Raw genomic sequence first — 72,089 nt, forward strand, 5'->3', positions numbered from 1 at the left:
CATCCATGTCTGTCTGTAGAGCCAGGCGGCATTGGATAGATGGAAGCCTGAATTTACATTCTCCCCTTCCTTATGTTCACTCTTTCTGGATGCCGGGCTGTGCGGCAGTGCCGTCTCTTATCCTTACATCCATTCTGTTTCTCTTCTAGTGTTTGTGCCCTAGCCCGACTGCCGGCCTGAGTGGCCGGCAGCCGGGCAGGTGGAAGTTCTCTGGTTCTTTTCCGCTGCCGGCCGGCATTGGTAGCATACTATTGCTGGCCGGCAATAGAAGCACACCATAAGATCTGCCGGCCGTCTCGTTTAGCGGCCGGCAGCCGGGTGCTATCAATTTTTAGTTGCTGAACCAGCGCTCTGCCACCCCAATAGTCTAAAGGTAGTATACTTTGGAACTAATTTAGGGTACGTCGGCACATTATATTATATACAGTAGTTTACAGTATAGGATATGCTGCATTGAGAAAACTATAGTATAGAATATATTATAACACTAAGTTTTTCCAACACTCTTGTGTTGTCTTGTACAGCTTTTTGTGAAACCGTACAGATGAAGAAAGTGAGTTCTTTCTTTATTAACTATTCAGTATATTAAAATTACTTATCTCGGTGTGAGCTACACCTAATTTTCCTCTGGAAATACCTTAATGGTTACTCTAGAATAAGAATAACCATAAAAGTTTTATTATCTGGCAGGTTACAGCAATTGACTGGGCAGGAAATACAAGTGTGTGTCTTTCCTTCTTTCCTTTCTAGCTTAGTTACCTAGCTATTGTTATGAACCGCCTTAATGGTTCAACAGGTTCTTTTAAAATACTAAAGGAATTGGGACTGGAATGAACCGATGGACTGCAACAACCAAAGGGGCGGGTAAAACAGAAAACACTAAGTACCTTAACCTAGTTTATTATACAAAAATTATACAAAAATAAATATACAATAATTACAATGAGAACAGGTAATGGGAAGAAAAGAGGCTTAAATGATCATAGCATAAATTTAGATTAACATTACAATTACACAGACATTCCTTAATTTTAAAGTAAATGATAAACAATTAACAATAGTCATCAACAAAAAAAAAAAACACAGTAAGCAGCAGCAATGACATTCATAAGAGAATCTTCTCATTATTAATAAAATAATAAAGACGAGCCCATACACTTGCTCCACACTAAATGACAAGAGCTAATACTTGCTCAACACGATACAAACCATAATCACTGAAAAGCCATACACTGCTCTTCCAACATATCAAATATCCACAAACACAATCCATGATCCTCGAGGACGACCATCGAACACTGCGGGAACGACCACGACAGTGTCGATGCGACAGCCACTTCGCTGCCACCGAAGAATATCTCTTCAAAACTGGTAACCATGGTTTGGTCACCATCTCGACCTCGGGAGCTGGGTTGACGGCAAGTGACCCACACCTGCTGTATCACAACCATCACCATCAACTAGGTGATACTCCAAAACTGTTGCTGCTGCTCGTTCTCGACTGCATCACGAGAACCTGTCCATCTGGCTTCCCAAACCTGACTGACTATAGTCAGTTACAACGTGACATAAGTAAACAAGGCACCTGCCTTGACAAAGAAAAAGAGGGCAGTTCAAAAAAATTTAAACTAGGTTGTTTCAAAGTCAAACAACCTAACACTATGTATACTTAACATTAGTTATCCGGTGATTCGTTGTTCACTTGATACTCTTGGAATTTTCTTCTCTTTACAAGAGGACCATCCGAAGTGTGGGAGTTTATTCTGCAACGTCCGCAGCAAGAACTTCTGCGAACATGATTTGAGTAGGAGGCACGCAGCATGCGCAGTCTCCAAAGGTATGTACTATTTGCACTAACCTGATTACCGAGGCATTTGACACCCCTAAGTCATGGGATGCAGCGAGGGAGAAGCTTCGAACCTGGGTGAGGGGCTTCCAGATGAATACTTCTGGTCCCTATCTTCCAAGCGAGAAGATGAGGGTTTACCTTTTCCCCAAGGCATCAGCGGATGCAGTGATTCCCCAGCCTCAAGCGGAGATACCGTTGGTTCAGATTCCGGTGGATTCTGAAGTCTCGGACGCCCTACAAGACATCCAACCGGACGATAGGATGTCTGAGGTGTCCGAGTACACTGAAAAAGACCTTCTGGCAGAAGACCAGGAAGAGGAGCTGACCCAGGCTTCGGACAATGAAGAGGAAGAATTCGACGAGGAGTCGGCTACCCCAGTTCAGGCCCCTGAACCTATTCCCTCAACATCGTCTGCTATCCCAGAGGATCTAGGAAGGACTCTTTCTTCCATCGTTGGAATGATCCAGCAGATGCAGAAAGAAAATAATGAGAAGGCTGCTGCAATGAAGTTGGAGAAGCGAAGACTTGCAGCATCATGTGGGCCCCAGAAGAAGCTCAACATGAAGGACCTTCCCTTGTGCTCGGATGCCAACCCTTGGAGGTATGCCAAGCACATGCCTATGACGACGGGAAAGATCGTCATCTCGGAGATATTGGGCTCTGTTCCCCTCGAGGAGGTCGAATTCTGGCCCAGCAAGGAGTCGTACCCGGACTGCTATGTCCACCTTAGGAAGGAACCAGCCTCAAAGGAAGAGACGGAGCCGAAGGAGGTCATAGTTTTTGACCACGCTAAGGCTCAGGCCTTGCTATCAAGCTCGCTGAAGGAGAGGGGCTTCACAAACTCTATGGTACCCGCCTTGAGTAAGAAGCATCCTTCCTTTGTGGCCCCTCCTAATAGAGCCTTTCCCTTCATGGAAAAAGGGTTTAAGGCTGTTCTAAAAGCGGTCGAGGCAGGTAAACCATGCCCCTTCTTGGAGGAGTGTAAACCTCTGTCCTTGGCCTTACCCATGGACCAGAAGGACTGGAAGGACGTCCATCTTACCTTCTCAGTCGGGAAATTGGAGGCTGATATTGCCGGACGTCAGTTCGGTGAAGACCTCCCGAAGCTGCCTGATTTTCTCCTGCGTAGGGAGCAGGACACAAAAGAAAGACTTGCCGCCTCAATGTCTCTACAAACGACTCTTGAGACGATGGCAAGTGACCCCAAGGCTCAGGAGATGTTTATGGTAGTCACCAAGACATATCTGCCCACAGTGACGAAGGACCTTTACAGCTTCGTCAAAGCTAGGAGGGCTTGTAGGGAGTTCGTGTTCGCCTCCGCTGCGGTGAGGCACGAGCCAAGGAAACTAATCTCCTCCTGCATTTGGGGCAAAGACCTCTTCCCTAGTGCAGCGGTCAAGGAGGTAGTAGATAAGGCCACCGCGGAAAATAGAAACCTTCTCCAGAAGTGGGGCCTATCCCTCAAACGAAAGTCTTCCCAGGATGAGGGTCCCCAACCAAAGAGGAAGACTAAGAAGCCTAGGCTACCCTCTCGGCCTGCCAAGCCGTACAGACAGCAACAGCAGCAACTTCCTTTGATTGATTGATTGATTGATCGAAGAGTTTTCAGGCATCCTGACATCTAAGGTCAATGACGCTGGTAACATTTAATTTATGCATACAAAAATAAAAAATTAAATTAAATAAAAAATAAAAGTATTTAATTAAAATCATAAAAGTTGAATGTCATAAAAGTTGAATAGTTTTCAGAAGACCTGCTTCCAAAATAAATCTAAAAATGCCACTTGCATAGTAGGACACATCATTTCCAAGAATCTTGGCAAGGATGAACCTGCCACCCTCACCTCGAGCCTCAAACAAATATCTATTCCTCAAGTTATTATAATTGGGGCATTCGGTCAACAAATGCCTCACTGTTAGAGGTACTAAACAGTAGTCACAATGCGGTTGGTGTTGGCCCTTTAGCAAAAACTCGTGTGTCAAACGAGTGTGACCAATACGGACACGACAAAGAGGCGTCTCCCCTTTTCAGGGCATCGTATTATACCTCCAAGGAAATATGACATTTGTTACCTCTCGCATTTTATTGCCATCTAGACTATCCCATTACTGTTGCCATTTATTGCAAACCAATTTCTTGATGTCAGGTAAGAAATCAACCGGAGTTTGGAGGAAATATGCATCAAACGCGCGAAGAGATCTAATAAGACCAGTACCGACTCATCTACGTACGCTTCTCAGGCCATGATCCAAAGCCAAACAACTGAAGAAATTGGTGCTTCTCCAGCCACCTCCCCCCTCGATGACTATTCATACAGACGCCTCGAAGGAGGGATGGGGAGGTCTTTCTCACCGGAAGAAGGCCCAAGGAACCTGGTCCAACCTATTCAAGAAATTTCACCAACTTTCTGGAAGCCATGGCAGTACTTCTTACGTTGAAGAAAGTCTCCCCTCGCCGCTCGATCCACATAAGGTTGGTGCTAGACAGCGAGGTGATAGTGAGATGCCTGAATCGACAAGGATCGAGGTCACCTTCAATCAACCAAGTCATGTTGGCCATCTTCCGACTAGAGGAGAAGAGAAGATGGCACTCGTCAGCAGTTCACCTTCCAGGAGTCCGCAATGTGACGGCGGACGCTCTATCCAGGTTCACGCCGATAGAGTCAGAATGGTCCCTAGACGCAGGATCATTCTCCTTCATCTTGAGTCAAGTCCCAGAACTGCAGATAGACCTCTTTGCGACGAAAGACAACAAGAAGTTACCTCTTTACGTGTCCCCGTACGAGGATCCCCTAGCGGAAGCAGTGGACGCTATGTCCCTCGACTGGAACAGATGGTCCATGATTTACCTGTTCCCTCCTCACACCCTTCTACTGAGGGTCCTCGACAAACTGAGATCTTTCAAGGGAAAAGCGGCAATAGTGGCTCACAAGTGGCCGAACAGCGTACGGTTCCGTCTGGCATTAGAACTAGGGCTGAAGTTTTTACAGCTTCCGGATCCAGTTTTGACCCAGCAACTTCAGAAGTCGACTGTCTGCGCTTCATCACTGAAAACCCGAAACCTGCACCTCATGATTTTCTCTCCCTAGCGGTGAGAAAGGGTTTCAGGATATCAAAAGACAGTATAGACTTTTTAGAGGAATATAAGTCCAAATCCACCAGAAGACAATATGAGTCATCATGGAGCAAGTGGGTGTCCTTTGTCAAGGCGAAGAAGCCACAAAAGATCTCGACGGACTTCTGCTCATCATTCTTCATCCACCTCCATGGTCAAGGCTTAGCAGCCAACACGATATCAACGTGTAAGTCCGACTTGACAAGACCTATTTTATATGCCTTCCAGGTCGACCTATCTAACGACATTTTTAACAAAATTCCGAAGGCCTGTGCTAGGCTCAGACCATCAGCACCTCCGAAACCCATTTCATGGTCTCTGGATAAGGTTCTTCATTTCGTTTCACTGATGAACAATGAGGAGTGTGCTTTAAAGGATTTGACCCAAAAAGTTATATTTCTGTTTGCACTCGCTTCAGGGGCTAAAGTTAGTGAAATAGTAGCCCTCTTGCGAGAGGAAGGTCGTGTTCAGTTCTTAGATGGGGGAGAACTGAACCTTTTTCTGGACCCGACGTTTCTTGCCAAGAATGAGCTACCCACCAACAAGTGGGGTCGCTGGAAAATCTGCCCTCTGAAAGAAGATGCATCTCTATGTCCAGTGGAATGCCTAAAGGTCTATCTTCGTAGAACTTCAGACTTTATGGGAGGTCAACTGTTTAGGGGAGAAACATCAGGCTCAAATTTATCTCTGAAACAACTAAGGGCGAAAATCACCTATTTTATTCGTAGAGCAGATCCAGACAGTACACCCGCAGGTCACGATCCAAGGAAAGTTGCCTCGTCCATAAATTTCTTTAATAATATGGATTTCAAACATCTTCGCTCATACACTGGCTGGAAGTCTTCCAGAGTATTCTTTAGACACTATGCGAAGCAAGTGGAGCAACTGAAGAGGTCTGTGGTAGCAGTGGGTAGTGTCGTCAAACCTACTGTTTAACTCTGCGAGGAACAGTGAAATTAATTGGGAAGATTAATTCTAGGGTGGGTGTGTAGTCACGGACTGTTCTACAGACTAAGTGTTAGGGCACTAAGGTGCCCACGTTGACCGTTCCATAATTGAAGGTGAACCTAGCATAAGTGCGGACACGTGTGCCAAGCGTTTTCAACGCCAGTGTGATTGAATAGTAAGACAGACTTTTATGATTTTAATATCTCAATATTAAAAGTGGTGCTTATGTTCTTTCTTTTCAGATAAACAATTTTTCTGCTTGCTATGATCCTTGTGCTTATTTGTTAAGTTATCCTCTTCTTATACTTGTAAAATTGCTGATTAACCTGCTTTTTATTGATTGTCAATAAACTAGTTCTTGTGAACCTTGCGTCGCATTCGCCCGAGTCATTTTACTAGAAAATGGTTTTGCATTACTTAACTATGTATGACTTTAACATGAATAATCCTAATAGATTGTTCCTTTATGCAAGCAAACTTTCATTGGTTTATGCTTTCCCCTAGTGGGGAGGACTTCATGCCCTATAGGGACGGTGGCAGATGTACAAATTTCTTCCTATTCGGATGTAAACCTTTGTCTATTCCAATAATAGAACGCAGAGCTTGTCAGTATTTCATATCGACACAGCGGTTCTTTTACAAACTAACATAGTCTATGTTTAGATGAAAAGATGTATGATGGTAACATCTTAGGTCTCTAGGTCTAGGCTGACCGGGAAATACCTTCTTGAGAGTACGGCAGGTTTTAAGAATCCACAGATACAGTAATGTTCTGGTATACTTCCATCAGGACGACAGGGCTTGAGCCCAAAAATTGGATTTTGAGCGAAGCGAAAAATCTATTTTTGGGCGAGATAGCCATGTCGTCCTGATGGACCCGCCCTTCCTTTTCCTTAAAAAGGGGCTATAGGACCCCTCCCTATATACAGTATCTGTAGCACCTCGTGTATCGCTACAAGGAATACAGATGGCGCCGTCGGCGGCGCTATGCTCGCATTCGAAGCGAGATAGGAGAGGTGCCTTGATAGCGGCTCTCCTTCCATTCTCGTTTTTCGTTTTCATGCCACAACCCCTTCGAAGTGTTAATTCTGTTCGGGGTACAGATTGCTATGTGGCGTGTCGAGAATACGTCCACTGACATTACGCGATATCCCTGGTTAATTTTATGAGGGATATTCGCTCCAGGAGTTAGAATTCTGGGTACCTTAAGGTAAATTCTCTGAGAATATCACCGTAGTCAAATATACCCAAGGAAGCTACCCTATAGGAACTTCCATCAGGACGACATGGCTATCTCACCCAAAAATAGCTTCTTCACTTCACTCAAAATCCGTTAATTAAATCATAAGGATATACATTTATCTCTTAACCAAATGGTTATTCAAAAGTAATATTTAGCCAATTATATTACGACATTGATGAACTGTTTATTCCTGCAATTTGATGTAACTCTTTTTGAAATCTTGAATCATCTTTCTTAAACTATTTATGTAAAGTTTTACTGTTTTTCTGTATTACAAAAAATAACACCGATTTTTTTCTTTTGATAATAAATTATCAAAACAAAATATCATTTCCATTATGTTAAAAAGAACGATTTGAAATTGTATCATTCTTGTGATAAAGATAGTTTCACTCCCATCTCAGCTCAGCTCCCAGACAGCGTGAAAGATAGCTCTGCCAGCTAAAGAACCTACTTACCTGGTGTAGCGGTTTAAAATTAACCCCTGCAAATCTTAAGCCGCCCCCCCCCCCAGGTAGTTTGAAGCCGGTTTCAAGCTACCAGGGTGGGGGGATTTGAAACCGGTTTGAAGATACCCCCTGGTTTCAAAGTATCCCCTCTCTTTTTGCGCAGTATCTCAACATTTATAAATAATAATCAAATGCTTTGATCAGAGTCAACACAAAATTGTTAGGTTACATGTATAGACAATACATGTACGGTTTCACCTACTGGTATAATCTATTGATGTTATGTCTTCAACCGTTTATAGCAATAAAGGCACGCTCGATACGGCCATCATTTACGTGTCATTTCTTTTTCCAAATCAAGCTCAAGACACATTCCATGAGTAAATTTATGTTTTCTATAATACAAGGTCTATAGATAGACCTTGGTATAATAATAATATAAGGACAGTGAGACGAGACATCACCAACACCTGACTGTTTATCCAAACAGGTGCGAGAATATATTACAAGGTGCGGACGGAAATGTAGCATGCGCGCTGACGCCAATCTGGCTAGAACCAACCGCCACAAAAGTGTGTTTCTTCACACGTACAGATACTCGAAATACAAGTTAATGAAATAATGCAATGTAATGAGAAGTACATGAAATAGAAGCTCTAAGGGAGGGGATTGATTGATTGATTGATTTAAGAGTTTTCAGGCATCCTGACATCTAAGGTCATTGACACCGATATCATTTAGTTTATGTATAAAAAAAAAACATAAGAGTATTCAATTAAATCATAAAAGTTGAATGTCATAAAAGTTAAATAGTTTTCAGAAGACCTGCTTCTGAAATAAATCTATAGATGCCACTTGCATAGTAGGACACATCATGTCCAAGAATCTTGGCAAGGATGAACCTGCCACCCTCACCTCGAGCCTTAAACAAATATCTTTTCCTTAAGTTGTTAAAATCTGTTGATAATTAAATCAATTAATACAACAACTAAAATAACTGAAAGAAAATGCGAGGTTGAACAAGCACCTCAAGACATCCCTATACCTAACACGAGGTCGACTACCAATGGAAATATGGTTGTAAACTTTGCAAACAAAATGATCAAAGAAGAGGCGGCAAACAAAATTTAGACATTGGTCGCTGACACTGAAACGAGAAAAATCGGAAAACTAAAACCAAAAAAATGATATGCAATGTTTACAATGATGATGATGATCATGTAGTAAATGCTTTGATTCAAAGAAATACTGCCTGGACCAAATCTAAAATATAAAAGAGAAGATAAGTGTAGTCCTGGGAAAAAAAAAATGCCTCGGGAGGACCACCCACTATGTGCTGATCTGTGATCCTGAAGTTTGGAGGGCTATTCATGATAATGGTGACAAAGTTTCGTTACGATGGGGTACTTATAACATACGTAATAAGTACCACGTGATCACCAGCTACTACTGTCAGAGGTATGGACATCTTAGAAAAAGATTGCAAGAATAAGAATAGAGATAAAGTCTGCGAAAAATGTTCAGGAAAACATTCCACCAAGGAGTGTAATTCGCAAGTGTCAAAGTGTATAAACTGCACAAAGTTAAACATATCAAGTGACCACATAGTAAATTCTAGAGACTGCAAGGCTTATGACTTGGAATTGAAAAGACTAGCAGAAAATACTGATCATAGTTACTAAGGATGTAGTCAACTCTGGCTATGTAAATATACAATCTGTAGGTAATAAGACTATTCAAATTCGAGAATAGATAAACGAGAAATATTTGGATATGATAGCATTATCTGAAACATAGTTAAATAACTTGGACAAGACAAATATCACTGAAATGAACACCCCCCCCCCCCCCCCACACACACACGCCTTCTTTCCCATACCGAGAGGAGGTAGGTATGGTAGGGGCGTCGGACTCTTTATTCATAAAAGTTACTCAAATCTCAAAACGTTGAAAAGAATTAGTGTAACAAGCTTTAAATATATAGAAATAAACTTTACGCCCAAAAACAGAAAAATATCCTTTGAAGCAATCTACAAACCTCCTAGAACAAACACTAGTATCTTTTTTACAACAGTAGAGAGTGGGGTTCCCCTGCTGTATGGGACTGGAAAAGCAGCCATTAAAGTAAAGTAAAGTAATGAGATTATATAATTGGCAATCAAAGACAAGCTTTCCTTCTAGAATTTGATACTACTATTCTGAGAATTCCTTTTTATATAATATTTAGACTACGTAAAAATCCTGTGATATGATTTATTAAAGCACAAATCTTATGAATATCCATACCAAACTTCCGGAATAATCATAAGAAATGGAAACAAAAAGGGTTGGCATAAACCAAATGGAAACCTACTGAAACATGTTTTCATCATGTGTCTGATTTACCAATCATACCCTGTCTGAATGAATGATTGACTGTCAGTTCTCTCCCATCAGAACCCAATTAAGTTGACTCTATTCCAGAATTTGCTCGACTCTATTTCAGATGAAGCAGAGATCAACACAGATATTCCCACATTCGCCTATGAGGAAACGTCACTGGATGAACACTCCGGAACAATTCCCTGCCCTGATCTACATAGGCCTAATTCAGGCCACGACAGCGAAAATAGTCTCTATGGAGCAATGATAACTCGTTAGTTATATAAGCCTATTTAGCATCAAATCAATCATGTCACTGGTTTGAAATATACTGTCAAAAATTTGTGGAAATTGTCTAGTTGTTCCTCTAGACAAAGTACAAAAGTCTACTCATTATCAAGATAGATCGCTTTATCTACAGAAGCAATCACTATTTTTTGCTAATATCTTCAGATTATAAGGTTATCGATATACTTTGAATTAAAATAACTTATCATTGAAAGACCAATATACATGGGAACCGAATGTATCTTTATTTATTAATCAGAACTTTCATCCCATACGATATTTTCCACTACTAACTTGGACTCGGTGCCTAAATTGATTACTCAATATTTCTATGGATTCTCATAGGCTTATGGGGCATCCGTTTGTATCATCCTATCGTTTACTTTATGTTTTGTAAAATACAAGGTCTATAGATAGACCTTGGTATAATACTAATATGAGGACAGTGAGACGAGTTATCACCAACAACTGACTGTTTATTCAAACAAGTGCGAGAATATATTACAAGGTGCGAACGGAAATGTAGCATGCGCGCTGGCGCCAATCAGGAACGCCAAATCTGCTCACCCAGCTCGACAAAAGGGCTTCGGCGCATGCCTGGGTCGTAGCTTCGGTCATCGGTGATGCTTCCAACCACCTCGTGGAGCGATCGATGATAGTCAGCAGGTAGCGAGCAGATCCCGAAAGCGACAAAGGTCTAACGACGTTGAAGTGGATGAGACCGAAACGCCTTTTCGGTTGGGGAAAATCGCCGATACCTATCGGCGATTTGGTGTGACAGCTGATCTTGCTTGTCTGGCAATTGATGCATGTCTTCGCCCATTCCCGGGCGTCCTTTTTGATCCCTGCCCAGATGAAATTCTCAGACAGGAGGCGAGCAGTGGTGTGTCCCAAGGGGTGTTTAAGTCCATGGGTGATGTCGAATATCTTCCTTCTGGGATGGAGGTGAGAACGATGTCGGCCTTGGCACAGGAGTTGCTGAGCCTAGCGACTCGGAAGAGTACGTCTGCTCTCAGGAACCAAGAAGCGGTGTTGTGTTGAGAAAACGTCGGCAGTTTGACTTTGGGCGTGGAGGCGAGGCTGTTGGTTCTGATGGGCGGATTGAATCCGCCATTGTGGTCAGTCGACGAGTCGGCGAAGAAGTGAGAAATTGAAATGTCAGATAAGCTCATCCTGCTGCCTTAAAAATGCACCAAGGTGTGGGATAGCCAAAGGCCGAAGCTCACGCCTAAGGTAACGGAGTAAAAGAAGGTAGCACGGCCGTAGTGAGTCCGTTAATGGCAAAACCAGAACCGCTGATGCTACTTCACTCTGGGGTGACCAGTTATAAGGACAGTGAGATAAGCTATCACCAACAACTGACGGTTTATTCAAACAGGTGCGAGAATATGTTACAAGGTGCGGATGGAAATGTAGCATGCGCACTGGCGCCAATCTGGCTAGAACCAACCGCCAGAAAAGTGCGTTTCTTCACACGTACAAATACTCGAAATACAAGTTAATGAAATAATGCAATGTAATGATTAGTACATGAAATTGTAGCTCCGAGGGAGCAGAACAAATATATTTAATTAGCCACAGTGTGGCGAAAGGACTATTCAAATGGAGAATTTGATGAGAATGCTGAACGACGGAGGGAGCGATGTCCTTACACTAATGCTCACAAGTCAAATGTTCCTTAATGGCTTAAACTTTTCCTTGTATCATAATCACTCTCACTATTACTGGCTATTTTTGTTGCCATCAGAAAAAAAGATCTGGAAAAACGTAAATTCTTCATACCATTATCAGGCAATGTAATTTTCACTTAGATCATGACAATAATTATCAACAATAAAGTTGATTATATAGTTGATCACATCGATCAACAGCCAAAATATTTTAATTTTATTGTTAGTAAGTGGGGCCATTTCCTTGTGTTCAGGAATCACTTACTTTAGGAAAGAGGCAAATGTGAAGAATTTTCTTCACTCCTCTTCTTTCAATCGTATTTTTAGCTCTCTTCTACTAATACAGTAACGACCCCTCAAACGTTCTCTCCTACTCCAAATTTTTTTTGTCAAAACATCGGGAGGACTATTCTAAACTAAATCAAATAAACGTGTTGACAGTAGTGTACGTCATGCTCGTGACGTCAGAGCGTAGATACGCACAGCGCAAAGGCGTTATCCCGGCGTATGTTGGTTCTTTCCTAAAACTACGTAGGTCGAGATTAAATTCCTAAACTGAATTTTAATGTAATTTTCCATACTGCTGAATTAATGCATCTTTTATTTCTCAATACCAATTAACGTTTGTTAATTTTAAGATGTATGCCCATAGCACTAGCCCATTGCTAATTGATCATTAAACTATTAATTTTTAGCAAGCCAGAATGGGTAGGATTGTTGTATATGTAAAATCCCTTAGAGCAACAAGATTTCTCTAGAGTATTTGATACAAAATCCTGCCTCCTCTGCACTCCTTGCAACAATATATTGCCCTGTCCTGAAGTCCTGATATGACACCTCAACTGGATTACCGTGCGCATCATGGTCGTCACCTGTCTGGAAAGGTGAAGCTAGGTGATACCTCTCGACCTTATGGTCGGCCCATTCGTTCGGAAGCTGCCGTGACCGACTAACCTACCTGGTTGGTGAACCCATGCACCTCTGGCTTACCCCCAACCCATCTCCCAAAACTTGACTCAGAGAGGAGTCCTGCGGCTGCCGGTCGGAGAGAGAGAGAGAGAAGAAGAGCAGCCTGTTAAGCCACATCTTCCAAAGTGAGAATTTTAAGGGTGAGCCAGTTAAGAGTGCAAAGTGCCAACCTATGCAACCAGGTCAACAGACAACGGGCAAAGGACAATCTTCAAAGGAGTGCAGGTACTAAAACAGTGGCCACAGTTATTCCCCCATTTTTTAGCTTAGACTAATTTCAACTTCATAGGGAACCTGGTTATTTACATTATTCGGACTGTGTGCGATGGAATTGTTTGTATATTTTTTTTCGTTATCATTTTTTGCTTTGAGACTAGCACAATCTCTGGGTCACATGGGCCATGTGTTCGACCCCATTTTGTTTATTAATCATTGCAGACCATGTGTCTAACTAATCATTTTTATTGTTTTGAAAAGCTTTTATTGCTTTCATTTTTTATACCATTTTGTGTTGTTAAGATGTCCGTTTCTTTTGGTGTAAATTTGTAAAATAAATCAATATTAGGTTAATTAAATCTCCTTCGTATTTTTGCTCCCTCATTAATTTCAATGTGTGAATTATGAATATTTGAACACGGGACAGAATTCCCGATATTTAAAAGGAGTAAGCCTTAGTAAGTCTATAAGTGGTTTCAGTGAGATACTTTGTATTAACATATCTGCTTCGAAGGTAAAGATCCATATCTTTAAACTTTTAAACTTTACTTTACATCACTGCTCCCATTTCTGGTTTTGTCTAATTACATTAACGTAAGATACCTGTCCAGCATCTCGCTGGGGTCACTGGGACGGAGCTGGAACAGAGCCTAAAGTGTTTGCATTTTCTGAGTATTTCTCTTATTTTGAAAGTTTTTCGATATCGCTTTACTTTAGCAGACACTGAAAAGCCACAGGCTTGTAACTGCTAACGCTTGAGACTATAGAATAATAAGCAAGAAGGTAATTTTATAGTGCTTGCTAATATCCGTTACATTTTATGATAATAAAGGTGTCTTTTAGGGTCAGTCAATATCAGTACTGGATTGTTGTGTGTGTTGGAGGTGGAATAACATTATGTCTATGTACAATCAGCAATAAAAGTATAAAGTATTTCCAGACAAGAGCAAGTCTGAAGCCACACTCATCATGATCCTCATCACTGTTGATCTGGTGACGTCTGCAGTCTTTTTCGCTCTCTACTCTGGACACCAATGCTTCTTAAGAAAGAGAAATAAGAAAGCAGGAAGGTAATTTTATCAAGGAAACAGACAATATCTTGAATCCATAAGAATGATTTTTTTTCACTGTTTTCCTTCCTATCTCCTTGCTAGAGTGTGGACGTGTTGCACGGAGCTCCGTTAAACACTCGTCCTGAGTCATGATTTAGCTTTCTGTTTCTCGCTAAGAATATCATTGAAAAGATATTAGTTAATCTTATGGAGAAACCTAAGTGATAAAAAACAGAACACCTTTTCTTTTCCTAATTATTTCTGCCTCATATGTAAAACCACGGAGAAGAACGGAAGAAATGGATAGGATGTGAATGTAATAGACTCTACCATTAGATATGTGTGCATATAGTGATAGGCATCACTGATAATGAACGGAATAACATAGATTGGTTATGCCCACACTGCGTACGTGAAGCCAGAAAAGACCATATAGTAATATCAAAATTAAAGGAAGATGTGAACGTGAGAGATTTGGCCCCGAACGAACAAGACGCGAAAATAGATGACTTGGAAAACAAACTTGCGGACCTTACCGCACACGCAGCAAATTCCACCCAGATTACTGACCTCACTGAGAAAGTCGACTTCTTGCCATGAATATGGAATCAATTAAAGCAACAATTCTGTCAGGAATTTCGAACTGATCATTCGAAATCCCCGCCATTAAACTTCACAAACGTTGCGTTAAATTGGGGCAGGGCTGGTAAATCTCCCGGGCGTTTCTATGAATGAGCGCTGTCCAATACGTGACGGTATTGAGGCGTAAATTTCTACCACCTGGCGGGGAAGGAGCGGGTGTCAGAGAAACAAAGTCTTTATTATTTACAATTTACGAAAATGATATTTTAATCATTCAGGCAGGCAAAATTATCGATATATATGTTTAGAGCCAAGGACTCGCTAGTTTGTTAGATTCTGGTAAATTACGTCCTTCAGCAGAAGTATTGAGTTTATCCTTTAATCTAACGTAATATTTAAACTGTTTTTCTATCTTGTATTCTATAGAGAAACTCAATTAAACCCCTTGTTGATTAAATAAAGTGAGAGTTCCAACGCATTTTACAAGGACCCTTTAATTAGCATGGGAGACAGTAGTTTTCCTTTGAGCTATGATGAACGATGCCCGGCATACCTGCCTAAGCCCCGAACGGAGTAAGCACCGTCTATGAAGTTCTAGTGTGTCTCTCTGCCTCTGGCTCCTATCTACCACCATGCCAGGTCGGTTCCTTTGTCAGTGTGAGTTATATACATTTTTTATCTGTCTGTAAATTTGTCATCCCTGGGATTAGGGATTTGATTTATGCCTCGCATGATGTCTGCAGGCACCGGTATGTCATTTACCATAGAGTAATTACAGTAAGGTTGAAATTTCGCCTTGTTTAGTTCAGCCGTGGACTTAGAGTTTTCCAAGCACATGTTGCAAACATCCTATGGGTTACCGTGTTATAAGGCCATGACAGCCTGTATTTGATTAAGTCAATTTCTTGTCAATGTCGAGTAACCGTGTGCAGTAAGGTTGAAGACCTAGCTTTCATTTTGCGTGATGTTTCTAAGTAAACATTGGCTTAACTGCCCATGATGTCCTTCAGATTGTATTAGCGTGATTTGTTATTATATTTTTAAATGATTATTTTTGTAATAAACCAACTTTTGTGACAATATTTTATTGAAACCTTCCTGAATTGTTTTAGAAAGCGAACCTTTTCAAGGTCTTACCATCGACCCACTCCATCGGGCCTAGAATCATTACAGTTTTAAATAAGTCGGAGAAAAATTCCCGACATTTGGTCCTTCGAACCGGATGATTAGTGCTTTCTAGAGCTTGCAAGGAAATTCAGAAAGATGTGATCTTTAGGGTAGCCCTAGTAGGACACAGTCAGCTCCCCCCGAATCTGCCACAATGTTCTGATAACGAGATAGAGATTTACCGAAGGCCAGGAGGACTGGTCAGTCAGTTTCTAGACTATAATTTGCAATATTGGCAGAGGAGGTACGCGCTAATCGTGTTGTACCTGGGTGGAAACGACCTGGCAACCGATCACCCCTAAACCGTTTGGGATAATTTAAAAATCCTAATTGAATGCTTGAGGAAAATTTCCAATGTTATCGCCATCTGTGACGCCGAAGTTAGGGAGTATCTACCCGACAATAGATTTGCCATTAATCCAGTTGAATATATTAGCAAAGTAAAAAATTTCAATGCGAGAACCTTCAAGTATTGTTCGAAGAGACATCGGTACGGAGTGAGACACCTGCCGATGAACTCAAGAGCCTACCGCGAAGGCAAGTTAAGGAACGGACTCCATTTTGATCAAGTCATTTGTAACGCATTCCTCAATCGTTTAATGAGGCTTATCAGGAGAGAGAGAGGGAGAAACAAAACAACTAAAGCCCTCAGTGTCCCGATGTGCGACTGACCACTCGCGCCTTTAGTTTTTGTGCCCCCTACCTTCATAACGTAAAGAAAATTCTATTATTTCCTAGTTTGCCTACCCGCCAGACGTCGAGTTAAGAGTCAGTCAAACTGGCGGTGGCTATGGTTGTAAACATCGAGGCATCGATGTGCCTCATAGCGGACTTACTAGTCAAAACGCAGCGTGAGTTAGTTAAAACCTACTCGGAATCCATGTACCAGAATCTGGTCACGCAATTGCAAGAGGAGAAAGACAGCTAAGAGAGCTGTATAAGAGATAATCAGTTAAACTAGAACCTGGTTTAAATACCCGTTAGGCACACGTTAGGAGAAGCTGTGCGAGCTTCTACGCTTCTGTATAACCGAATAGATAAAGTGAAAGTCACTCAGACAGGGAATGTTCCACCCCCCAAATTGAAACTGCTGCCTCTCTCCACGTTTGAAGGGGAAGTGCAAGAATATGCTTCATATCGAGAGCTCTTCACAATCCACGTGGATCAAAGGGCAGATTTGGATGACTTATCCAAATTTACATACTGTATCTATTAGGGACTTTAGGCAGGGATCCGCTTAGGATCGTAAAATCCCTAAGTGTAACCGTCGCGAACTATAAGATAGCGTTGGATCTCTTAGACAAAAAATATGGTAATGTTCATCAAACGCTCGTAATTCTACATAGAAAGTTAGCTAATATCTTTGTACCCTCGTTAAATCCTGTAGAGCTGAAAAAGTTTCGTTTTGATTTAACGATCATAATCGAGCAGATCAAGAGGCTAAGTAGTAATGATATAGGCCATGGCATGGTTATGAGCTTCATTAATCAAAAATTGTCAGAAGAGAAGCTCTACAGGAAAGTAGTTGAACATCTGAGAAAGTGTGATTATACACTAGACGAATTCATCGACGCGATCGATTTCATTATTCGAATGCTCGAGGACGATGCCTTGCAACGAGGAGATAAATTTGAACCTGACAAGAGAGTAGACGTCAGTGTAACAGCGAAGTCTAAACCAGTTCAGAATAATTCTTGTCCCTTTTGTAACGAACGGCACCCGCCTCACGGATGCCGCCGAGTAACTGACGTGGCTGCCAGACGTCGCATTTTGCTTATAAAGGGCCTATGTTTTAATTGCATTAATTCTGGTCACCGAAGTGATGTGTCCTGTCCCTAACTCTTGTAAGAATTGTAGTGGTAACCACAACACAGCCATTTGTGATAATTATAATCCCAGAAAACAATTGCAATCAGTTCCCTCCACTTCAGCCCGAAGTAATAGTAGTAGCAAATATAGCACTAGTCAGTCTACAACGTCCCGCCCTGTAGTAAATGCGATGCCTCGACAGCACGAAACAGCCCCCCATCCATCTAAAGATAAAGTAGAACCCAAGCAGCGCAAAAGTGCAAAGGTTGCACAGATGTCCAGCGTGGACCTCCCATGTACAATCTTGCCTACAGCAATGGCCGAAATCAATCACAAGCAAGGGAGTAAACGAGTCCACTTGTTTCTTGATACGGGAAGCCAAAGAAGCTTCATGTCTGCGAAAATTGCGAGGCAATTAGGCCTACCGGTAGTAGGGAAGGTAGCGTTGAACATAGGTCCGTTTGGCTCTGCAGAAATAAGCGGACAATATGATGCCGTAAGGTGTAGAGTGGAGATAGGAAGAAGAGTAATACGAATGAAGCTAGTAGCACACGAGAACGTTGACGTCCCAATACATAACGCCGGTTATGTACAAGTTAGACGGCATCTGTTAAGTAAGGAAGTCACGTTGGCCGATCCAGAGAATAAGTCCGCTAAGTTGAAAAAGGTGCACATTTTAGTAGGGGCCGATTATCTTAACAACTTCATCATAGACATTGAGAAAGTTGATGGGATAAGTCTTTTTCTGACCCATAATGGCATCTCGCCATATGGGAAAGTGCCGCAGTGGCTGATAGAAGGCCAAAAGATCGAACATGTGAAAACTCTCAGAGTTTTTAGAATTGCGAGTGAACCAAACCAGTTTGACATAGATGAGTGGTGGTGTTTGGACCACGTTGGCATCGCCCCATCAGAGCAATATACTGTCCGCGAAGCGGAAGCCATGCAAAAGGTATCGCAAAGTGTCGTAAAGAAGCCTGAGGGATATCATGTTAAGTCTATCATTCGGGTCGGATGCAGGGCCAGATACGAATTATCGAAACGCTGTAGCGCAGTTAGAATCGTTGCAAACTAAATTTTGGAAGGACAGGGAATATTTTGATCAGTATCAGGGAGTGATAAATAAATATCTAGAAGCAGGCTTTATATCAAAAGTAAAGGAACCCAAGATTGAAGGGTATTATATGCCACATTTCGGCATTAAGAAAGATAGCCGCACGACCCCCCTCAGAATCGTGTTTAATGCCTCGGCAAAATCTAAAGGTCATAAATCTTTGAATGAGTGCCTCTTACCTGGCCCCAATCTAGTAGAAGTAGCATATCATTTGCTTATAAAATTCAGATTGAAAGAATATGCCATGCTTGCTGACATCAGCAAGGCCTTCCGCCGTGTATTGTTAGATCCCCGTGATGCCAAATACACACGATTTCTGTGGCGTGAGGTAGCAGGTCGACCGCTCACCTTCGCCTTTAGAGTCGTGGTGTTTGGCATCACGGCGAGTCCGTTTTTGTTGCAACAAGTTCTGAATTGTCATTTTGAAAAGGAAGGTAGGCCAGATTTGGCAAAGTCATTTTACGTAGATAATTGTCTCAGTACTATCGAGAAGGTAGAGAGCATGAGGCAGGAGCATGAATCTGTCAACAAGATCTTAGAAAGGGCTGGTATGCCTTTAGAAGGGTGGGCATCCAATAACTTAGCCTTCAATAGCGAGAAGCAGTGGAGTGAGCCAGTGAATGTGAATGTACTTGGGCTGCGATGGGCCCGAGACGTCGATCGATTGTGCATGAAAGAGAGTAAGAGAATCAGTGAATTGGGGGAGGGATGGGTACCTACGGAGCGTAGGGTACTTTCCCTGTTAGTCTCCATTTATCATCCTCTAGGCTTCATAAGCCCATTGTTTGTTTGAGGAAAGCTTTTTCTTCAGCAACTATGGGAGGATAACGTAGGCTGGGATGATGTGTTAAGGAGAGAGAAAGCAAGAAAAGCGGGTGAGTTGTTGTGTGAATTAAAAGTGGTAAGTAACATCACATTTCCTAGAGCGGTAGGCAAGAGAAATCTAGAGCTTCATGTATTCACCGATGCCAACAGCATGGCATACAGTGCAGCAGAATATATTAGGGACAATTGCAATCAAGTAAAACTACTCACTAGTAAGATGAGAATTACTCCCAAGGGGATGAACAACTTGACAATCCCCAAGCTAGAACTATTAGCATTATTGTTAGGCTGTAGCTAAAACACTTAAAGGGCTAATAGAGCCACGAGAGATAGTCATGTGGACCGACAGTAAGGTCACGATGGCATGGGTATCATCTCCAGATGCCAAAGACAATAAGAGTATATTTATATCTAACAGAGTGGCAGAGATTATTTTTCTTCGTCAGGTTTGCGATTTCAGTCTCAGCTAAGTCCCGAGTAAACAAAATCCTGCCAATGTCCTGTCCAGAGGAGCAACTACTCAACAACTGCTACAGAACCCTCTTTCGCAGAAGGGTCCAGAGTTCCTGAGTAGTACGGGAGAGCCTGGTCCCTACGAAGAGGATGAGCCAACCAGTGTGAGAACCATAGTAGCGGCGGCGTTCCATTGCAAGGAAAATTATACGGCAGTGTCCAGAATGCGTGCTAGCATTCTAGCCCCTGTTGAAACAGCCACCACCAACCCCCTTACCGAAGGAAAGGATCAGCTTGACGAAGCCATTTACTGCAGTCAGAGTGGACAACACAGCAGCCATACAGACCAAAACGCGGCCAGGCTACATACTGATCGTAACATGCATGGCTAGCAGGGCCGTGTACCTCAATTTCTGCCCCTCCGGGGAAACGGGGGAATTTGTTATGGCATTGCGTTTTTGTGCTACCCACGGCGCCCCGTCTTTCATCACATCCGATAATCATCAAACGTTTAAGACTACCAGCGACTTCCTTATAAAGAGGATGAAGTCCAGCAGTTCCTGAGGAGGACTGGAATCTAATGGCGTTTTCAGACGCCCTGTGTGCCTTGGAAAGATGGTTTTTTCGAGCGCCTAATCGGAGTGACGAAACGTACCCTCCAGATAGCCCTAGGGAAGAAGTACCTGCCGGAGGCCCGTGTCCTAACGTTAGTGAAAGAGGTGGAGGCAGTAGTTAATAACAGGCCTCTAATGTACAGGGCGACAAGTGTGAGGATGAGGTCCTCACCCCCTCCCATTAGTGCGAGGACACAATGTAAACCTAATAGCACCGATCTTGCCAGCCGACGACCTCAATGCGACCTTCACCTCCCGGAGGCTCCGTGATCGTTATTTGAAGTTGACAGACACTCTGAAAGCCTTCCGGGAGAAGTGGAGGAAAGAGTATTTAAGTGCCCTGAGGGCCAGACACAACTGTCAATCAGGGGAACCTTCCAAGCTGCACCCCGGAGACATCATGCTGGTCAAGCAAGACAATCAAAAAAGGGCTACGTGGCCCCTTGGACGTGTCGTGGAGTCAAATCCTGACGACGACGGAGTCGTGCGTTCGGCCAAGATGTTCGAGGATGTCGAGTCCCTGCTAGCTGTCAGCCACCTGGTTCCCCTGGAGATTGCCCCCTCTGATGACGATGATGTTTTTGGAGAAGAGACGGCGGTGATGGTACGAGAAGACGATGGCGACGGCGATGTCGAAGACGAGGGTGCGTACATGCCAGGGAATGTTGTGACGTCTGGGGACAACCAGGAGATAGTTCAGGCTGCGACATCTCGACAACAAGCCACAGAGGTCTTAGGTAGTAACGAAGATAGGAGAGGTAATGATGGTAACGAAAGTAGCGATACCAATACGGTAAGTGAGAGCAGTGAAAGGCGTAACCCTGAAATGTTGAGTGCTAGTGCCGTAGAGGCAGAGACGTCGGGCGGACAAGGACGTTCCGCACGCCCATTGAGAAAGGCTGCTGCGAAGCAGCGAGAGCTAATGAAACGATTAGTTGAGAATGAAGATATATGTCATAGCTGCAAACAGTAAAAGAAAACGGGAGTATCCCTCACTCTGGTAGGTAGGGAGGGTGGACAGAAATAAGTGTAGGGGAGTTTGAATCCACAGAGGTTGGAAGCGCATCGGGTATAGAGTACGGGAATGGGAGGGCCTCTCTCGTATATACAAGTCTAGCATTGTACAGAACCTCCCCCTAGAGTAATTGCCAAGGTGTATGACTATTTGAGAGTAATAATTCCATTGATTGATTGAGTAAGGGCAGGTTGCCTTATGATTGTGTGTGTATATATATATATATATATATATATATATATATATATATATATATATATATATATATATATATATATACATATATACATATGCTTATTCGATTTATGATTGTGCATGTATACATTGCTTATTGAGATATTATTGCAGGCATATTGCCTATTGCCTTTCCATTGATTGATTCATGTATGCCTTATATGTCTGGGTACATTTATATATATTATTACCATTATGTGTATATGCCTGTAAGAATTGATTGCCCCGGGGTAATATTTCTCTTGATGTATAGTGTGTGTGCACTCCGTTAGAGTTGTTGTGGAGCGTTACCCAACGAGCCTAACCGAGTCTTGAAGGAGTGGTTACTCCCCCCCACGAGTTCAGTCCTGCCTAATTGTCCGACGTTTCAATGCCCCTTTATTTCGGGTGTGGAGTATGTCGAGAATTTCGAACTGAGCATTCGAAATCCCCGCCATTTAACTTCACAAACGTTGCGTTAAATTGGGGCAAGGCTGGAAGATCTCGCGGGCGTTTCTATGAATGAGCACTGTCCAATACGTGACAGTATTGAGGCGTAAATTTCTACCACCTGGCTGGGAAAGACCAGGTGTCATAGATACAAAGTCTTTATTATTTACAATTTACGAAAATGATATTGTATTCATTCATGCAAGCAAAATTATCGATGTATATGTTTATAGCCAAGGACTCACTAGTTTGTTAGATTCTGGCAAATTACGGCCTTCAGCTGAAGTATCGAGTTTATCCTTTGATCTAACGTAAGACTTTAACTGTTTTTCTATCTTGTATTCTATAGAAAAACTCAATTAAACCCCTTGTTGATTAAATAAAGTGAGAGTTCCCGCGCATTTTACAAGGACCCTTTAATTAGCGCGAGAGACAGTAGTTTTCCTTTGAGCTATGCTGAGCGATGCCCGGCATTCCTGCCTAAGCCCCGAATGCCGTAAGTACCGTCTATGAAGTTGTAGTCTCTCTCTCTGCCTCTGGCTCCTATCTACCGACATGCCAGGTCGGTTTCTTTGTCAGTGAGAGTTATGTACATTTTTTATCTGTCTGTAAATTTGTCATCCCTGGGATTAGGGATTTGATTTATGCCTCGCATGATGTCTGCAGGCACCGGTATGTCATCTACCATAGAGTCATTACAGTAAGGTTGTAATTTCGCCTTGTTTACTTCAGCCGTGGACTTAGAGTTTTCCGAGCACATGTTGCAAACATCCTAAGGGTTACCGTGTTTTAAGGCCATGAGAGCTTGTATTTGATTAAGTCAATTTCTTGTCAATGTCGAGTAACTGCGTGTGCAGTAAGGTTGAAGACCTAACTTTCATTTTGCGTGATGTTTCTAAGTACACATTGGCTTAACTGCCCGTGATGTCCTTCAGATTGTATTAGCGTGATTTGTTATTGTATTCTTAAATGATTATTTTTGTAATAAACCAATTTTTGTGACCATATTTTATTGAAACCATCCTGAATTATTTTAGAAAGCGAACCTCTTCAAGGTCTTATCATCGGCCCACTCCATGGGGCCTAGAATCATTATAGTTTTAAATAAGTCGGAGAAAATTTCCCAACAACTTCAAACATTAATAGACACAAAACCAGAGAAAGGCATATTTGCTGACAAAGTCAAGGAAAAAAAATCTGTTGATATTTAAATCAACTAATACAACAACTAAAATAACAAAGAAAACACGAGTTTGAACAAGCACCTCAAGACATCCCTATAACTAACAGGAGGTCGACTACCAATGGAAATGTTGTTGTAAACTTTGCAAACAAAATGATCAAAGAGGCGGCGGCAAACAAAATTTAGACATTGGTCGCTGACACTGAAACGAGAAAAATCGGAAAACTAAAACCAAAAAAATGATATGCAATGTGTACAATGATGATGATGATGTAGTAAATTCTTTGATTCAAAGAAATAGCTGTCTGGACCAAATCCAAAATATAAAAGAGAAGATAAGTGTAGTCCTGGAAACAAAAATGCCTCGGGAGGACCACCCACTATGTGCAGGAATGTGATGCTGAAGTTTGGAGGGCTATTCATGATAATGGTGACAAAGTTTCGTTACGATGGGGTATCTATAACATACGTAATAAGTACCAAGTGATCACCAGCTACCACTGTCAGAGGTATGGACATCTTGAAAAAGATTGCAAGTCTAAGAATAGAGATAAAGTCTGCGGGAAATGTTCAGGAAAACATTCCACCAAGGAGTGTAATTCGCAAGTGTCAGTGTATAAACTGCACAAAGTTAAACATATCGAGTGACAGCATAGTAAATTCTAGAGACAACAAAGCTTATGACTTGGATTTGAAAAGACTAGCAGAAAATACTGATCATAGTTACTAAGGATGTAGTCAACTCTGGCTATGTAAATATACAATCTGTAGGTAATAAGACTATTCAAATTCGAGAATAGATAAACGAAAAATATTTGGATATGACAGCATTATCTGAAACATGGTTAAATAACTTGGACAAGACAAATATCACTGGAATGAACACCCGCCCCCCTCCCCCCCCCCCCCCACACACACACGCCTTCTTTCACATACCGAGAGAAGGTAGGTATGGTAGGGGCGTCAGACTCTTTATTCATAGAAGCTACTGAAATCTCAAAACATTGAAAAGAATTAGTGTAACAAGCTTTGAATATATAGAAATAAACTTTACGCCAAAAAACAGAAAAATATCCTTTGAAGCAATTTACAAACCTCCTAGAACACACACTATTATCTTTTTTACAACAGTAGAGAGTGGGGTTCCCCTGCTGTATTGGACCGGAAAAGCAGCCATCAAAGTAAAGTAAAGTAATGAGATTATATAATTGGCAATCAAAGACAAGCTTTCCTTCTAGATTTTGATACTTCTAGTCTGAGAATTCCTTTTTATATGATATTTAGACTAAGTAAAAATCCTGTGATATGATTTATTAAAGCACAAATCTTATGAATATCCATAACAAACTTCCGGAATAATCATAAGAAATGGAAACAAAAAGGGTTGGCATAAACCAAATGGAAACCTACTGAAACATGTTTTCATCTCGTGTCTGATTTACCAATCACACCCTGTCTGAATGAATGATTGACTGTCAGTTCTATCCCATCAGAACTCAATTTAGTTGACTCTATTCCAAATGAAGCAGAGATCAACACAAACGGCCCACATTCGCCTATGAGGAAACGTCACTGGATGAACACTCCGGAACAATTCCCTGCCCTGATCTACATAGGCCTAATTCATGCCACAACTGCAAAAATAGTCTCTACGGAGCAATGATAACTCGTTAGTTATATAAGCCTATTCAGCAACAAATCAATTATGTCACTGGTTTGAAATATACTGTCAAAAATTTGTGGAAATTGTCTAGTTGTTTCTCTAGACAAAGTACAAAAGTCTATTCATTATCAAGATAGATCGCTTTATCTAGAAAAACAATCACTTTTTTTTGCTAATATCTTTAGATTATAAGGTTATCGATATCATCTCTGAATTAAAATAACTTATCATTGAAAGACCAATATACATGGGAACCGAATGTATCTTTATTTATTAATCAGAACTTTCATCCCATACAATATTTTCCACTACCATCTTGGACTCGGTGCATAAATTGATTACTCGATATTTCAATGGATGCAAGAGAATAGATTCTCATTGGCTTATGGGGCATCTGTTTGTATTATCCTATCGTTTACTTTATGTTGGTAGAGAATTCTAAAAGGGTAATCATTCGAAACGGAAATAAGAAACTGGATATTATTAAAAACAAATAAATAAATATTAAAAACTGACCCGGAAAAACGAGGAATTTTATGGAAAGAGAAGCCAGTGAATCCTCGTTAAGATTTACTCGTGGTTGAGAACATGGGAAATTCAGGCTCAGCAAATTAATCAAGATATCCTTGAGAAATGCGAGAGAAGGCAATTGCTAGAGAGTATCAAGAACGAACAGTCGACATGGAATTTTCTAACAGTAAAACATTGCCCATGTTTGTTGCTAATATAGTATTTCACATTAATATCATAAGGAAATACGTTCATCAACCTCTTAACCAGGGGTTATCTAAAAGTAAAATATAAATTAGTAGTATTTCATATAAAGTAAATTGCTCACTTAGGTAACTTGATGGGAATTGCTAATGGGAAAACATCGCCTACTCTTGATTATAGTCGCAGACATAGTATTTCATAATTATATCATAAGGATATAAATATACTTCTTAACCAAAGGGTTATTCAAAAGTAATACGCGTAATCTGACAAGAGAATTATGGCAGGTGTAGGCTGTTCATTCCTGCAACTTGATGTCACTCTTTTTGAAATCTTGAATTATCTTTCTTGATCTATTTATGTAAAGTTTTACTGTTTTTCTGTATTACAAAAAATAACACCAATTTTTTTCTTTTAATAATTAATTATCAAAACAAAATATCATTTCCAAAATGTTAAAAAGAACGATTTAAAATTTTATCATTCTTGTGATAAAGATATAGTTTCATTCCCATCTCAGTTCGGCTCCAAGACAGTGTGAGAGGATAGCTCTGCCAGCTCAAGAACCTCCTTACCCGGTATAGCAGTTTCAAATTACCTCCTCCAAATCTTAATCCCCCCCCCCCCCCGTAGTTCGAAACCGGTGTAGCAGGAAATTCCTACTCCCCCCCCCCCGGGAAAATTAGCCTAGGATCAATTCCCACCCCCCCCCCCCCCCCCCACCCGGGGAAAAGCAGCCGGGGCTGTTATTCCCCCGGGGGAATTTCAGCTCTAGGATATCCCCCCCCTTAGGCCATTTCTCCCGCACCCTCCCTACAGAGAAACTATTTTGATGAATTAAATAATCAACGGTAAGTTTGACAAAATATTAGTTATTATATATATATATATATATATATATATATATATATATATATATATATATATATATATATATACATATACATATACATATACATATATATATATACATATATATATATATATATATATATATATATATATATATATATATATATATATATATATATATATATATATATATATATTTGGGCTCAAGTCATGACGTCCTGATGGAAGGTTCCTTTAGTAGCTTCCTTGGGTATATTCAACTACAGTGGATATTCCCAGAGAATTAAACTAAAGGTTATCACAGAATTCTAACTTCTGGTGCGAGTACCATAAAGGTTTCCCTCTAGGATATCGTATATCAACAGGGGACGCATGTATTAACACGCCACATAGCTATCTGCACCCCATATAGAGTTAACACTTCGATATGGAAAGGTGGCTGAGTAACTGAGGAGCCGTTCCAAAGTTACTCTCATCCGGGGCTACTTTTGGTACTCGAGACGTAAACAAACGGGCGCCATTGCTAAATGACGTCACATCCGTCCTCATCCTGAGCTCAGCTCCTACCAATCTCCGCGATACAATAGGTCAGGGAGGGGCCTGAAAGGCTGAACTAGAATAGACGGGAGGGTCCATCAGGACGTCATGGCTATCTCACCCAAAAATAGATTTTTCGCTTCGCTCAAAATCCGTTTTTTGGGCTCAAGCCATGACGTCCTGATGGAAGTGTACCAGAGAATTAATGTATCGTGGATTTTTTTTCCCTTAATCCAAGTGCCAAGGGCTTCGAGTAATATTCCTATGGTCTGGAGACCGTAGAGACTATGACGATTTTAGTAATTGTCCTTACCAGAGATTCTAGAATGAACTGGCTTCCTGCCCCCCTGGCAGGGAAGTCCTGGTGGACAAGAGGAATATCTCGAAGTGATCATTGAAGAACTACCCACCTGGTGGAGAGATCATGCTGGTCTCTGAGACAGATCAAAGGTTAATATTCGAGTAAGAATATTATCAATCATAGGTGGGTATATAATATAAATACTTATATTATTCTTTAGATCAGACAGGAAAGGGGTACAGTAAACGAAACTATAACCATCGTATATTTCCTAATAAGGAATAGGAGCGAAAGGAGACGCGCATGAGAAATAAAATAGACATTTTATTTCTAAGATTGCAAGTCATTATAGAAGTAATTACCAAAATGATTATAGAGTTTAATTACAATAATAATGAGTAATGTACATAGAAAAATTAAAGACGGTGATCTTGAGTCTGAAAAGGAAATTTCGCTTTTTAGCAACACAAGTTCCCCGGGGGAACGCCAGTCTTTTATAGTCCAAAATACACTCCATGCTCGAGAGCATGTGGCACCTGTGTAAAGTTTCTATGACATTTCACCTTGATAAAGAACAGTCTATTAGAAACACTAAGTGTCCATTAAATCACTATGTATCACAATAGGGTCAACACAGGCACCCGTAGAGTTAAGAGTCCCAAATAACTCACTGGTCCATGCAGATTTAAGCAGCAGGTTTCATTACACTACCTGCAGCTACCACGAGATGTTTCCCTTCATGCGCCTGTTTTGCGTAGTGCTTGAAGAACACACGCGAGAAAAGTTGCTTCGTCTCTGAACTTATTCCAGAACATGAGTTTTGAAAGTCTTTGCTCCTATACTGGATGGAAGTCATCCAGAGTTTTCTTCAAGCACTACGCGAAACAAGTACAGGAGATAAAGCATTTTGTGGTGGCAGCAGGTAGTGTACTAAAACCTGCCGCCTGAATTCTGCAAAGAACAGTACACTAATTGGGACTTTTTAGTGATGGGTGTACATGGTTTACTCCTACGGTGTATCATGTTTAGTGAAGCGTCTAAGTAATGACACTATAGACTGTTCTAAGTACAAAGGTGACAAAAGCATAAAAGACTTACACATGTGCCATGCGTATTCTACGCAAGTGTTTCCTTTAAACAGTAATGACAGAAACAATAGTGAAATATTACTATATTTCCTTTAGAGTGGCTTTGTTTCCTTTTCAGATGAAACTTTATTTCTGTTATTACCATTTTTCTTATGCTTTTAAACAATATTTTCAAAGAAATCTCTCTTTAATTGTATATATATATATATGCAACTAACGATTTCGATATACTGTTTAATAATAAACACATTTAGGAATTTTGCGTCTCATTTTGCCCTAAAAATCCTAAAAATACAAATGAAGGTGTCGGAGCAAATTATTATCCTCTTATTCTGAAAATATCTTCTGAATAAATACTATTTTTGTTCGAAGCAAACAAACATCACAATGACTGACTTTGTGAACCTGATTGCTTTACTGACTGTACAAATTTCCTACATGAATGAAAACCTGTCTACCTTGTCTACAACACACAAGCAGACCAAGGGAGGTGTCAGTAATCAACACATACTTTGTTCCTTCCAGAATACAAACTGTTTTACATGTATATTATGGGACCAATATACAACTTGTTTGCTAGATAGTTCCTTGAACTTAAAATCCTCGGGTTTTTTTTTTTTTCTAAAGTCTTTCATGACACTTCCCTGTAGGGGGCAGGAAGCACTGACATAGTCCATGCTCAGTTGAAAGGTGTATGACGGTAACACCATGTGTCTCTAGGTCTCGAAGACCAAGGAAAATTTATCTCGCGGTTATTGGCACTATTGAAAATCCACAGATACATTAATGCTCGGGTAAACTTCCATCAGGACGACATGGCCTGAGCCCAAAAAACAGATTTTGAGTGAAGCGAAAAATCTATTTTTGGGTGAGGTAGCCATGTCATCCTGATGGACCCAACCTCCTTTTACAAAGGATGAATGAATCCCTCCCATATGTACTGTATCTGTAGCACCTCACTTACGCTACAAAGAATGACAAGATGGCGCCAGGACACGGCGTCGTGCTGGCGCTCAACAACAGTACGAGTAGGAGCGTTGCCTTAATAACGGCCCTCCTACAATTCTTGCCACTTTCCCCCCGCGAAGCGTAAACGCTATTAAGGGTGTAGATAGGTACGTGGCGTGTCAAGAATACTTCCTCTGATCTTAATCGATATCCCTAAAAACAAAAGCAAGGGATATTCGCGCCAGGAGTTAGAATTCTGGATACCTTTAGTAAAATTCTCTGGGATACATCACCGTAGTTAAATATAACCAAGGAAGCTACTATGAAGGAACTTTCATCAGGACGACATGGCTATCTCACCCAAAAATAGATTTTTCGCTTCGCTCAAAATCCATTTAAAATTTGATATTGTCAATCCTCTTGTGGATAAGAAGCATCATTTAACCCGGTTGTTGATTTATTAAGCCCATTGTAAGTCTATGCATGTGGGTTTGCAATCCACTCTTAGTTTTTTGCGCATGCATTGTTTGTGGATTATGAAGGCTAGGCAAGCAGTTTTGTCTGTCCGTAAGGATTGTATTGTATGCAAGCGTTATAATGCTAGCACAGTGAAGTATCCTTCTCCTTCTTCGCTTCCTTCTTCCAGGGTTAATTTGAGTGTGCCTTTTGCTCATACTGGTGTGGATTATACAGGCCACTTATGGTTGAGGGAGAAAAATGGACATTCTTATTTTCACTTGTTTCAATACAAGAGCAATACATTTGGAAGTTGTCCAGTCTATGTCAACCTCGGAATTTATATTGGCTTTCATTAGATTTTCTAATAGGTTTGGTGTTCCTGTTGCTGTTTATTTTGATAATGCCAAATCCTTTGTTCAGGATGGTAATATAATTGAACAGTTACTTACTTCTTCTGAGTTTGAGGAGAAGTTTAAGGTTGCTTCAATTTCTCATAAGACTATCCCAGTGTACGCAGCGTGGTATGGGGCTGTATGGGAAGGATTAATTAAAACAGTGAAGCATTGCCTTTTTAAAACTCTTGGTAGATATACTCCATATTCTGAATTTGTCACTTTCCTCTCAGACAATCAGAAAATTTTGAATAATAGGCCTTTAACTTATAGATCTTGTGAAAATGTGTTAGATATAATTTCTCCTAATCATTTCTTGGTTGGCAGATTTATTCCTGCATTAATGTTTGCTGATTCTGAACAAGTTCCTGAGTGGGAGTATGGTGAGGAGGATGAGTATTCTTATCTCCTTGCTCGTACTTTAAAAACTAGGTATGGACTTTATGAAAGCTTTAAGGAAAGGTGGCTTTCCGAAAATCTATTAAGTTTGAAAGAAAAGGATAGTTGTTCTTTTCATCCTCCAAGAAAGTGGGAAAAAGGGGAAATTGCTCTCTTTAAATTACCTTCCAAATCTAGAACTTATTGGCCATTGGTTAGAATTGTTGAAACATTCAGTGACAACGAAGGGGTTGTACGTACTGTTAAGCCTGATAAAAGTGAAATCAAAGTTAACGATCCTAATTTATATGTCGTTACTTACAATAACGACATGGAAAATCAGTGGTTATTGAATATCTATGTTCATGTTGTATGTGGAAAATGTTCCCTTATATTACATTGCGTTAAGTGGAAAAGTGCAAGTTTGTGTACAAATGAATGTTTTATTTATATTTAATTGTAATAAGCATTGTTACCAAGGAATATTGTCTTGTGAATAGTTGTATAATTGGTTAACAATGCGATGTAAGTTGTTTGATAGTTTCGTTCGGTTTGGGTTGAATAGTTGGTTTCGTTCGTTATGTTGTTTCTTTTGTCGTGAGCGAACGAAGCGGAAGTCGTGGCTTTGGGAGAGAGAGCGAACGCATTATTTTTACGACGGAGGCAAAAGAGCTAACGGCCACAGTTGCTGCCTGTCACTTCTCAACGTATATAGCGTGATTTGGAGAACTTAATCAGAGTGAAGAGAATTTCACATTGATTAATGATGCCGTTCCTTCCCAGCATTTAATGAAGTGGATGAATTAGTCAACCAAAGTTTGGATGAGTATCTAATATCATTTAATTGCCTTGGATGGGATAAATCGCTAGGGATATGCATATCTGTGTGTGGGATTCCGTGACTGGGTAAAATTCAATATATATTAATGGTATCGTGGTTTACCCGTGCCTATTGTAATCCGAACTCGGCAAGAACTTCATATGAAACTAGCAAGTAATAATTGGGGGGAAAAAGCACAATAGAATATAGTATGTCCTTTTATCTTTGTAACACAACGCAATGAATTCTTAATGTAGAGAAAGGGTCTTGAGTTCTCTTAAACGAATCTGGTAATTAGTAATTAGTAATTTCTGTAATTGACTGAAGTCATTATATGTTGTTGCTTGTTTGACCCTAATAAGTAACGATATTTGGTGCCGTGACCAGGATATGTAGGCAGTATATTTGGTGTTGTGATCCAAGTTGGTAATAGTTTGTAGTACTTATTCGCGGGATATACAGTACGAAGTCGTGAGCCTGTTTGATGAATCTTTAGTATAACTCCGCAGGAATATGTTGCCGTATTAATCAGGTTTATGTGAAATTTGTGAGATTTTTTGATAATTTCTAAGTTTTGAACGCCGATCATATAATAATTCTTTGGTTTAGTCACATGTACGATTAACACCGTTGGTGACTATATTGGACATTTACGCAGGGTTTTCTTGCTAATAACTATGTTGTGTTGATGTTTTGCTGGATAATGCCTACCCTCCCTAACCTTGTTGAATCCTTTTGTTTTTGCGCGTTTCTTTAAATTGGTATGCGGTATCCTACCTACATAACCAGACGTGGTTAACCCGTCTCATTTTCTCTTTGTGTGGTGCCGCAAGAAACAGTAAATACTTTTTTTTCGCGCTATTTGTAGGTTAGAGGAACTTCAGGCTTGATTAAAACGGTTTCGAATATGAAGTTTGATTAAATTAGTAAGTCCTTGTCCTGCTTGCTTTAGGTCTTAAATTTGGTTTTGTTATTTTCCTTTACTATGAATTAATGTAAATTTTCTCGTTAGAATATTTCTCGTTTAACAATATAGCAATGAAGCGTAAAGTAGCTATTGTGGGACATTCTCATGTTACCCATATGGAGAATTGTTTTCATAGTGGTAGATCGGCATTATTGGAACCCTTAGAATATAAGACATTTGGTAGACCAGGGGCTGTTACAACCAACCTTATGACACCTGGCCTGATAACCGAACTTACTACCTATGGGCCTAGTATCACTATCTTTTTCATAGGTAGCAATGACTTAGATGTACCAGGAGATAACCCTAACCTGGTGAATAGTATTCACAAAAATATTCTAGGATTGGTAGAGAGTCTACATACAATCAATAATTCAGAGGTTTTTGTTATGTTAATAGAAATACGTAAAACACCATCTAGAACCTCTGCCGAAAAATAACAAAAGAGAAAAAACTGTTTAAACAAAAAATTAAAGAGAGATACAAGAGTTAGGGTGATCCATACTTTATTATCAGAAGGTGATATAGCCAGAGATGGGATTCATTTCCATCATAAAAGTTACAATGCGTTGGATCAACATATTTGCATTGAGTCAAACAAATATGTGAAAAGTAAAGGGTGGTAGAAGGTGAGTAGGATCGTGGTTACCCCGTCCTTCCCCTTCAGATTTAGGGCTGGGTTAAGTATGGGACAGGGCCTGCACATTCCACTACGCACGTATTATAAAATTTCTCCTTTTCATTGTTTAATTTGGGAGAAAATTATTGGGTGATGAGTCACCTTTGTGAAAATTTGCTAATTTAAAACTTTTGAACCCAGTTATTATAGTTGGATGCATATTCATTATTTATTGAAAATTTGAATATAATGTATTTGTATTGTCTGAGTTTGGTCTTGTCACAATGGAGTCGTTGAAGCGTAGACGTGGCGGTTATAAATCCATTATCACACGTTTTATTGGGAAGATGACTGAAGTGATCGATTCAACTGATATTGATGCTATAACTTGCCTTAGGGATTATATTTTAGATAATTTGAACAAAGTTCTTGCTTTGGATGGACAAATTTTGGATTTAGTTAAAGAAGAAATGTCCGATGAAATGATAAATCAAGCTGAATATGCAAGAGACGTCCGTACACATATCGGCAAACTCAATAGCTCTATTACTAACAATTTGAAGTTACTAAATCCGCTAGCGCAACCACCGCCACTACCTACAGCCAGCATTAGATTGCCCAAACTGGATCTTCCGCATTACTCTGGAGATATATTGGAATGGAATTCCTTCTGGGAACTGTACGATGTGTCAGTACACCAGCGGAAGGACTTGGAACCAATTCAGAAGTTTTCGTATTTACGAAGTTCGCTCACAGGAGAAGCTTCGAAATTAATCTCGGGATTTAAATTTGAGGCCGCCAATTATCCACAAGCTGTAGCTCTTCTCCTATCTAATTATGGAAAGAGAGATGAAATCAAGCATGTTCTGGTGAGGAGATTGCTAGAAATACACTCTCCTGCTGCCAATTCTGAATCATTGCAAACTTTCAGAGCTTATTTTGAATGCTCAATAAGATCGCTGGAAAGTGAAAGGCTGGAATTAAATGAGCTTTATGTTATTTTGCTCTATACCAAATTGCCTCAAAGCGTGAGACAGACTGTGAAGCGTAGGTGTGGAGACGATTGGTTGGTATTAGACACCTTTAAGAAATACCTAGAAGAGGAGATTCGCAATCTAAGAACTTTTGTTTCAACCGATGTGAATAAAACTGAAACTCTGTCGTCAATATCTACATTCACGGTAAATCAATCCCAAGCTGTTAGACAGAAAACCAAGGGAAAAGTCCAGTCATCAGCAATCCACAAGATGTGCTCTTTGTGATAAAGAACATTGGTGGACACAGTGCAAAACTTACGCAACCAGAGATGAAAGGTTAAATCGCATCAGAGCTTTGCAGTTATGTTTTGTGTGCCCTTCTAAGAAGCATTTTAGTGTGGACTGTGACAAATCAAGTGGCAATAATGGTTGTAAGATGAGACATCATCGCATCTTGTGTGATAAAGAGACCAAATAACAAAGCAAAGCAAGAATAAACAAAGTGGTGTACAAGTGGGAACACTATCAGTAAATGAGCAGGACAAACCAAATGAGTCAGGTAAGCAATCCATATTACCAACAGCAACAATTCCCCTGAAAGGGAAGAAAGGTCAAATGGTACGACTTAAGAGGGCTGTTGGATACTTGTGCCGAGAGGACATTTATTAAAAGATCGTCTCTAGAGAGACTGCAATATAGGTCCAAAGGAGTTGAAAAGATAGCCTTGAGAGGTTATCTAGCTAGTAAACCTGTTCATGAATACGAGTTGATAAGCGTCGCCATACCGCATAAAGGTAAGTTGATAATAATGGACTGCATAGTGGTGGATGAGCTGCCAGAATATGCGAAGAAATTCGACGTTAAGAGAAGTTTAAAGTCGTTATGTAAAACTAAGATCAGCTTGGCTGATAAAGATTTTGATTTGCCTGTTGAGAATCAATCAACTATTGAATTGTTGATAGGGGTTGATAATGTTTATAATATTTTGCATCCAGGGTTCAAAAGGGTTAGAAACTTAATATTGTTGCCGACCATATTCGGTTATGTGGTGTCAGGCACATGTAGTGCTCCCCCCACTAGGGAGACTCAAGTGACAATTTTGAAGCTAGCTGTACAAACTGAAGGAATTGAAGCTACTCATAATGAAAATCCCAAGACTGATCTGGACACATTGTGGAGTTTGGACAGACTGGGAATAGATTGCAGTGAGTTGCGAGAACAAGACCAGAGGGTCTTAAAAGGACTTTGAGAGCACTATAACCTATTCTGAAATTGATAAACAGTATGTTGTAGCGTTGCCGTGGAGAACCAATAGATTCAGATTGAAGACAAATTTTGGTTTAGCTATGAGTAGACTTCGACAGCAGAGCATCAAGTTTCAGAAGGATGTGCATTACTTGGATCATTATCAGAAAATCTTGCAAGAGCAAGAAGATAGAGGATTCATTGAGAAGGTGATCTATAATAAATCTGATGTGGATTGTCATTACTTGGCACATCATGGAGTGCTTAAAGACAGTGCCACTACTCCAATAAGAATAGTGTTTGATTGCTCATCAAAACAAGGTAAAAATGGATTAAGCCTGAATGATTGTCTATGGACTGGACCACACGTAACGGCTGATCTACTCAGAGTCCTGCTGCAATTTAGAACTAACACTTTTGCTTGCATTAGTGATATTGAGAAGGCATTTTTAATGGTACAGTTACATGAAGAAGATCGCAATAATACGCGTTTTTTATGGTTGGAAAATCCAACAGATCCCAATAGTAAATTAATAGTATACAGGTTTAGAGTAGTATTATTTGGAGCTACATGTTCACCTTTTCTTCTAAATGCAACCATCAAGCATCACTTGTCCACTGTGGTCTCGTGGTTACCCCGGTCCAATACAGTGGATGTAGTGGAAAGACTGAAGAAAGGTTTGTAAGTAGATAATTTGCAATTTACGGCTAATAGTGAATCTGAGTTGATGGATTTATACTTTAATGCCAACAAAATATTTGCTCAGGTCACTTATATTTGAAGGAGTGGGTTAGCAATAGCGAGTCTATATAAACTATTGCTGCTGCTTATCAAATTGAAGCCAAACAAAAACAAATTCATAAAGTATTGGGATTGAATTGGGATATAATTAAAGACGTTTTAACTATCAATCCAACTCATATTAATAGATCGAGTCAAACAAAGAGAGAGATTCTCAGTACCATTGCCCAAATATACGATCCATTGGGATTACTTCCCCCTGTTACTATGAAAGCAAGGATTATTTTTGCAGAAATTGTGGAAGGAACATCTGGATTGGGACAAACAACTCACCAACCCGCTACAAGAGGAATGGAGTGAAATACGCAAGGTCTTGGAGAAGTGTTTTGAAATATCTTTTCCTAGGAGTGCTAGCCTAGGAACCGGTGATACCTTACACATATTCTGCGATGCTAGCGAAACTTCATATGGTTGTGTGGCCTATAGAGCAAATGGTGAAAGCTCTAATATAATTTTAGCAAAGGGCCGAGTGGCGCCCATTAAGGAATTGACAATTCCGAGATTGAAACTAATGGCATTGTTGCTAGGAAAAAGAATGACAAAATTTATTATTGACTCCTTTGATGAGAAGGAATTTAAACAATTATATGTCTGGTCAGACAGTAAAGTTGCCCTTAGCTGGATTGTGTCCAGTAATGTTCTGCCTGTGTTTGTGAGAAACAGAGTAATTGAGATTAACTCTTTGATTTCGGGGTCAGTCCTGTCTTACGTACCGTCATCTGAAAATCCCAGTGATTGGTGGACACTGGAAAGAGTGCTAATGTGATAGCAAAGAACTTCTTTTGGTGGGAGGGACCCCCCTTGGTTAAAAAATCACACTCTGCCAATTGATAGGTCATGGGTTGGGTGTACACATATACAGGGTGAACAGGACATTGTGGTCAATGTTGTAGGGGACATAGATGAAACACGCCTGCTGGATTGGGAAAGATTCAGCAGAGCTGACAAGGTCTTTAAGACTATAGCTTGGATAATGCGATTTGTAAAGAATTGCAAACTATCAACCAATGACAGAAAAACTGGTAGTTTGACTCTGGAAGAGTTACAAGAAGGAAAGGTCAAAACAATTGTTCTCGTGCAGAGTACTTTCCAGAAGAATATAAAGCCCTGAAGAGGGAGGAAACAAACCCAAAATTGACATTAATTCGCCAGTTGAATTTGTTTTTGGACAATAATGTAATGAGATGTAGAGGCTTTTTGGAACATGCGACACTGCCTGAAGAAGTCAAATTTCCTACTTTACTGCCAAAGGGTTGTGCTCTGAGTAAGTTGTTAATAAGACGACAATGTGATGCAAGCACACATGGGGGTGAACGCTACTGTAACTAGTGTAAGACAGGAGTTCTGGATTCCACAGCTGCGACAACTGGTCAAGAGCGTGTTACATTATTGCGTGATCTGTAAGAAAGTTAAAGGAAAACCATATAGAACTAATATAATGCCCCCATTACCGGAATTCCGGGTACAACGGAAACAACCTTTTAGCGTTACGGGGGTGGATTACACCGGGGCGTTATGGATAAAGAAAGGGAAGCAAAATCCGGAGAAGGTGTATATCATACTATTCACATGCCCGATCACTAGGGGTATACATCAGGAAGTAGTCAGAAATCAGTCCGCTGACTCATTCCTCATGGCCTTCTGGAAGTTTAGCAGCAGTAAAGGCTTTCCTTCACTAATGTTGAGTGACAACGCCACTACTTCCGTAGCAGCATCTGAATATCTGAAAACAATGGCAGATAGCCCCCTTTTTCAAAACCATCTGGAGAAAATAGTGTGTAAGTGGAAATTTATACCAGCAAGAGCACCTTGGTTTGGTGCAATCTGGGAGAGATTAATCGGACTATTGAAAACCTGTATGAAGAAGGTAATCGGTCGAGCTCTTCTCAGTTATGATGAATTATCCTGCATTTTGGGGGAATTGGAATCCATTATAAATGACAGGCCACTAAGCTACACATCAGGGGACCTTGATCAGAAGGAGATTTTAACTCCTAATCACCTGATCTTGGGTAGAAAATTAAGATCCTTTCCCAAGGAAACTATTAATTGGGAGGTATCTGAAGACCCATTGTATAGTAAAACTGAAAATGTAGAAAGGAGATTCCTTTACATATCCAAATTGTGTGATCAGTTATGGAAAAGATGGAAACATAAATATTTGATTTCTTTAAGAGAGACTCATCGAATTGGAGTCCAACATAATTCTTGGCCCAAAATAGGAAATGTCGTCCTTGTACATGATGAAGGGCCAAGAAACAGATGGAAATTGGGTCAGGTGATTCAGGTGCATGTGGGGTCTGACAATGTAGTTAGGGTAGCTACCCTCAAAACCTCCCATGGCCAGATCATGCCTCCTATTGTGAAGTTGTACCCGTTAGAGTTATGGCAAGAAGTCGAGACTCCTGATCCTGCCAAAATTCCTGAAGTGAGTACCCGACCATCCAGGAAGGCTGCTCGGGTGGCTGCAGAAACTAGAAAAGATTTGATTCAAAAGGGACTGTTGTAAATACTTGTATATTATAACTTTTTGTGGCAGGGAATATGTCGTTACTTACAATAACGACATGGAAATTCAGTGGTTATTGAATATCTATGTTCATGTTGTATATGGAAAATGTTCCCTTATATTACATTGCGTTAAGTGGGAATGTGCAAGTTTGTGTACAAATGAATGTTTTATTTATATTTAATTGTAATAAGCATTGTTACCAAGGAATATTGTCTTGTGAATAGTTGTATAATTGGTTAACAATGCGATGTAAGTTGTTTGATAGTTTCGTTCGGTTTGGGTTGAATAGTTGGTTTCTTTCGTTTTGTTGTTTCTTTTGTCGTGAGCGAACGAAGCGGAAGTCGTGGCTTTGGGAGAGAGAACGAACACATTATTTTGACGACGGAGGCAACAGAGCTAACGGTCACAGTTGCTGCCTGTCACTTCTCAACGTATGTAGCGTGGTTTGGAGAACTTAATCAGAGTGAAGAGAATTTCACTTTGATTAACGATGCCGTTCCTTCCCAGCATTTAATGAAGTGGATGAATTAGTCAACCGAAGTTTGGATGAGTATCTAATATTATTTAATTGCCTTGGATGGGATAAATCGCTAGGGATATGCATATCTGTGCGTGGGATTCCGTGACGGGTAAAATTCAATATATATTAATGGTATCGTGGTTTACCCGTGCCTATTGTAATCTGAACTCGGCAAGAACTTCATATGAAATTAGTAAGTAATAATTGGGGGGAAAAAGCACAATTGAATATAGTGTGTCCTTTTGTCTTTGTAACACAACGCAATGAATTCTTAATGTAGAAAAAGGGTCTTGAGTTCTCTTAAACAAATCTGGTAATTAGTAATTAGTAATTTCTGTAATTGACTGAAGTCATTATATGTTTTTGCTTGTTTGACTCTAATAAGTAACGATATTATATGTACAAATTGAAGAACAAGAAGAAAATGTTAGTGAGTTGGAGACAGGTGAAATACCTGACACTGGAACAGCTTTTCCCTATGAAACTTATACTAGGCCTACCCGTAGTACTGCTCTTGCCTCCAAAAACCTAATAAGAAGCCTAGCTCGGGAGGGTAGATTGTTAACAATGGTTCGTTTTTGTTTTATAAAAGTTGTCTTTTGTTGTAGAGTTAATCTGTCAAAATGGTTCTTTGTGTAACCACTTTTCTTTTTGTTGATTGGGAAAGATGTAGAAATAGTTGATTGGAGAATGGTAATTGCATTCGTGGGAGAATAGTCGAATTGACTAGTTAGTTTTTCATACTTTTTGGCCACATTTTTTGGACGGAAAATAAACTGAATGATTGCTGTTTGTTAATATTAAATGTAAATTCTTGACTTTCCCCTTTTTGTATTCTAATTAAATTAATTAATTTAAAGTTAAATGTATACCTTAGATGGAAACAGTTCTGTTTATCCGGTCTATATTTCAACGTCGATTGAGAGTTTCGGATAAAGTAAAAGAAAACGTTGTTGATAACGATTTTTGGTCTGACAAGGAGTGCAATTCCTTGCGAGTGTGTCTGCACATCTAATCGGACAAAAAGATAGTGTTCTTTTTGCCTTTAAAAAAGAGACTTTTAAGTTCGAACAGTTTTCAAAGCCAAATGGCAGGTAACCTAATCTGACTCTTTTTGAAATCTTGAATCATTTTTCTACAACTATTTATGTGAAATTTAACTGGTTTCCTGTATTACCAAAAATACCATTTAATTTTTTCTTTCAATAATTATTTATCAAAACAAAATATAATTTCCAAAATGTTAAAAAGAACGATTTAAAATTGTATCATTCTTGAGATAAAGATATAGTTTCATTGCATCTCAGCTCCCAGACAGCGTGAGAGGATAGCTCTGCCAGCTCAAGAACCTATTTACCAGGTGTAGCGGTTTCAAATTACCCCCTCCAAATCTTACACCCACCCCTGTAGTTTGAAACCGGTTTCAAGCTACCAAGGTTGGGGAATTTGAAACCGGTTTTAAGCTACCCTCTGGTTTCAAACTATCCCCTCTCTTTTTGCGCAGTATCTCATCATTTATAAACATTAATCAAATGCTTTGATCAGAGTCAACACAAAACTGTTAGGTTACATGTATAGACAATACATGTACAATTTCACCTACTGGTATAATCTATTGATGTCTTAATTCGTTTATTGCAATAAAGGCAAGCTCGATATGGCCATCATTTACGTGTTATTTCTTTTTCCAAATCAAGCTCAAGACACATTCCATGTGTAAATTTGTTTTGTATAATACAAGGTCTATAGATAGACCTTGGTATAATACTAATGCTCACAAGTCAAGCGTTCCTTAACGGCTTGCACTTTTCCTTGTATCATAATCACTCTCACTATTACTGGCTATTTTTGTTGCCATTAGAAAAAAAAAGATCTGGAAAAACGTAAATTCTTCATACCATTATCAGGCAATGTAATTTTCACTTAGATCATGACAATACTTATCAACAATAAAGTTGATTATATAGTTGATCCCATCGATCAGCAGCCAAAAAAGTTCTATTTTATTGTAAGTGGGGCCATTTCATTCTGTTCAGGAATCACCTACTTTGGGAAAGAAGCAAAGGCTGATAACCGAGACACAGAGTTAAGACTTGATTCATGAAACTTAGATGTTGCGTTGAGTACAGGAATGGGACATTTATCATTGAGGGGGAAATATAACGAAATAGGCAGTGGAAGAAGGACTCAGGACTCAGAATTGTGAAATAATGCTTTGACGGTAAGCTGTTTGAAAAAGAGAGAGCATAAGGCATATTACTCAATTATAATGTTTAGTTAATATAGGATATGCTTGTTTAGAATGTACTATCTATATTTCAATTCAATTATCAGAGTTTAAGATAGCGTTCAGGAAAATTTCTGAAAAGTTAATTTCTATGACAAATCCTGGAAAAAATAAAAATTTCTTGAATTCAGGAAAATTCCATGAAAGTGGAAACAGAGTTGAGGGTTGGGGTGTAGTCTCGGCAACGTTGTGAGAGAGAGAGAGAGAGAGAGAGAGAGAGAGAGAGAGAGAGAGAGAGAGAGAGAGAGAGAGAGAGCAATAAGAAGGAAAACTACTAATGGAAAACAGAGACTTTGGGAAGACGAGAAGTAAATGGTGATTCAATACGGAACGTTTAAAACAAAAATGATCAGTTCAAAACAAATAAGAGGTATAAAAGAAAGTGAGGTTCTCTGTAAGACCTCGGTTCGAAAGTTAGTACAAAGTGTTACTGAGAAGATCTTCCAATTCTTTACTGGAAAATAATCCCTAAATAACCTCTTTAAATATTAGCTTCATTTTTTCTTCTCATTATTGTCGTCTTTCTTCATTTCATAACTTTCATTTTTCATAATTTTCGTCTTTCTTCATTTCCTAATTTTCTCTCCAGCATAAAATTGAGCTCCGATAACTTGGAATTCCATTTGGACACCAAGGTCCCCATCTCTTAGTAGGGAGTTCATTCTTAGCGAGAAACGTTGGGTCAGGGAAGAGGGTAAGTTCTCCTATATCAGCGAACTGTATCTGGCCCTCTTCTCTAGATAAGGCCACTCTTTCACTGACTCGGGCTCCCGAGGCGAGAGCAAAAAGGAAAATTACTTTTTGAGTCAAGTCTTTCAGAGGGAAAGATTCATTGTCCAGGCTAGAGGCAAAGTGGAGCACCTTATTCAGAGACCAGGAGATGGGTCTCGGTGGAGGTGCAGGACAGAGTCTAGCACATCCCTTCGGAAGTTTGTTAAAGATTTCGTTGGACAGGTCTATCTGGAAGGCGTACAGTAGTGGTCTTGTCAAGACCGATTGACAAGTGGAAATCGTCTTGGCTGCTAAGCCTTGTCCATGAAGATGAATGAAGAAGGACATACAGAAATATATGGAGATTTCCGTAGGATTCTTTGCCTTAACAAAGGACACCCACTTCTTCCAGGATGACTCATATTGCCTTCTGGTAGACTTTGTTTTGTATTCCTCTACGAAGTCTAAACATTTCTTCGAGATTCCAAACCTTTTTTTCACGGCTAGGGAGAGAAAATCGTGAGATGAAGGTCTCGGGTTTTCTTTGATGAAGCGAAGACAGTCGACTTCTGAACCTGCTGGGAGAGAACTGGGTCTGGCAGAGGGATCAGCTTGGGCTGTAACAACAGGACTAAGGGGAACCAGTTGCTCCGGGGCCACTTGGGAGCCAATAGAGCTGCTGTTCCCTTGAAGGTTCTCAGTTTGGAAAGGACTTTCAGCAGAAGGTTGCGTGGAGGGAACAGGTAAATCTTGGACCATCTGTTCCAGTCCAGGGACATGGCGTCCACCGCTTCCGCTTTGGGGTCCTCGTATGGGGCCACGTACAGAGGAAATTGGTTGTTGTCTCTCGTCGTGAAGAGGTCGATCTGCAGTTCCGGGACTTGACGGGAGATGAAGGAGAATGAGTTTGCGTCTAGGGACCATTCCGACTCTATGGGGCTTGTCCTTGATAGAGCGTCTGCCGTAACATTGCGGAATCCTTGTAGGTGAACTGCTGAGAGGTGCCATTTCTTCCTGTCCGTTAGGCAAAAAATGGGTAACAGCACCTGGTTGAGTTGGGAAGATCGTGAGCCCTGACGGTTGAGACATCTGACCACAACGGCACTGTCCAGAGTGAGACGGATGTGGATCGAAGGACGAGGGGACAGTTTCTTTAGAGTGAGAAGAACCGCCATGGCCTCCAAGATGTTGATGTGAAACGTCTAGAATAGGGGAGACCATGTTCCTTGAACTTGTCGCTGGTGGGAGTGACCCCCACATCCTTCTAGCGAGGCATCCGTGTGGATGTTAACCGACGGAGGTGGTGGTTGAAGAGGAACTGATCTTTTCAGGTTCTTTGCCTCCGACCACGGCTTGAGGAGTGAGCGAAGCCTGGTTGGCAGAGGTCTCTTGAGATCTCTTCGAGCAATGGATGCGTTTCGTCTCCAGACTCCCGATGCATCTTTTAGCTGTGCTCGTAGCACTGGGTCTGTCACTGAAGCGAACTGGAGGGAGCCGAGTACTCGTTCCTGTTGTCTTCTTGAAATCCGTTTGGATTTTAGAAGTCTCTTGACAGATCCGGCTATTTCCTTCCTTTTCTTCAGAGGGATGGAAAGATGGTGGGACTGAAGGTTCCAATGGATTTCCAGCCATTGAAACTTCTGAGCTGGAGACAGTTGAGACTTTTTTGTGTTGATTTTGAAACCCAGATGTTCCAGGAACTGGGTCACCTTTCTGCAGGCACGCGAGCATTCTTCTGACGATGTCGCCCAGACCAGCCAATCGTCTAGGTAAGCCATCACCTGGAAGCCTTGAAGGCGTAGCAGGTGGACGATCGTGTCTGCGAACTTCGTGAAGATTCTTGGGGCCACGTTGAGCCCTGAAGGCGTATTGTCTTCTTTGAAGCCTGAATCCTAGGTAGGAGGAAGCCTGGTGATTCATTGGAATGCGCCAGTAGGCGTCCGCCAGGTCTATTGAGACCGTGTAAGCCTTGTGAGGCAGTAGGGCTCTTATATGTTGAAGAGTCAGCATCTTGAATTTGTTGTTCGTAATGAACTTGTTGAGAGGGGACAAGTCCAAAATGACTTGAGTTTGTCCGAGTCTTTCTTGGGAACACAGAACAGTCTTCCCTGGAACCTGGTGGACTTCACCCTCTTGATCACCTTGTTCAAGAGTTCTAGGACATATTCTTCTAGGATGGGGGTTGAGGGTTGGAATAATTGGTGGAAGATTGAAAGTGGCTTTATCCAGCTCCACCCTAGTCCCTTCTTGACGATGCTGTGGGCCCAAGGATCGAAGGTCCAACAATCCTGGAAGTGGCGGAGTCTTCCTCCCACCGGAAGCACTTCATTGCTTCTGGTTTCCCGAGGGTTTACCACCTCGGCCGCCTGCTCCCCTTCCTCCTCTCCCTCTGGATGGACGTCGAGAGGAGTCTTTGCCGGAGCCTCTACCTTTGGGGCGAAAGGTAGTGGATTGCCTTCCATAACCAGGGATAAAAACTGGTGACTGGGCCACCATCGGCTGAGGGACCAGCTGAAAAGTCTGCTGTGGCTGAGCCATTAGCTGGGGAGTAGCGGGAGCCGGAAACTGGCGTCTGGCCTGCCGCTGCTGGGGTCGGGGTTTGTTGGACTTCTTCTTAAGCTGTGGACCTTCATCCTGAGAAGATTTCCTCTTTCGGGAAATGCCCCACTTGTTGAGAAGGTTCCTATTCTCAGTGGCAGCTTTGTCCGCAATCTCTTTCACTAGGTCCACTGGAAAGAGGTATTTGCCCCAGATGTTGGAAGAAATCAGTTTCCGGGGTTCGTGTTTAACGGTAGCGTCCGCAAACACGAACTCTCTACAGGCTCTCCGGGCCTTGATGAAGCTGTACAAATCCTTCAGCAAGGTGGGTCTTTGCGAGAACCATGTAGTAGCCCGGGACCCGAATGTCCCCGGCCATTGCCTCAAGGTGCACTTGAAGAGACAGGGAGGCAGCCAGCCTCTCTTTTGTGTCTTGTTCCCGACGCAAAAGGTGGTCGGTAAGCTTGGGGAGGTTCTCATTAAACTGACGTCCAGCGACGTCAGCCTCCAGCTTTCCAACCATGAAGGTTAACTGTATGTCCTTCCAGCTTTTATCATCAGGAGGTAGGGCAGGGTTTTCCTTCTTCCACCGCCTTCAATACGGTATTCAAGGCCATTTCCGCAAAGGGAAAGACCATGGTGGGAGGAGCAAGAAAAGACGGGCGTTTCATGCTCAAAGCCGGCATCTTGGAATTAGTGAAGCCTCTGCTCTTAAGGCAATCAGCCAGCATAGCTTGAGCCTTGGAGTGGTCAAAAACAATGACCTCCTTAGGCTCGGTCTCTTCCTGGGAGACTGGTTCAGACTTGAGACTGATGTAACAGTCCGGGTAGGCGTCAAAAGTAGGGTAGAACTCCACCTCTTCAAGGGGGACAGCACCCAATTTATCGTTAATAAAGATGCGTCCGGTCGTGATTGGCATGTGTTTTGTATGCCTCCAGGGGTTGGTCACTGAGCAGGGGGGAAGATCCTTGACGGAAATCTTCTTCGGCTGCTTCTTCATGCTCAGGATTTCCCTCTTAAGGTCCGCATGCCCCTTGCGGAACTTCTCATCCCGGAATGCCACCAGAGCTTGGATGGTATCCTGGGTGCCCGGTACCACAGGTATCGGAGTGGCAGATGTAGAGGGGACTGGTTCTGAGACCACGACGGAAGCCACAGAGGGCGCATGGGTGATCTCGCCCTTGGAATCAGGGGACTCCACCTGATCCTCTTCCTCTTCTTGACCCTCAGCCATGAGGGTCCTTTCAGTATCCTCGGACACATCCGACATCCTCTCCACTTCGTCGATATGACAACTCTGGAGAGCGGCCACAACATCCTGTTCGACCGTTAGTTGGACGCAGGGGATCTCATCCTTGGGGATAACAGCATCAGCAGACGCATTAGGAAAGAGCAGGGCTCTCATCTTCTCGTTAGGGAGATAAGGCCCCGTGGCGTTCTTTTGAAAACCGCCCACCCACTTGCACAGTTTCTCTCGGGGCGTTGTCCCTGGCCTCCACGGATGGAGGGTTATATCAAGCAGGCCTTTGCAAACGGTAAAGGCCTTTGGATCCCAATATCGAAGGTTCTCCTTCATAGTTGAAAAGCCAGCGTGGGTCCGGCACGCCAGGTGTCCATGAAAGTCAGGGCGACGAACGCTACAGAAGGTGCTCTCACACTTCACGTACTCCTCCTGTAAAAGAAAGAGACAATGAGTACTTGGAAGTCAATACACATATGACTTACAGTAATCTTAGATTAGGATTAAGTTAATAACTTATAATATAAGATTCCATTTGTGTATGAACTTAGGATAGATAAGCTAGAAAGGAGGTAGGAAAGACACAAGACACATATTTGTGAATCCCGCCCAGCCAATTGCCGCGACCCCACACTGTAATTAATTCCATAGAACTGTTATGGGTCCCGGGAAGAGGAAGAACATCCGTTTCGGATGAGCCAAGCTTAGGCTTCCTCTGGGGAATTAAATACAGTGAGAGGGGAAAGCTGAATTCTTTCAGTTTATAGTAAGAAAGGGGATAAGCTAAGACCCTTTGCAGATTAGGTCCCAGCAAGAGACTGCACAAGGATGCGCAGAATATGCTGGAAAATATTTTACTGTACAACTATACACAATGGTTTTCAGTCTAAGGTATAGCTAAACCATAGGTGTACTGGCTATTATCCATAGCTGTACATTAATAGCTGCAGGAGGGAGGAGTGACTGTCCACTGTAAAGCCAAGATTAGTGGCGCCGGCAGCTTGGCGGCATGCCGGAGGCTCGTCTGGCACCAGCAGGTCCCCATCAAGGATGGACCCTTCCTAGCCATCAGTCTATGTGACAGAGAGAAAGGGTGACACCTTAGGTGATGGCAGATCTCCGGCAGGTCGGCGGCCCCCAGCAGCTGGTAGGTGGCCGGCAACGGTAGACCGACACTGACATCATTCAATGAGACAGGTAGGGCACCGAGGACGCTGGCGGCTAGCGCCGGCAGAGAGGAGGTGGCAGTAGACCGACACTAGGATAGAGAGAGGGATAGGATAGGAGGAGAGAGAGGGGAGGGTAATACCCGGTACCCATTCCAATCTTCCTCCGAAAGACGTGTTCAAATGAAAGGGAGGGGTGCGACCTTTCATCCGGCGGCAGAGAACCGGCAGTCAGCTATATTGCCAGTGGCGGCCCAAGGGAGGACCGAAGAACACTCAAAGAAGGGAGGTCCTCCGCCGGCAGACTGGCCGCCGAATGCTATCCCATAGTTCGACTATATGCGGGCAGCACAGCAGTACGGCCTAACCAACGAAAGGACCGAGCCAACCCCACAACCCACCGGCACGCGGTGGAGTTGTAGGACGGCAGACAGGGGTGTGATGGCTAGCCAACACAAAAGGGGTAGAGGGGGAGGGGAAAGGGTCCTGAGAGGGAGTGTAGGGGGGAAGCGTAGCTCCCGCCGGCACTCCCAGGGGAGGGGATTCTGTTCAGGGCTAGCTGTCTAGGTAGCAAGAGACCATTCTCCAGCCTAGGGTAGGTTAGCTCAGAGTAGGTACAGCACTAGTGTCCTGTCCTAAACTATAAAGAAGCAGAATCCCATGGACTGCCTAACCTAGGCTAGGTGAGCCAGTCTCCTAGACCAGGAAAGACAGGGGTAGGAAAAGTCGCTAGGCCACAGGGAGGAAGGGTCGTAACCCAACCAAGTGTGGACTAGGGGGAAGGGCAGAGCCCCACCACCTTCGCCCTCCAGCAGGGACCAGAAGGAGAGTACATTCTCCTAAAGGAGAGCTGGGGGCAAACGACTGGTACTCTGAGGTTCTGTCTCAAACTCGAAGCGCATGAATAATGGCAAGGAGAAGGGAAAGAAAAATCCTAGCCTAACCTACCCGAATGTCATTCGAGGTAAGGAGGGCCAGGATGTAGCATAGGCTACCACAGAGGGAGGAGATTGCCTTAAATAAGGTACCCGGGGAGGTGAGGAAGCATACAAGAGCCCTAGCGTTAGGTTAGGGGCAAGGGAGTCTACTTCCAAGATCACCGAAACCCCTTGTATAATTCCTAGAAGGCGAAAAACATGTGCAATCACTGAATCTTGTATGTATAAATGCCTATATCTTCATTTCGTAATATGACACTAGGAACACTTATTATATCATGCAAGAAGTAAACATGAACACTTAGGCATCGAGCCTAGGGGCTAGGCTAGCAATCTAGCATAGGGTTCGGCTAACTATGTTCACCGAAAGTGAATACTATCGGTATAATATAACTAATTCCTAGCAATGAAGACTAAATAACTAATGTTGATAATTAGTTATAAGACCGGGAAGGCTGTTCTGGCTAACTAAATAAAGCATGCAAGGTGAACAGCAGTGTCTTAACATGACGCCTCCGGTCGGGGCACAGATTCGCCACAAAACACAAGATTTAAGGACAAAAAGTCATTACTTTACGGCTGGAGCTTATTTATACAATACAAGAATATGGTACTCAACTTTCCAGAAGAAGGCGAGGCTGAAGATTGCGACATGATGAAACTAAATAGCGAACATTGGGAAAACACTCTGATCAGATACGCTACAAAGTAAGGAATGAAGCGCGTGGATGTGACGTCAGTCAAGATGGCGGACAGCTATGGATGCCGTTTGTTTACGTCGCTAGGTACCGTAACAGTAACGGAGGAGGAGAGTTTTGTAACGGCTCCTCCCATACTTGCCACACTTCCCCCTCGAAGCGTAAATGCTGTGGGGTGCAGATAGCTAAGTGGCGTGTCAAGCATACGTCTCCTGTTATTATACGATATCCTAAAGGGAAACCTTATGGGTACTCGCGCCAGAAATTAGAATTCTGTGAAACATTTAGTTTAATTCTCTGGGATATCTACTGTAGTCATATATACCCTCAGGAAGCTACTGAAGGAACCTTCCATCAGGACGTCATGGCTTGAGCCCAAAAAACAAAATAAAGTGTTGAAGGAAATGATTACTACTGCCGGGTCAATGAGAGTTTGTGGACATAATTAGTTGTGGCCATTTCAGAGGGGACTGATTATCTCTTTAAGGTCCTTAGAAAACCTGCTTTCAATGTTAAAAGAAAAGTATGGCATATCATACATAATGACTCACATGCTAAATCAGGATGGGTTAGAACATTTCTTTCCTTGTTTAAGGCAGATGAGAGGATGTTACGAACATCCATCTACAATTCAAGTGAAAAATAGAATAAGAGCTTATATTCTAGGAAAAGACTTTTCTTTAGTGGGCAGCAACTATAACACGGAAAAGGAAAATTAGGACGTGAGTCTAACAGAAAGCTCACTTACCCAATGCTCAGAAATCTGTAGTGAGGAAGAAGCATTTGATCGAGAACTTTGTATGTCTGCAGTGATATTTTCAATTTCGGATGATCATGATTTGGTATGTGAAGAATATGAGGTAAAAGTTGTTGATGATAATATAGAAGCATTTGAGGAACTCTAACTTTGAAGACTAAATGGAAACTGAAGCATTGCATTATGTTGGAGGTTATATAGCTCGGAAATTTCCTCAACACCAATTTTTAGGTACCTGTACCACTGAAGATTTAGGAGACAAAACCTAGATTGAGACTATATCCAGAGAAAAGGGAAAGTTGATGCAACCATACCTTGTGATTTTTATGAGAAATTGAAGAAAATGGAAACACTTTTTTAAACTTATCATGGACATATAATGCTCAAAGCTGAGAAGAATGCTACGAAGACATTAACTATTAAAATTGCAAAATTTGTATCGTTGCCATTAGAATTAATAAAATCTTTGTACGCTGTCGTATTTTTTCAAGACACTCATTTTAAATCAAAATAGGAAGAAAACACGAAGTGAGGGTAAATATATGTTACTTTAATTTCTAGCCAAATAAATGACCCATGTATTTTTCCTACTCGCTATCTTGTGTTTTATACATTTCTGACTAGGATTATTGGGGCAAACCACCCGTTCATGAGTTTTCGGACCCCCTTATATAAAGACAATTATGGGGGACCCCAGTGGGAAACCACAGTTTTTTTGGGTGGGGAAATGTCATAAAAGAGTTATTTACAGCAATAATAACGGTCAGAAATGGAAAATAAGCTCAAGATAACCAGTTGGAAAAATATATGGTTCATGTAAATGGCTGAAAACCAGCCAAACATGATTATTTAACACCTGAAATTTGTAAAAGGGTACAAAACCTAACAAACACACCTAACCTAACCTAGTAGTTCCCAGGTCACAGCCCCTAATCGGGGGGCAAGCCCCACGGACCCCCCCCTTCCCAGATCACAACCCCTAGCTAGGGGGAAAGCCCACCAGACCCCACCAGATCCCCCTTCCCAGGCCACAAACCTTCCCAGGTCACAACCGCTAGCCGAACCCCCTTCCCAGGTCACAAAATAAAAGTAAATCACTAATTAATCCCTACATTATGATAAAGTAAAACAAGTAAATCCTTCCATTATGAAAAAGTAAATCACAAATAATGCCTTACTTTAAGATTGACACCGTCGCCTTTTTTTTTCTCGGCAATCTTTACAAAAGCTTTGCAGTAGAAAATGTGCTGGCTTTCCCTGAAAATTAAGTCAGAATCGGACCTTTAAGGCATTATTTCGCTGTTATTTTTTTAATTACACACAAGTTACAATAGCTTTACACTGAACGGAGAGCATTTCCATCATAAGCAATTGCCGACAAACGAAATTACACTAAATTTGGAAATAGATTGATGTGCTTCCCTTAAGTTCCCTCTAGGAGACGTCTTTACAAGATGGTGGTTAGGTTAAAATTGAACACGAAGGTGGGAAAAAAATGGCTGTTGTAGAACAACATCCGGGAACTTGTGAAGAATTACTTGTAAGCAGTTAATTGGTTTAAAAAAACCACCTGACAAATACATCATTGTAAATGCACAAAAAGCTCCCCAAACCATGGGAAAAAAAAACTCATGTGCAATAAGTCCCCTTCAGTCTCTCAGATGTAAACAATGGACTCAGAGTGGAAAATTTACTTCACATTTTAATCGAGTGCTACATAAGTTATTATGCCCCAGTCCCTTTTAAACATATAGAGAAAAATACAAAACTAGCCAGCACTCATCCATTTCTTATAGCAAATTCCAGTTTCGCTAGAAATTAGAGTATCATATATTAACCGAAGTGAGAAATGAAAAATGGGCAAACTAGTATAATGAATTTGGGTGAATATATGATACTTTAATTTCTAGCCAAATACATGAATCATATATTTTTCCTACTCGCTATCTTGTGTTTTATGCATTTCTGACCTCGATTATTAGGGCAAACCACCCGTTCATGAGTTTTTGGACCACCTTATGTAAAGACAATTATGGAGGACCCCAGTGGGAAACTGGAGTTTTTTTGGGTGGGGAAATGTCATAAACTAGTGATTTACAGCAATAGTAATGGTCAGAAATATAAAATAAGCCAAGATAACTAGTTGGAAAAATATATGGTTAAGGGGTAAATTTTTAGTTTCAGCCAAATTTGGAAAAATGCAATAAAAATATATTTGTTGCATCAGAAATAGTGTGGTTTCAATGAATTTAACGTTTATTTTGACTGCAAACCAACCGATTTAGAGATTTACTATGTATACCCTAGTTCATCCCACCAATTATGGGGGACACCCTTTGGGAACCGGGGTTTTGGGTGGGGGAAGGGGGGGGGAGGGTGTTGGGGCATTGAATGATATTTGCAATAAATTAATAATTAATGTTCCAGCACCCCTCCCCCATACCCCTAACTAGGCCTACCGGGGGGAGGGGGGTAGGGCCCCTCAGCGACCCCCCCTTAAAGCCACAGTAATTTTCAGGGCACCACAGAACCTAACAAACCCACCTAACCTAACCTAGGGGCCCTGTACCCCTACCGGGGGGGGGCTTCGCCCCCCGTGCGACTCCCCCTTATGGCCACAGTAATTTTCAAGGCACCACAGAACCTAACAAACCCACCTAACCTAACCTAGGGGCCCTGTACCCCTACCGGGGGGGGCTTCGCCCCCCCTGCGACCCCCCCCTTAAGGCCACAGTAATTTTCAGGGCACCACAGAACCTAACAAACCCACCTAACCTAACCTAGGGGCCCTGTACCCCTACCGGGGGGGGCTTCGCCCCCCCTGCGACCCCCCCTTTAACCAGGGGTAAATTTGAATATATATATTTTGTTAAATCACTTCTTACCATAAACGGAAGATGACGATGAAGATGTGGAAGGTTGTGGTTGACCCTCCTTTACAGATTTGGTACAATACCACACATGTCTATCCTCACGAAAATGTAAAGCCGAATCACATTTACCACACTGGACACTTAAAGGTAATACGGAATGCTCCCTTAGAAAACGATTCACTACTTCAGGAGTTCCATTATAATTCCCATGAAATCGGCCGATCACATCAAAATAGGAATAACGACATATTTCACACAACCGTACCGGAGGATCCATGACAGTCAAGTGACGTGTGATGAAAATATAGAAACCGGAACTTTTGAAAACCGAAAACAAACGACAATCACGGGTTTCTCCCATAATGAAATAGGGAAAAAAACAAAATACTATCGTTTACAATGTTATATTGCACGAAAAACAGATCCTTGAAACAAGACTGAGAGACCAATGAATCGTCCAATAATAACCCTTGAAAAGAACCCAGTAGTATTTAGATTGGAGGAGCGACATTAGTGGGAGGAGCAAATGCGCATTCAAGCAAATGTTGTCACATTGCGCAATGGGGAGGAGCCAAGTAAGATGAAAACAGATATACAAACGAACAAGAGCTACCTTGCGTGCCCATGGAAAGATAAACACTAAACTTAGAAAAAGTCAAGACCTTCAATTCCTGAAATATTTTTTTTCTCTGTAAGTATGCATTAGCGACAATAATGTATTGAGAAGAAGTGTTTTGTTATCACGTGCTTTACTAGGAAAATATATTAATATAATACATTTCCCAATTTGGTTGAATCCAAAACTTTACCGGTTAAGGTAAATGGTTAGAAAATAAGCCAAAACGTGATTATTTAACACTTTAGAGATTTGTAAAAGGGTACAGAACCTAACAAACCCACCTAACCTAACCTAGTAGTTCCCAGGTCACAAAATCTAGCTGGGGGGGGGGGGGGGGCAGGCCGCTTGGACCCCACTTCCCTGGTCATAACCCCAAGACGGGGGAGGGAGGGGAGGGAGGGGGGGCAAGCCCCCCGGACCCCCCCCCCCTTCCCATGTCAACCCCCCCCCCCCCCCCCCCCCCCGGCCCGGTCACAAATAAATCCTTAGATTATGATAAGTAAAACACATATAAATCCTTTCATTATGAAAAAGTTAATCACAACTAATTCCTTACCTTATGATTGACATCATCGCCATTTTTGTTTTCTTGGCAATCATTGCAAAAGTTTTGCAGTAGAAAATGTGCTGGGCTTCCCTGAAAATTAAGTCACAATCGGACCTTTAAGGTCTTATTTCTGTTATTTATTTTTAATTTCACATGAGTAACAAAAGCTTAACACTAAACGGAGAGCATTTCCGTCATAATTAATTGCTATCATAAAAGAAATTACACTAAATTTCGAAATAGATTGATGTTCACTCCTCGAGACATCTTTACGAGATGCTGGTTAACTTCAAACTGAAGGCGAAGTTGTAGAAGGTGGGAAAAAATGGCTGTTGTGGAACAACATCCGGGAACTTTAGGGGCCCATACACGTTCAAAAAAATCGTCAAAATTTTGCATTAAAATTTTGATGCAAAATTTGATCAAGTGTAGGACGTTTTGACATCAAAACGTCCTACACACGATCAAATTTTGCATCAAAATTTTGATATCAAAATTTTGATGCAAAATTTTGACGATTTTTTTGAACGTGTATTTAAGCCTCTATGAAGAAGTAATTGTAAGCTTTTAATTGGTTTAAAAAAAAAACCATCTGACAAATACGTCAAAGTAAATGCACAGAAAGCTCCGCAATCCATGGGAAACACGCATGCGCAGGAAGTCCCCTTCAGTCTCTCGATATAAACAATTGACTCATAGTGCAAAATAAACTTCACAATTTAATAGGCCGATACGTAAGTTATTATACCCCAGTCCCTTTTAAACATATAGAGAAAAAATACAAAACTAGCCAGCACTCATCCATTTCTTACAGCGAATTCCAAAGAAATCAGTATTGTATATTAACCGAAGTGAGAAACGAAAAATGGGCAAACTGGTAAAGTGAATTTTGTCTTGTTTTATTTCAGAGAATATGAATCAAACTGCATGAAATTTTTCATTCCCATTAGTTGATTGTAATAAGCAAAATTTATATTTGATTTTATAACGCAATTTTCTTAGCATTTCTTCTAAATATATGCTTATAATTTTGATGAACAAACGAAAAAATGTAATTATGCTTTGTTTCGGTATATATTTATTCATAATTTTAGATATCGTAACAGTGACCTGACAAAAGTCTATAGTCAGGATGCCAGAGAACTTCAAATCAAAAAAAAAAAAAAAAAAAAGTCTATACTAAGTGAAGATATGTTGAAGTAAAATAAATATCAAGTTAATATGGCCATGACCTGTGTCCTGAAACTAAATATAGGAATCTCAAGTACAAAGACCAGTTGTCATTAATAACAAATTATCTACAACCACACTTGTGGCTTAACCGTGCATATAACTTCATTAATAAGCAAAATAATTCTGCCAAATTCATACTCTGTATGTCCTTCTTTCCCTCAAGTTAGTATGTGTTACGTCCGCCGTCGACTCTAATGGGTCTGTTGCTGATCAAATAAGATTTTTTTCAACATCCTCATGGAAAATATAGCCTCACTTCAGCTACCTGAAGGAGTTAATATATTTATCTATGCAGATGATGTATGTGTAATAGCTCGAGGGCCAGTCAGGACAATAAACATGCAAAGAGCACTCAATGCCATCAGCCACAAATCCAATGAGCTTGGACTAAAAATTAACATTGCCAAAACAAAAGCAATGACAATCAAAGCCCCAAACCCCGTACAACCACTCACAATAGGAATGGAACCCCTAGAATGGGTGGACCGATACACATACCTCGGGGTAATAATAGACAAACAGCTCACTTTCAAGCAAGAGATAAAAAATCTCAAGGAAAGAACAAATGCCAGAAATGCAGCTATGAGATATATGTGCAGGCTCAAGGATGGAGCAAATGAACACATCCAAAAGAAATACTATCTAGCCTGTTCCAGATCACTAGTAGACTATGCCGCCCCAACACTCCTGGGACTAACAGATCTACAAACAAGCACAATTGAAGTGATTCAAAACAATGCCATGAGGCTCATGTTGGGTGCCCCAATGTGGACAAGACTTTGCAACCTAAGGTTGGAAACCGGACTACCAACCCTCGAAGACAGAATTGCACTAAGAAATGCAAGCATAGTTGCAAAGATGTTCCTGTCAGACAGAGACTCAATCACCAAAAGACGAGTAAGAGAGGAACTATCCAAACATCCTGAAGTACAAACCCCAGATTCTTATGGCAAAGACCATAGTGATAACATCAAAAGACTTGGCCTTACAGAAACAATCCTACAATTAAAACCTGACACAGCACAAAGTACTATACACATTCCACCATGGAAAAAACAAGTTGCTAAATTCAACTACACCAAACTCCCAAGGGCAAAAGAAAACTGCACAATAGAAGAACTCAGAAACGCAGCAGAAGCAGCTATAACCTCAGTAGAAACAACAGGGGCACAGATCTACTATACTGATGGTACAGTAGATCCTGGAACCCAAACAGCAGGAGCGGCAGTTCACTCCTGCAAGTTCACAGCTTGCTGGAGAACATCCAACAATGTCTCCACCCTGCAGACAGAGCTTGTCGCAATACAGCAAGCATTAAAATACTCTATTGAAAATGAGGAAGGACCAGTAGTCATCCATACTGACTCACGATCCTCAGTGCAGGTCCTACAGCAGGACAAAAACAAATCCCTGATAGCGGACATTAAAATCCTCTTACATCAACATAATGAAAGAAACAGACTAGTAACTATAAACTGGATCCCCAGTCACATCGGGATACCAGGGAATGAAAAGGCTGATGAGCTAGCCAAAAGCACCAAACACATTCACAATGTACAGGTGCACATACAGCCTGCACTGCAACAAATCAAAAGCAAAATAAAGACACAGCTCAAGAACAACCTAATCAAGGAACTACATATGAGGATAGAGAATGGCTCTCCCTCTGCAACATGGTACAAATGGGCATCGGAACTAGAACCCCCTCCCATAGACAGATACACCCCAAGAAAACTGGCAGTATGCATACACAGACTCCGGCTGGGTTACAAAGCAAACTGGGAACTCCTAGATGACATCCAGACAAGGTGTGAACACTGTGATGTCATACCACAACAACCTCTCCTGCACTACCTACTAGAATGCAGAGAAACAGCACAGCTACGAGGTGATCTACTTGTAGACATCAACACACCACATGCCATGAAAGAGGCAGCCACACTGGCAAAAGCAATTGTCGAAAGCATAGACACACATGCACAGTTGCTTTCAACACTACCTCCACCAAGGTAAGACCTCCTCATTCCTTGCACCATCTCATCCCCTCATTGTAAGGCTCTATTCACATCACCCCCTTTCACTTCTCAAATAATCTACCACTTAAAAATCTCTCTGCAGGGACCCTAGGGAGTAAAGGGTTGGACAACCCCACCTGCACAATTTTTCTCTAATCTTCAAAAGCCTTACACCCCCACTTTTCAAACTACCACTATCCGAGAAATGATGGCCCTCTACCACTACCACCATCATCCTTACCCTATCCACATCTTTTTCTACTACTAAAAACCTTTAAAATTTCCATTAATGCAACTACCTTATAAATTTTTACAGATCACCTACGGGCCAACCAAGGGAAAGGCCCGTGCCAACAACAAGTGTTGGCTTTAATACCCCAACAACAACAATAAGATTTTATTTACGGGCTGCCCAGCGGCAAGAGCCCGTGTTTTACATATGGTAAGGCGATCTACACACACACAAATAAGATTTTTTCTACGGGCCAACCAAAGGAAAGGCCCGTGCCAACAACAAGTGTTGGCTTTAATACCCCAACAACAATAAGAGATTGGTTCATTTATTCAAATGTCTTTTATTATTGAACATTGACCACGGTCAATGTTGTGAATTTCACCAGATTATTAAATCTGCCCGATGTACTGGGTGGATCGCAAGGCCTTGAAGAGGCAAGATTCCCAAAACCTTTCAGGAGTTAACTAAAATACAGCTATATTTCAACAAGTTTATTACAAAAATAATTATTTAATACGAAGGAAATACATAATTAAACATTTACTCGACATACAAGAGAGACACTGGACTAAATGACCTCATGCATTACTGAAAAAAACTAAGTCTGCACCGGACTCAAAATTAAGCAAAGTGAATTAATCTCTTAATAAGTCGCCTCGATAAACGGCATACCGAGGCTTTTTCACGTAATTTACAAGACAGCACTGATCCCCAATCACAAGGATCGACTAAATATACATAGATACAAATCTTACAGAACACTTGTAAAACCTGTAGGGAAACCAACCTGGGTACAATAGGGGGGGGGAGAAGAGAGTACAATTAAGGACTTACTTCTGCTGAGGACGTCGGACCAAAGAGGCAGAGCTGAGCTCTGCACCCTCGACGACACCTTGTTCCCGCGGTTTTTCTGAACCTAAATTTCTACATAGGATATTTTTGTCATGTTACATTAAAATGACATTAAATTTCTGAATCATAAATTACAAATGCTCGATTTCTTTAACCTCAGCGCCTTCCCTACCAGGCGGTTGCTCTCTAGGTTCTAAAACAGTCTCGTCGTAAACCACATTCATTCGCCCGCGAGTTCTCTCAACCCTCCCTCCAATTTGACGTAATCGTAGGTGGAGTTGAATGGCGGGAATTTCAAGTGATCAGTTCGAATATTCCCGACAGTCAATCTGAAATGAACATAAAATATATTTAGAATAAATAATGAACAATGTATATAACTCAAATGAACATAAAACATATTTAGAATAAATGATGAACAATGTATATAACTCAATGTTTATAACCCTCTACTGATGTATTCCTTCGTCAGTCAGTGTTCGTTCAGACTCGGTGCCGACAACAACTCTTCTGGATTATACACATCGATCACGTAACCTCTTGGGGGGGGGGTGAAATTTTCACTGCAATCCCCGTAGAGTTCAACCACAATGTCCGTTTTTCATCTTGGAAAACGGGGATGGGGCTTATAACCTGAAGACTCCAGACACTGTGAGGACTACTTTAATAGTCTGGACTGTGACTGTGACCACTGTGTAGCATACCAACGGCGACGTGCCACCATTTTTGACGTTGTTACCAGAGAAACCTCCCTCACTTTCGACCCATGATGTCAGATGCAAATGTGAGGGGTGCAAGGAAGCATTTAACCATATTGTTACATACACAGAACGTACTAACAAGCCAGCTACCAAGGAAGAGACTACACCCTCTGCCAAGAAAAGAAAGACTAAGAAACTTTAATCAGCCCCACCATCGCCATCAGTGACTCCAAGGACTGAGAGTACAGACTCGTCCTTGTCTGTCCCTACAACTCCTCAGCAATCAGGTGCAACAGCAGTCATCCCTTCTACCAACGAGCCTGAGTCCTCCAACGCCATGGAGACCGAACAAGGGGCCCACTCCACGGACTGCAACTGCACAGACTGCCTCCAGACACTCCTGCAAGAAGCCACTGCCATACAAGAGAACATACCAGCTACACAGCCAATGAAGCCTTTGCCAAAGTTTCGACTTTCACAGGCAAACCACGAGCTCTCTTATGCCTCTGTTGCTGCCATGGCTGCCAAGCCTGGCATGAAACTCACTGCAAGACCTAACAGGAAAGGTGACCTTATCATCTATCCCAAGGACATCGAGACAACCAGGTTCCTTCAGGAAGACTCCACCTTAACACTGCTGGATCCTGCTTTTATCATGAAGAAGGCAGTCATTACCAGGTATCCTGTGACGATGCCTATCTCCATTGTAACCTCGTGCAGCAATATTGACTGTGCTGTTTGCTGCACAAGCAAGGATGACGTTCCTGTTAGACGCCTAATTGCCACCTTTATAGGTCCAGTTCCTTCCAAACTGGACTTAGGAGTCTGGGGTACTTTCCCCATTGAGGATTATACACCTGAGCCCCTTCGATGCTACAGATGCCAACGCTTTGGACATCATAAAGAAGAATGCAGAGGCCCCATTATCTGCGGTATCTGCAGCCAGCGACATAGCACAGAAGTGTGCATAAAGGCCCATAAAGAAGGACGACAAACCACATCCAAGTGCCCCAATTGTTCCAAGCCACACCATGCTTGGAATAAGCGCTGCCCATAGCGTCTCAAGAGGATAGCAGCTATGAAGAATACATCCTCTTCAAACCAAAATAAGCCAGCTTCGTCTCAGCCACCTAAAGAACAAAGAACTCCTCGCCAGAGAAGACCAAGTCAGCCAATTCCTGCCCCTGCATCTACACCTACAACTGCTCCTACATCTACACCTACAACTGCTCCTAAGAAGGACCAGCAATGACCTGCAACTGTTCCTAAGAAGGATCAGTGCCGACCTGCAACTGCTCCCCAAAGGGACCAGCAACAATCCTCATCCTCATCCCCTTCTCAAACCTTGACTCAAGCAATTGAGTCTCTCACCTTGCAAGACCTCATACCTATCACATTCCAGATCCTTACCAAAGTCCTCTCCCTCTCATTAACCTCCACCTTCCTGCAACTCCTGCAACAGTTCCAGTTTCCAGCCACGGAGCAGAGATAATCCTTCCCTGCTTGCAATCCTCTCCTTCCCAATTCTATTCCTAAAAGGAGAATAGTTATTACAAGGCTGTGTTCCTCATAAGGAAACAGCTCTTGTTTTTCCTATCTCCTACCCTTTTTCCCTATCCTTCCTCTTCCTACCCTATCCTCAGGGGGCCATTCTCGTGCTTACTGTCCGAGCGTTGCACAGAAATGGCCCCCTCCCCCTTTCCATCACAAGAGCAGGAATAAGCATCTTTGCTTAAATCCTACTCCTTTATTCTCCTACTAAAAATTCTTCTCTCCTCTCCCAGTCTCTTTTACTTACTGGGACTTACTACTATCAATACTTTATCCTCTGACTAAAAACTTTCTTTCGTGGACCTAAAAAGGAGACCCCTTTTTCGGGTTACTATCTACCCCTTGTCACATCTTACCAATCCATTCCCATTCCATTCTTCATTCATCAGCCTCACCGCTCATCCTTCATCCTTTTTCCCATTCCTTACCTAACATTCCTTGTCACAATATAAATTTTACTCCTCTGGAGTAACTCTCTTTACAGATCCAGTCGGTTACGGGCTGTCCTATCGACAAGAGCCCGTGTCATGCTATAGGCATGGCAATCTGCATGAATGAATGAATGAATTCCTTCGTTCTGCATACACATACTGATACATACTCATTCTGCTCCTGGACACCAACCTGAACGGACGTCTCCCAGCTCTCTCCTAGCAGCCATTACCGCAGCTACGATCAGCTTGGATCCGGCATTGACTCCAGCAGCAGCAGAGGGATTGCTCCCTTGCCAGTCAACCTTACCCCTCAACCTTATCCTTCCCTTCCCAGCCCCTCCTACCCCCTTACTCTCGAGTACCACTTGACTGTCTCTCTCCTCCTTGAACTTGTCTCTCTCCTCCAAATACTTCAATTCTAACTGCTACTAACCATCAGTAGCCCTTTTCCCCCGTGTTGCGGAGTTGCCGTTGTGGTCTTAAAATTCTCTGGGGGCACTGGGTAATGCTGCACCGTCTAGGCTCCTGCTTCTCCAGTAGTGCCTACATAGGATAGGGCAATAGGCATAAGGCACTGTCTCCCATAAAGTGTTCACTAACACCTTTATCTTTTAAAATTTAGTTTTTTGGTTCTAGCGCTCTTAATACTTAAAATTCTTAACTTTTTTTTTTTGCATTTCCCTTAAAGCGTTGATATTGCTCCACCCTCTCCCAGTCTCAAAATTTCTGTCACGCGATTGCAACACCATTTTCTCAAAAAAAAGGTCAAAATTTTGATCCCCTGAAAAGTTACGTAAAATCCCGTAGAGTTTATTTTCACTTATTTTTCCCCATAAGAATACTTAAGAGTTAAATTTCCCTTTAATGTAAATTTTTAAATGCATATTACTTTCTTCTCTTCACTGCAATGGGGAAAGGGAAGATTAAAGATACCAGTCAGGGATCTGACAATGATGCCCGAAGGAAGGCTGTATGGAGTATCCTACAGGATAACTCCTGCTTCATTCACAAGTTGACTACAGTCAACAACACTTACTTGGCTATAGCTGATGAAGCTACCATTGAGAAGATCATTCTTCCCAAAACTAAGGATGCTTTCCTTAGCAGGAATTTTGAGGTCCTAGATCCTCCTCATCTAAATGCCCTTCGTACCCTGGTCATTACGCAGGCTGATGACATAGTATATGACCAATCTGAAGATGAACTAAAGGCTGAAATTGAAAGTAGGAATAATATTAAGGTAAATAAGGTCATCAAATTACCTAACACCAAATCGACCTTTAAAGTTCAACTTGAGACCATTCAAATGGTGAGAGACTGCCTTACCAAGGGTTTGCTCATTTCAAGCCAATCATTTCCCCCCAAATATCTGGCCCAGGACGTATTTGTCTCCCTGTCTCAATGCATGAGATGCTACAAATACGATCATACGAAAAAGGACTGCCCTCAACCATCCACATATAAGATATGCTCGCTTTGTGCCTCAGTGGATCACTTTTGGACTAATTGCACCAATCAGCAGAGCCATAAGTGTATCACATGTAATGGTGACCACCCAACCATGGCAGCAAGATGCCCCACCCGGAAATCTATGGTTAAGGATCAAGCAAAGGTTCTTAGAAACCAACAATCAACTATCACACCAAATAAGTCCTTTGCTCAAGCCTCAGCCCCCTCCAATTAACTCCTTCTCTCAACCTATATTCAACAGTATTGCCCTTCAGCAACAGACGGTTATGAACACAGCACTTATCATGGCTAATCTTAGTGAAGCAGTCAAGCCAGGGACTTTCCAGTCTATGGTTGATTCTTTTTATAAAGCCAATGGACTCCCATTGGTCAAAATTCCCATCGAAGCTATCAGTTTAGCCAATAAGATCTCAACCATGCTGATATCAGACAATGTCCGTACCAATACCCCTCATCAATCTGTGCCAGTTAATGATGAAATGGAAACTGATGAATCCAATAGGAAAAGAGCACTGAGTGACGCAGATTCGGATATATCGGAGCCTGCTAATCCTGCCGAAAAACAACCACAGCCCTCTACCTCAACATCGGAACCTTTGGACACTGAATTGCTAGGAGCTATTGCTCTCCCTCCCCTTCCTCCAATGAATCAATCACCACCTAAGGTTGGTCTAAAATTGTATACCTCCATTAATATAGTAAACCCCCCTAAATCCGCATCTCATGACCAAATTAAGAAAATGATTTTTGAGAACAAAACTATCAAATACTTATACACTGAAAAATTAGCTAACTCCACAGTGGTTCAATTCATTAACAGTGGCTCTATTGAACTGGACAAATACAGTTCCAGGATTACCCGGATCACTCCAGATAAGTTCAATAGATTAAAATCAGGCTTTTACGATCTGACCAAAGGACGATTACCATAATGGATTCCCTCACAGTGATTCAACATAATGTATTAAAGTGGACGTTCCTCAGGTGTAAGGAACTTGCTAATATCAACTCCTCCCTCTCTCCTCATCTCATACTTCTTAACTCACCTGGAATTCCTGATTCTACCCGTATCAAGATCTGGAACTATAATGTGTTTCAGTGTAACACCTCTGGTGAACAGGGGGCTAGTACAGCAATAGCACTTCGACGGGATGTTGCTGTCAAGTTAATTGATGGTTTCAATCACGATCTTATTGCTGTCGAAATACAGACAGTACAGGGACCAATTATAGTCGCCACGACCTATCTACCCCCAAGAAACCCAATATTTCCACAGCAAGATATATTATCATTGATGAGACGTAACATCCCTGTCTATCTGCTGGCTGATCTTAATGCAGCTCATCCAGCCCTTGGTTATAACAGAATCAACCCTATTGGCACATTAATCAATGGCCTGTTGAATAGAAACCTTATAAGGTTCTTAGGCCCAGATTTTGATACATATTTTACCAGAAGAACCTCTAGTAAGCCAGATATACTTCTTTCAAATAGATTTCATATGTTTAATTATTCCCTTACTCAAGGCCCCTTAACCACTTCGGATCATCTTCCCATTATTTTTAAGATTACTGTGAGACCTATTATGGTGGTCGCTAATCCAACTATAGATTTGAACAACGCGAACTGGGAACGTTTTAAGGACACTCTTGATGACTCTCTCTCTACTTTTGACGAACCCGATAACATCTTAAAGGATAAATCGTACATAGACGATAAGATAGCTTTTTGGTATAGGATGATCAAGGAAGCCTCAGAGCTCCATATCCCATTTAAAACTTTCAGGATACTACCTTATACTAAAGAAACAGATTCTCTTAAATTACTTCAGATCCGTTATAGGCAAGCCCTAGAATTAATTAACAACCGAGGCCCCACACATCAACTTTTAGACTATATTCATAATATACAAGAACGGATTAAAATAGAATCAACTGACCTCATTAATTCTACTTAGGAGGCTCTGTTAGACAAATGTGAAGGCTTTTATAAAGATCCTGCAAAATTTTGGAATATGATCAAGAAACTGTTGGGCTCAACTGCTCAACCAATATTATACATCACCCATAATAATGAAAAGATCTATTCATCTCAAGATCAGGAGGTGATCTTTAGAGACTTCTGGTCCAATATCTTTAAAATAAACCCAATAGAAAATCTAAGGTTTGACCAACAACATGAACAGCATGTCACTGAGACAATCTGTGAACATGCTGATCATATAATACCTTATGATTCAGTAGATCTTGGGAGACTTGTCGAAGATGACCCTTTCCTCAAACCTATCCAACTTCAAGATATTATTAAAATAATCAAAAGTTTTAAAAACAAAGCTCCAGGCCAGTCTAAAGTAAATAAACTTATCCTTAATAATTTGCCAAATTCGATGCTCTCTTTTCTTTGCAACATCTTTAATGAAACTCTTAGTATGGGTTATTGGCCTGATTATTTCAAAAAAGCAATACTTCCCTTTGTGGGGAAAAAGGGCAGAGACCTCACTTCAGTCTCTAACTATAGACCTATATCCTTATTAGAGACACCGGGTAAGATACTTGAGAAAATTATTAAAGAAAGATTTGAGGATTTCCTTGAGGAAAATTTACTTATCAATAACAATCAATACGGATTTACAAGGGGTAAAGGGACCTAACTTGCATTAGCTCGTCTTTACGAATACATTGCGGTCAAGTCAAATCTTGGGGGTCGTTGTAATCTAATATCTAGGGATGTCAGCCGAGCTTTTGATAAGGTATGGCACGAGGGTCTTAAATACAAGTTCATAGAAGCACAACTACCAAATCTAGCTACCAGGTTATTGTGTAACTTTCTTGACAATCGAGTGGCCATGATCAAGATTAAAGAATTTATTGGACCAGAGTTTCCACTTCTGTCTGGTGTTCCTCAGGGTAGTGTTCTCTCCCCTTCACTTTACAATTTTTATATCAGAGACACCCCTCCTCCTGCTCCAGGTTGTCTGCAAATCATGTTTGCAGATGACCACACCCAGGTAATCTCTATTCCTAATAAGAACAAACGTATGCTGCAAATAAAAACAGTCAGGGAAATACAAAAAGTAAATAATTACGAAAAGAAATGGAAAATAACAACAAACTTGAACAAATTTCAGCTCCTCCCCATTTCAGCTCGCAGTCCTTCAGAAATCATTGTTGACAATGTTAGAATTCCATTTAAACAAAAGGCCACAATACTTGGGTGTAACTTTAAGAAATCTGGTATTCTTTCACACGTCAAAGAGAGAATAGCTGTTTCTAAAGTAACTTTTGATAAATTACAACGTTTTAAATACTTATCAACTAAAACTCAACTCCGTTTATATAAATCATTAGTAAGGCCACAGTTAGAGTACCCCACCATAATATTTGGAGCAATTAGCAAAACTTCCCTTAATAAAATGCAGGCAATTCAAAATAGGGCTTTGAGGAGAGCCTACAAAGAGAGCCCTCCCTATTACAATACAATTAGGGAGTTACATGAAAACCTGGGACAAACTTGCTTTAGACGATGACGACCTTTGCACCCTAACTAGAAATCTCACTATTGAACATGCTCGTGATCATTATTGGTGGAAGAGACTGAAGCCTAAGATCAATTGTGATCCTCCTAGGCCCAGATTCATATCATCTGATTAAATTCATTATATAATTCAGTTTATATCCTTTCAGCAGTTAAATTGTAATTTTATTTAAACATTGAACCAAAAAAGAAAAAAAAAAAAAAAAACCTTCATTAACCATCATACCTTACTCAATCAACAAATTGGTGACAGTCAATTGGTGTCCTTTTGCTTAGCGTGAACCAAAAAACCTTTCCTTTTCCTGCCTCTCTCTTCCTTTCTCAGAATAATTCTACTACTATCTAATGTCGCATGAGGGTCTGCCCCTCTCTTTTATTCTTTTCCTGTACTTCCTTTTCCCCCTTTTTTTTCCCTTCTCCTTTCCCATCCCTGGTACCTGCCCTCGGGCTATAAACTGGATTGTATCCAGGGGTACTTATCCTTTCCCCATATTCCCCACTTCCCTGTCCTCATCGTACTGGTACTTCGTTCTGTTGTGCCGATGTTGTGAAAACTGAAGCAATTTTGATTTATGTTTTCTTCAAAATAATCAAGAAAATCATTTGCTAGGCATTGGAGATATAGAGCAGTCAGGTTCTATCTCCATATTTAGTATTTTGTTGTAGTTTTCATTTACTATAACTAGGTCTAGTATATGATTAGACCGAGCCACCGCCGTCAGCCTTCCACCTTCTCAACCTGTACCTAGATCTCTCCCAAAGCTCAGGCTGTTTACAACACGCAGATATATTTTATAGTTGTTGTTGGAGTATTATAGCCAACTGTTGTTGTTGTTGTTGTTGTTGGAGTATTATAGCCAACACTTGTTGTTGGCACGGGCCTTTAACAAGTGTTGGCTATAATACTCCAACAACAACTATAAAATATATCTGAGTGTTGTAAACAGCCTGAGCTTTGGGAGAGATCTAGGTACAGGTTGAGAAGGTGGAAGGCTGACGGCGGTGGCTCGGTCTAATCATATACTAGACCTAGTTATAGTAAATGAAAACTACAACAAAATACTAAATATGGAGATAGAACCTGACTGCTCTATATCTCCAATGCCTAGCAAATGATTTTATTGATTATTTTGAAGAAAAAATAAATCAAATTTGCTCCAGTTTTCACAACATCGGCACAACAGAACGAAGGAATACATCAGCAACAGACGTAAATAAGTAAGGGTATTCAAAGAGTTAAGTCAGAGTGATTATATGAGAATAATAAAGAAAGTAAAAAAAAAACCTACTGCGGAAATGACCCATTTCCAATTGATGATGTAAAAGATGCAGAAAATTTCACCAGACTACAAGAGACCTACCGAAACATGGTAAATATGATTCTAACACAGGCAGTTTTCCCTGATTGTGAAAAAGTTGCATGTATCAAGCCTGTGTATAAAGGAAAAGGTTATACAGACAATTTAAGTTCATATAGGCCAATATCAAATCTGTCATATTTTTCGAAAATTATTGAAACTGCTGTACACGAACTAGAGAACCATGACTTATGAACGTCACCTGTGTGTGACACTGTGAACGTTGTAGAGCACACCCCTCGCTTGTAGCTCGTTTGTACATTGTTTACGTGCCAAATACAAATGGAAATCGTTCCTATTTATGTACAAACGATCCGAGGGAGAAGTCATTGTTAAAAGACATTATTGTAAGTGATGCAACGAGCTCAGTGATAATGTGGTGACTAGTGCCAGCCAAGGGTAAACTAAACGTGGCCATAACAAAAGTGAATGGACTTGAATCTAATGCAACCGGGAATTGTCAAGAACAGTGTTGCTGTGTATTAAGGTTAAGTCTGTTACTAGATCTACCTGATTGTGTGTCCCTACACCACGATATGAACAAACCCGCAAACCTGTGGAGAACGTGAATACAGCAAAAAGGACTCTAAAAGGTCAGTAGTATCCAAATGGTTTACAGTGATTAAAGTGATTCACTCTGTCAGTAATTCCCTAGTAGGTAATTCACAGTGATAAGCAGCAAAATGGCCGCACAAAGCATTGGTTGCCCAGTGCCTGGATGCACCTATCGAACCGAGGCATCCACAGAGCCCATCATTACCGCAGCGCTCCTGAACGCACACACAACGACTCATGCCCAGGGCCCAGTAGCTCAGTACCACCCGCCAAGCACCAAGGTTGAAAAACTTAAGCGCCCAACGATATCAGCGGCCGGCACGAGTGGGGAGTGGGACTATTTCCTAACTCGTTGGGGCGAATACCGCAAGGGAACCGGGCTCCAAGGGGATGATGTTGTGGTACAGCTCCTTGAATGTTGTGAGGAGAGCCTACGCAAGGACATCACCAGCGCCGCGGGGAGGAGCCTGGTAGGCGAATCGGAGGATGCGGTGCTTAGTGCGATAAAAGCCCTCGCGGTGCGCGGGGAGAACGCAATGGTGGCGCGGGCGGCTCTCTCAAACATGCGACAGGGCCGCGAGGAACCGATACGGGCATTTCACGCCCGCGTGAAGGCCCAAGCAAACACGTGCAAATACGTCAGGAAGTGCATATGTGGACTAAACGTAAACTTTGCGGACGACGTGATCAAAGATGTGCTTGCACGAGGTATCGCTGACCAGGACATCCAGCTGGATCTACTTAGCGACCAGCGGCAGGAGATGTCGCTGGAGGAAACGATCAGGTTCATCGAAGCGAAAGAGTCTGGTAAGCAGTCTGCGTCCCGATTGCTGGACACCCACAGTCATGGCGCGGAGGCTGTCACCAGCTCCTATCGCCGCATCTTAGAACAAACTAAGAAAAGAGAACAAGTCAACGAATTGAAAAATGAAGTTGTTGAATTGAAGGCAGAAAAGAATGAACTGGAATATGAATGTGTCGAAAAAGACTTTCAGATGAAGGAACATGAAAATCTGCTGGAAATTTTCAGAAAGGAAATTGAAGAAATGAAGAAAGAACAAACTAAGAAAAGAGAACAAGTCAACGAATTGAAAAATGAAGTTGTTGAATTGAAGGCAGAAAAGAATGAACTGGAATATGAATGTGTCGAAAAAGACCTTCAGATGAAGGAACATGAAAATTTGCTGAAAATTCTCAGAAAGGAAATTGAAGAAATGAAGAAAGAACAAACTAAGAAAAGAGAACAAGTCAACGAATTGAAATATGAAGTTGTTGAATTGAAGGCTGGAAACATCTGAAAAAAATCTAATGCCATACCTGATGATCAATCTGCATACAGAGAAAATTACTCCACAGAAACAAGTGTTAGCGATTAAAAATGACATAACAGAAATTATAACAAATGGCAAGTGTTGCATCCTTGTGATGCTTGATCCAAGTGCAGCATTTGATACTGTAGAACATACATATCTGATGGAAGACCTTACAGCTGTGGGCATCGTAGAAAGAGCATATGACTGGTTTGTGAGTTATCTTGGAAACCGCTAAGTTAAAGTAGTAATATCAAATGTTGAATCTGAGACAAGAAACCTAACCAAAGGGGTGCCTCAAGGCAGTGTACTAGGTCCTCTCCTGTTTGAAATTTACACAATTGAACTGGCAAATATACTTGAAACTCACAGAGTTAAGTTTAAAATATACGCTGATGATACACAATTCTATTTCCCAATAGAATCAGTTGATGAAGCTAAAAGAAAGATACATGAAATGATGAGTGACATTAAGGCTTGGATGTTAACAAAAAAGCTCAAGCTCAATGTAGATAAAAGTGAATGTATTATTTTTGGAAATGTAAAAGATATAAAAAGAATCGAATGCTTCCAAAGAATTGAAATAGGTCAATCGATCATTGACCTAAAGAAATCTGTCAGAAATCTTGAAGTAATCATGGATGATAGATTGACAAAAATGAACATATAAATAATATGGTAAGAAATTGTAACTATCATATTAGGAACATAGCATTTATTAGTAAATACTTAGATGAAAAATCTATGGTCATACTCATTAATCACCACATATTTTCGAGAATTGATTACTGCAACTCACTGTTCTATGGCTTACCAAATTATCAGCTGAAGAAAATTCAGAGAGTACAAAACAGAGCCTCTAGATTAATAAAAGGACTACACAATAGGGAAAGAGTTACCCCTACACTAATTAAATTACACTGGCTGCCGGTAAAGGCGAGAATTGAATACAAGCTACTCCTACTATTTTTTAAGATACTAAACCAAAATGAACCAAAATATCTAAAAGAATGCCTGAACAAACTAGAACTAGAAACAAATGTTAACATAAGACACATGAGTGACAAACATAGGCTATCTGAACCAAGAACAAATAGTAAATTTGGTGAAAGGGCTTTTAGCTACTGTACGCCTAGACATTATAATAAACTGTCAACTGAAATGAAGGACCTAAAGGGAGCAATTGAATTTAACCCTGGATAGGTACGATGGGTCCTTTGCGACCCCGAGCGTCAAAAAAAAACAGGTTTTTCTCACGTGACTCACCCCCGTGACTGAATTTGTGGGTGATCGACCTGCAGGAGGTGTCTCCCCTACACGCTCTAGTAGTGTCCAGATGTGCATTGCTGTAGCTGTACTCCTTCCCCGATTTCTGAGACGCGTCGGGGTCGAGCGCGACCGAGTTTACCCTTCTAAGGTAGTTTGCATAATTATCAAAGTTATTACGTATTATGAAATTGTCGTAGAATGGTGCAACTTGTATAGGTTATCAGTTGTGGAAAGTCTTGGTGGATTGTTTGGCTACCATGTGCATGATTTTTTTTTTAGTTAAAATGTCGTTCATCACCACGAGGACCATTTTACCGCGAGTTCCCCTTTTTCATTTTTTTTCATTTTTTTGCCAAGTCATTTTTCCGTAAGATATTGCCAAATAGGGTCGTAAAACTTTTGCTTGTTTAGTGTTGGAAAGTGTGTCTAGATGATCTGGCTACCCATGCATGACTTTGTTTTTTCCAGATACGACGTAGTTATTGGTATATTGGGTATTTAACTGCGGTTACCAATTTCTGTTTTTTTTCAATATTTGTAAAAATTACTACGTAGTAAGGAATTGCCGTATATTATTCATTTTTTTTTTCATGTTTATGTGTTAGAAAGTGTGCCTTGATGGTTGGGCTAACACGTGCATGTCTTTTTTTTATCTGAGATGCCGTATATTAGAATGTCGGGCATTTTATCGCGAGTGTCCCTTTTTCATTTTTTTTCATTTTTTTGCCAAGTCATTTTTCCGTAAGATATTGCGAAATAGTATCGTAAAACTTTTGCTTTTTTAGTGTTGGAAAGTGTGTCTAGATGATCTGGCTACCCATGCGTGATTTTGTTTTTGTCAGATACGACGTAGTTATTGGTATATTGGGTATTTAACTGCGGTTGCCAATTTCTGTTTTTTTTTAATATTTGTAAAAATTTACTACGTAGTAAGGAATTGCCGTATATTAATGATTTTTTTTTCATGTTTATGTGCTAGAAAGTGTGCCTTGATGGTTGGGCTAACACGTGCATGTCTTTTTTTTTATCTGAGATGCCGTATATTAGAATGTTGGGCATTTTTCCGCGAGTACCCCTTTTTATTTGTTTTGCATTTTTTTGCTTAGTCATGTTACCGTAAGGAATTGGCAAGTAGTGTCGCAAAACTTATATTTTTATAGTGTTGGAAAGTGTTTCTAGATGATCTGGCTACCCATGCCTATTTTTTTTTTAGCCAGATATGGCGTATATATAAGTATGTGTTCGATTTTCCTGTGATTGCCATTTTTTCGTTTTTTCCCATTTCTTTCAAAATTACTACGTACTAAGGAACTATCACAGAGTAATATTTCATTTATATGTTTATTTGTCGGAAAATGTGCCTTGATGGTTTGACTAGCACGTGGCTGAAATTTTTTTTTTCTGAAATGCCGTATATTAGAATGGCCATTTTTCCACGAGTGCCCCTTTTTATTTGTTTTGCATTTTTTTGCTCAGTCATGTTACCGTAAGGAATTGGCAAGTAGTGTCGCAAAACTTATAATTTTATAGTGTTGGAAAGTGTTTCTAGATGATCTGGCTACCCATGCCTATCTTCTTTTTTTAGCCACATATGGCGTATATATAGGTATGTGTTCGATTTTCCTGTGATTGCCATTTTTTCGTTTTTTCCCATTTCTTTCAAAATTACTACGTACTAAGGAACTATCACAGAGTAATTATTCATTTAGATGTTTATTTGTCGGAAAATGTGCCTTGATGGTTTGCCTAGCACGTGGCTGAATTTTTTTTTTCTGAAATGCCGTATATTAGAATGTTAGCCATTTTTCCGCGAGTGC

General features: G+C 41.1%; 1 protein-coding gene across 1 annotated transcript; it reads left to right on the forward strand.

Annotated features, from left to right (window-relative positions):
• Positions 1–12,068: 12,068 nt before the first annotated feature.
• On the forward strand, positions 12,069–19,626 carry LOC137628527 (uncharacterized). Its single transcript, XM_068359678.1, has 4 exons — positions 12,069–12,150; positions 17,127–17,615; positions 17,827–18,671; positions 18,925–19,626. Exons 1-4 carry the CDS (start codon positions 12,069–12,071, stop codon positions 19,624–19,626), a joined length of 2,118 nt encoding a protein of 705 aa, XP_068215779.1.
• The last annotated feature ends 52,463 nt before the right edge of the window (positions 19,627–72,089 follow it).

Source organism: Palaemon carinicauda, chromosome 36 (genome assembly GCF_036898095.1).
Source record: "Palaemon carinicauda isolate YSFRI2023 chromosome 36, ASM3689809v2, whole genome shotgun sequence".
In the NCBI taxonomy this organism is placed as follows: domain Eukaryota; kingdom Metazoa; phylum Arthropoda; class Malacostraca; order Decapoda; family Palaemonidae; genus Palaemon; species Palaemon carinicauda.

What these genes read in the sequence shown, in the direction of transcription:
- LOC137628527 (XM_068359678.1), top strand. Translation starts at nt 12,069, where the DNA reads ATGACAATAATTATCAACAATAAAGTTGATTATATAGTTGATCACATC. An exon ending in GAATAATTCTTGTCCCTTTT is followed by an intron (nt 17,616 to 17,826) that starts GTAACGAACGGC and finishes AATTGCAATCAG; the next exon opens with TTCCCTCCACTTCAGCCCGA. An exon ending in AAGCGGAAGCCATGCAAAAG is followed by an intron (nt 18,672 to 18,924) that starts GTATCGCAAAGT and finishes TTCGGCATTAAG; the next exon opens with AAAGATAGCCGCACGACCCC.